General features: G+C 45.9%; 1 protein-coding gene and 1 pseudogene across 1 annotated transcript; one reads left to right on the plus strand and one right to left on the minus strand.

Moving 5' to 3' along the window:
• Window positions 1–13,600: 13,600 nt before the first annotated feature.
• On the plus strand, window positions 13,601–14,045 carry LOC101694176 (annotated as a pseudogene).
• A 6,351-nt stretch (window positions 14,046–20,396) lies between these two features.
• On the minus strand, window positions 20,397–37,524 carry LYRM9 (LYR motif containing 9). Its single transcript, XM_004747028.3, has 4 exons — window positions 37,422–37,524; window positions 24,998–25,141; window positions 23,072–23,164; window positions 20,397–21,912 (listed from the first exon to the last, which is right to left on the minus strand). The coding sequence occupies exons 2-4, from the start codon at window positions 25,121–25,123 to the stop codon at window positions 21,895–21,897; spliced, it is 237 nt and encodes a 78-aa protein (XP_004747085.1). The 5' UTR covers window positions 25,124–25,141; window positions 37,422–37,524; the 3' UTR covers window positions 20,397–21,894.
• Between the last annotated feature and the right edge of the window lie 34,565 nt (window positions 37,525–72,089).

A 72,089-nucleotide genomic window follows, 5' to 3' on the forward strand; every position in this document is an offset into this window, starting at 1 on the left:
ATTTACAATTGCACCCAAAACTATAAGATACCTGGGAATAAACCTAACCAGAGGCTAAGAATCTATACTCAGAAAACCATAAAGTACTCTTGAAAGAAATTGAGGAAGACACAAAGAAATGGAAAAATGTTCCATGCTCCTGGATGGAAGAATAAATATTGTGAAAATGTCTATGCTACCTAAAGCAATCTACACATTTAATGCAATTCCTATCAAAATACCGTCCATTTTTTTCAAAGCAATGGAACAAATAATCCTAAAATTTATATGGAACCAGAAAAGACCTCAAATAGCCAAAGGAATATTGAAAAAGAAAACCAAAGTTGATGGCATCACAATTCCTGACTTTAAGCTCTATTACAAAGCTGTCATCATCAAGACAGCATGGTACTGGCACACAAACAGACACATAAATCAATGGAACAGAATAGAGAGCCCAGAAATAGACCCTCAACTCTATGGTCAACTAATCTTCGACAAAGCAGGAAAGAATGTCCAATGGGAAAAAGAGAGCCTCTTCAATAAATGGTGTTGGGAAAATTGGACAGCAATTCAATTGCTCTCTCTGCGAGGATGCGGAGAGAGGGGAACCCTCCTACACTGTTGGTGGGAATGCAAGCTGGTGCAACCACTCTGGAAAACAGCATGGAGGTTCCTCAAAATGTTGAAAATAGAGCTACCCTATGACCCAGCAATTGCACTACTGGGTATTTACCCTAAAGATACAAATGTAGTGATCCTAAGGGGCACATATACCCGAATGTTTATAGCAGCAATGTCTACAATAGCCCAACTATGGAAAGAACCTTGATGTCCATCAACAGATGAATGGATCAAGAAGATGTGGTATATATACACAATGGAATACTATGCAGCCATCAAAAGAAATGAAATCTTGCCTTTTGCGACAACATGGATGGAACTAGAGGGTATCATGCTTAGCGAAATAAGTCAAGTGGAGAAAGACAACTATCATATCATCTCCCTGATATGAGGAAGTGGAGATGCAACATGGGGGGTTAAGGGGGTAGGAGAAGAATAAATGAAACAAGATGGGATTGGGAGGGAGACAAACCATAAGTGACTAGTAATCTCAGAAAACAAACTGAGGGTTGCTGGGGGGAGGGGGGTTGGGGTGGGGTGGGGTTATGGACATTGGGGGAGGGTATGTGCTAAGGTGAGTGCTGTGAAGTGTGTAAACCTGGTGATTCACAGACCTGTACCCCTGGGGATAAAAATATATTATATGTTTATTTAAAAAAAAAAGATAAAGTGCTGTCCTGGCAGAGCCCACAGTCTAAAGGGACAAGCAGACATACAAACAGACTTTTGTCTTAGCAGGAAAGTGCTTTGACCAAGGTGGGTCCTGGTGTAGTGTGAGCACCGAGTGGGGCTGTCTTCCTAGCCAGCCTGCAACTGGGGGTCAGGAAGGCCTCTTGGAGGCAGAGACTGCGGATTGAGGCTTACATGAACTCAAGCAAAGTGCTGAGGGGCATGAGCTCTGGAGGTAGGGGAGGTGGGTTCAAACCCTTTGTCTGCCACTTTTTAACCATGTGACCTTGGGCGTGTTACTTAACCTAACTTCTCCTTTCCTCATCCATAAAATAATAGCAGCACTCACCTCACAGTGTTGCTAAAGGATGAAATCATAGAATCCACCAAGGCAGCCAGCACAGTGCCCAGCACGTAGTAGGAACTCGTAAACATCAGCTAGTAGTCGTAAGTTTGGCAAGGAGTTAGTAAGTGCTATGCCAAATACCGTAATCCGTGCCTGGGACAGAATGGCAGGCAAGAAACAGAAAAATCCCTGCCTTCTTGCTTGTAGTGGTGTGGAGGACTCGGACGAAAAGGAAACAAATCAGGGAGCACACAGTCTGTTAGGAGGGGGTAAGTCCACAAAGGAACACAAAGCAGGGCAGAGGGTGGGGAGTGCGAAGGGTTGTAGTTTTAAATCAGGGGATCAGGCAGGTTTTCATGGAGCAGATGAAACATGAGCAAGAAACAGGGAGGCGAGGAGCATATCATGCTAGGAGGAGGGACCCTGCCAGCAGAAGGGACCGCAAGGGCAAAGGGCCTGTGTGGGATGGGCCTGGCTACATCAGAAAGAGCAAGGAGACTGGTATGGTTGGAGCAGGGGACAGGGAGAGTGCTCTCTAGGAGCTGGTGTGAGAGGTCACGGGGGTCAGATCACACAAGGCTCACGGGCCATTTTAAGAACACTGGCTTTTCTCTGAAAAACACAAGGAGTCACTGGAAGGCCTTGAGCTGATGATCTGACTTATATTTTAAAAGAATCAACCTGGCCTTGAAGTCAAGAATAAATTATTAGGGAGGGGCATAAAGACCAAAGTGAGGAGAGGAGTTAGGAAGCTACTAAAATCATGCAGGTGAAAAATGCTGGTGGCTCAGACCAAGGGGCAGCCGCAGAGGTGATAAGAAGTGGTCAGATTCTAGATATATTTTGCATGTAGAGCTAAGAAGAAATGCTCATGAACTGATTAGATGTGCGGAACAAGAGAAAGACAAATAAGGAGCCTCCCCAAGGGTTTGGGCCTGAGCAACCAGAGGGTGAAGGTACTTGTAGCTGAGAAGAAGAACACAGTAGGCAGGTCAGGAGTGGGGAGATGAGGAAGCTGGATTCGAGAACCTCCATCGTGGTGAGGAGGAAATGCCATCCAGGCAAGTACAGTGTGCTGGAAGGCAAGTGAGGGGTAGACGGAGGGAGGGGTTTGACCAACTGCTGCCATGGGTCAGCTGAGATAGGGACTGAGGACTAAGCATTGGATTTAGCAATACGAGATCATTGATGACCTTCACGAGTCCAACACTAATTATTAAAGGTCACAGGCACTGTACCAGGCTGGGAAGTTCTGGTCCTGGGATGCAAAGATGGTGGAAGGAAAAGGAAGCTCTTCACTCTGGCTTCTGCTGCTGTCTGAAGAGTCACAGCAGCGAACCTTATCCAGACCCACTAACCATAGATACTGAATGTCCCATTGCTGCTACCAACAAGTCCCTCTGGGTGAACACAGACAGGTAGCTGCTGGGAGTTCAGAAGCAGGTTCCCAGATTCCAAGTTCCCAGCCAATGCACTGGCTCCTAGAACACATCCTGAACACCAACAAACCAACCAAAATATCTCAGAAGCAAAGCAAGATAGTAGCAGAGAGGCAGCAGCAGTGATGTCACGAAAGTGTTAGAGACCTAATCCTTATGACGTCCAGAAAGGAGCAATAAGAATCATTATATAAGTTTCTTTAGGGCAGGGCCACTCTGCTTCATGGCTGTACCCTGTCACCTGTTACTGTCACCTGTCACCTGTACCCTGTCACCAAGCAGATGCACAGTAAATATTTGCTTGTTGTCTCACTGCCATGTGTCCTGCATGTGATCTCATCTAATACCACACCTTGCAACAGAACAGGGGCCAACAGGAGGCATACAAAAACGACAACTCAAACACATGGGCAGAATACATTCTGGTGAATATGGCCAACACAGAGGAAGAGAGGAACACACCGCCTAACTCATTTTGAAGTTGAGATGGTATGGAAGAGGGGTAAGAGTCTATCGAGTAATGACAACACTTGTCAAGTGTCGTGCACCTGCCAGGCGTGACGCCACGTATCTGTAATTCCATCGCCATGCTCCAAGGTTGGTCATACGATTCCCCATTCTACAGACAAGAAAAATGAGGCTGAATGAGACAAAGTTACTGATTCTAGACCAATGCACTGAACTCTGGCTGTACCTCAGAGTACCTGGAAAAATTATGAGACCATTAAAGTAGAAGACAATCATGCAGGAAGAAGTCAAATAAAATTAAACCCTTAAAGGGTGCCTGGTGTGGCTCAGTTGGTTAAGTGTCTGCCTTGGGCTCAGGTCATGATCCCAGGGTTCTGTTATCGAGCCCCATGTCAGGCTCCCTGCTCGGTGGGGAGTCTACTTCTCCCTCCCCCTCTGCAGCTCTCCAACTGCCACTCATGCTCTCTCTCTCTTGCTCACTCTTTCTCTCAAACAAATAAATCTTTTAAAAAAAAGTAAAGAAGAAATAGATAATTTTATATATGTTTATAGTATATTTAAAAGTTATATGAATATTAAATAAATTTTTAAAATTTACAGCATTTAAAATATTCAGATTTTATTTATTCTAATGTTGCTATTCATTGCTGAAAACAATTTTCACTGTATTTTCTTGTTGGCCTAGAGAAGCTTAGATAAAATGAATTAAATATTTTGAAATGAGGTGGTTGGTCATAATTACATGAAGAACAGGACTTTTCTAGGAAGAAGATAATGGTTTTATTTTTTTGCCTGTGGTGCCAGGACAAAATAATTATTTTCACCACCAATTTTTTTTTTCAATCTGAAGTTATCCTAGGATTCTTCCAACCTTAGAAAGGAGGATATTGAGCACACTAGTTGTTTTTTTTTTTTTCTTTTTTAAAGATTGATTATTTATTTATTTATTAGAGACAGAGGGAGAGAGAGCACAAGCAGGGGGTTGGAACAGAGGGAGAGGGAGGAACAGACTCCCTGCTGGGCAAGGAGCCCAACATGGGCTTGATTCCATGACCCTGAGTTCATGACCTGAGCCAAAGGCAGAAAGACCTCAACCAACTGAGCCACCCATGTGCCCCAAGCACACTGTTCTAACATAATATAAATTCTAATCTTAAAAATATTTACCTGTGTGAGAGGTACCTGGGTGGCACTGTGGGCTGAGCCTCCAACCCTTGGTTTCAGCTCAGGTCATATTCTCAGGGTCCTGAGCATGATCCCTGCATTGGGCTCTGTACATGGCCTGGAGTTGGCTTGAGATTTTCTCTCTCTTTCTCCCTCTGCCCCTCCCACTTGTGTTCTCTCTCACTCTAAAAAAAAAAAAAGAAGAAGAAGAAGAAAGAAATATCTACTTGTGTATTTATAAAATTTATTTTCTTTTTAAAAAAGATGTTATTTATTTGAGAGAGAGAGATATCACAAGCAGGGCGGGGGGGCAGGCTCCCTGCTAAGCAGGGAGCCCGACGTGGGGATCGATCCCAGGACCCTGGGATCCTGATCCGAGCTGAAGGCAGACACCTAACTGACTGAGCTACCCAGGCACCCCTATAAAATTTATTTTCAATTCATTTCTTGTATAGTACTTTATACTTAAAGCAGTTTGTTATTGGAAAAAATAATAGTACTTAAAAGGGCAAGAATCCCATTTTTTTTAAGATTTTATTTATTTTAGAGAGAGAAAGCACGCAAAGGCAGGGGGAGGAGCAGGGGTGGGGTGGTGGGGGGTGACGAATCTCAAGCAGAGTCTGCACTGAGCAGGGAGCCTGATGCAGGGCCCGATCTCATGACCCTGCTGCGATCAAGACCTAACTCATTCAGATGCCCTTCATTTCTGAATTTTTATAAAAGCTTAGGAATGTGGAATGTTCTTCGATCTGCCTATTTGTGTCCCGTTTAATACATATTGTCTTAATGAATTGGAAAATATTTCTAAAAATATGAAGAAAATAAAATCGCCCTTTTAAAAAATATCAGTAGCAGGCCTCTACCTACAAATTTCCATTGAAGTGGTCTTGGGTGGGACCCAAGCCTCAGAGTTCTAAAGCCCCTCCCTCTAGGTGATTCTAGTGTAAAGCTATTAAAACATTTATAAAATAAAAACATTTGCAAGTAATACGGGGTAGCAAGGAACTCCTAAGCCTAGAGCCTATTGCCCTAGTCCCTGCATGAGAACGTATGTTATTACACCATAATTCTAAAGTTGTTTTTGTGGAGGCCAAGAAAAACAAGGCTGTACCCACCTCAAGTCTAGCCCTGACATAAGTGCAGCCATCTTGATGTTCCAGATTATCACAGAATATTTCTTGGGTTCTGACCTACTCAGGTTAGCACTTTAAACAGTCCCTCTCTCCTTTAATGATTGATTTAAACCCCTGGACTGGAAAAGGGTTTTTTGTCAAATAGCAAAAAAAAAAAAAAACTAATTTGAGCTTCATTTTCTTTTTGTAACACTAATCATGTTTTGCTATTTTCTCCCATGTCTCCTCACTGGACTTCAACTCTTTGCTGTCATAACTTCCACAGATGATCCTTTCCACTTGGGAAGATCACCTGAGCAGTCTTCCCTGGACCCAGCTGGCTCCATCTTTCATAAATCCCCTACACATTCCCCAACTGATTAGTGTTGACCCCAGTAGGTAGGGACAACTCTATGCCCCTATTCAGCAGGAAGAAGTTACAGAAGATGAGACCTTCCACCTTCAACAACCCTAAAGATTTAAGGGTCAAAATTGTTCACGGGGAAATGATGTGGGAAACAGAGGCAGAGGAAAATCATTAAAATTCCTTACCTACTGACAAGCCCTTGAAACAGAATGGCTCTCTCCTGGGGACTCAACTGTCCTCACCTTGAGGTTTTGCTAAGGACAATCCTAGCCTGATCGACCCCCTACTCCAACAAGTTCAATCAGGATCCTGTAAGTCTATTTTAATAATTCCTTTAGGAAACTTTATCTCTAAACCTCCAAGATAGTGTCAGCAATCATTCCCAAGCATATGACCCACTGATATACATCTAAAGGGTCTCACAAGAAGATTTTTATTACTGGTAATAAATAACCTTTCTCCCAACAATAGCGAGCCCCTCAAGCTCCTGGAGACCTTGCGTCCAAAATTTCTTAGAGACTTACATCATCTCTAATCCCTTTTGTCCTCACCCACCACCGAGTCCACCCCTACTCTGCCTTTAAAAACTCTGACTATAATCCCGTTTGGGGTCCAAGTCCCTACTCCACTGTGTCAGGTATACTTGGGCCCAAGCTTAAGCTTGTAAAATAAACCCTCGTGTGATTGCATCAGTGTTGGCTCCTTGGTGGTCTCTTGGACGTGAAAACTCGGGTACAACAGTTTTGTGTGTGATTACCCCCAATAAGAGTCACTCCCCAGAGATAGGAATGGTGCCTGTTAGAATGTAGCAGGGTTCTGTCTATGCTAAACAGGTGTCCAATAACCAAATTTCTGTTCATGAAGACTTCCTCTGGGCTTGTCTTCAAAGGTACCTGACCACATTAGAAGGATCACAACCATGTAAGCATTACATGACAATGATCACAAGGAATGGTGGGGAAAAGTAGGGAGAACATCCTACCAGGCTATGGACACAGAGGGCTCCAGTAAGAGTAACAACGCAAAATTCCCTGCCCCTTGTTCTGTATGCACATATATTTCCGGAAGCTCCCCGGAGGTTTTTCCTGTGTGCCCATGGTTAAATCCTTTCCAGCTGAGCCCTGGCTTCTTCACAGAGCTGTCACAGGGCACCACCAAGGCCACCAGACACCACAACCAACTCCTGTCATAGCCAAGACCCAGGAACCCTGGAAGTACTAAAGTGGCAGGGTTTTCTGGTGCAAAGAGTAAAAGAATGCCTCTTTGCATTAACCCCTCTTTGCCTCACACTCCTTTGAGAGGGGGTCCCTAAGCAGTTCAAGGGAAACTGGGCAGGTGTGCAAATTTGAGAGATCATCAGAGTCCCTGCCCTATTTCCCTCCTCAGTCATTCTTAAGGGCTCCTTCCTACCCATTCGTCACCTGTGGCTGTATCATCTTCACTTAGAACAAGTTCTCGGAGAGGTTCCATCCTTTGTGTAAATAGGGTTCTGGAAAGTCATCCCATTTGGTCTTCAAACATATCTGAACCCCAGGCTGGATTTCAGCTGGTATCAACACTGAAGTCACAGTCAGTATACACCAGTAACAGCTGTTGATACCTATAGGGTAAGCAAGGTGCCTCCAGAATCTTAAAAGGCCCCTCCATGAGGCAAACTAATCAAATTGACACTTAGTGGAAAGGATTGGCCATCTGTACAAGCCATTTATTGACTGTATACTCCTTTTCCCAACCACCATCAGAATGTTAAGCATTGAGAAAGCAGGAATTTTGTCTGTTTTATTCACTAATAGATTCTCGGGACCCAGGACAGTTCCTGTACATAGCTGATACTTAATAGTCATTGATCTTAGTGAGTAAATCCAATAAAGCAATATTCCAAAAGCAGGAGAAGAGAAGGCGGAGAAAATGAACATTTCTTGAAGATGGCAGTTTTCCAAATATTTCATATAATTTGGCATTGAGCATTCACAACACCTTCAGAGGTGGGTATAATCACCCCCATTTTACACATGAAGAAACGGAAGCTCAGAGAGATCATGTGGCTCAGATTTTGAGCTCAGATGTTTGACAAGCACTGATCAATTTTCTGTCCTCATAGTTTCACCGTTTCCAAAATGTCAAATGGAATCATTCAGCAAGCAGACTTGAGTCCGGCTTCTTTGACTTAGCATAAGGCATCTGACTTTCACCCATGTTGTTACACGTATCAGGAATCCACTTGTTTTCATTGTGAAGTGGTATTTCATCATATGGATGTGCCACAGTTCATCTATCTACTGGTCACTTGGACTATTCAGGTTGTTTCTATTTTGGGGCAGTTACAAATAACACAGCTGCAATCATTCACATAAAGGTTTTGTGTGATCCTCATGACCATTTCTGTAGGAGTGAGACTTCTGGGTCACATGCTGGAGGCGTGTTAACTTTATAAGGAACTGCCGAAGTGACATCTAAAGTGGCTGTAGCATTCTTGCATTGCCACCAGAAAGGTATAAGGGTTCCAGTTCCTCTGCATCCTCATCGGCAGTTGCATGGTCAATACTATTTACTTTCATTTAATTTTTGTATTTTCTAAGTAGGCTCCACACCCAGTGCAGAGACCAACACAGGCCCAAACTCATGACCCTGAGATCAAGACCTGAGCTGAGATCAGGAGTCAGCTGCTTAGCTGACTGGGCCACCCAGACACCGCTGTATTATCAATACTTTTTATTTTAGGCATTCTAAAAGACGGGTAGTCCTGTAACACTGTGGTTTTGATGTGCATTTCATTAATTACTAATGAAGTTGAGCATCTTTTCATGTATTTACCCACCTATCTTGCCATCCATATTTTTTGCCACTCGCACACAGATCTTTGCTGTAGTAGCTGTTCAAGTCTTTTGTCCTTTTTAAATTGTGTTTGCTTTGTTACTGTTGAGTTTTTAAGAGTTCTTATATACAAGCCATTTATCAGTTATGCAATCTGCAATGATTTTTCCCAAGTTTATGACTTGTCTTCCCATTTTGCTAACAGTGTCTTTTGAAGAAGTCCAATTGACATTTTTTTTTTCTTTTACAGATCATACTTTTGGTGTTGTAGCTAAGAAATCTTTGCCTAACTCAAAATCACAAAGATGTTCTCTTACGATGTTTTCTAGAAGCTTTATAGTTCTACATTTTGCATTTTGGTTCCTGATCCATTTTAATCGGTGCAGATAATGAGAGGTGTAGATAGAGGTCTGACTATTTATATGTAGATGTTCATTTGCCCTGGTATCATTAGTTGAAGACTATTGTCCATTTTGATCTAATACTACAATTTTCCCCTTGTAAATCTTATCTTTCCTACTACATGCCGATGGGTCACCCATTCATCCAACCATCATCATTCACTCGCTATTGCTTACCTGATTCCAGCTATGCTGGTCCTCTTCTTGTTCCTCTAACACACTTAATGGACCTGCCTCAACGTCTTTGCCATTCCCTTAGCCCGTTCTTCCAAATGCTGTCTTCCAAATAGCCACATAGCTCACTTCCTCATTTCATTTAGGTCTCTGCTCAAATATTACCTTACTTAAAAGAACTTCCAGAAGACTCCCAATCCTACTATTTCTTTACCCTGCTTTATTTCTTTTCATAGCATGTATCACAATCTGACATATTATATATTTATAGTTTATGTATTTGTTGACTGTATACTCCTTTCCCCAGCCACCATCAGAATGTTAAGGATTGCAAAAGCAGGAATTTTGTCTGTTTTATTTGCTAATAGAGTCCCAGGACCTAGGACAGTTCCTTCACATAGTTGATACTTAACAGTCATTGATCTTATTGAATAAATCCAATTAAGAAATATTTACTGAGTGTCTCTTAGGTACCAGGCACAATGCTAAGCTCTGGAGACAATAAAGAGCAAAACAGACATGGTCTCCACCTTCCTGGAGCTCACAGATTAGCAGGAAAGACTGACATTAACTGAATAATCCCAGAAATAAAATGGATACTAGTTTCTGGGCCTGGAAGGAGAACTACATGGTGCTGGGGAGCTTATAACCCAGTTGTAGAGAATTGGTCCTAGACATCGGGGAAGAGTGCCCAAAAGGGAGTGGGTGACTGAACTGAGTCCTGAGGATTAAAAGTGGTTAACTAGGTGAGGAGAGGGGAGAACAGGCCTTCTAAGCATCTGGCAACCATGTACAAAGATCATGGGAGAGGAAGAAGCTTGGTATGGATTAAACTACAGAAAGGTGGATGTGCCTGAAGGTAGTGAGTCAGGCGAGGAGAGAGGAAGGCAATGAGCCTCAGGGTCATGCAAGGTGGCTGGTAGGAGGTTGCTCCTTCCTAAGAGCAAAGGGAAGCCATTAGAGGTTGGCTCTACCTTTTTTTTTTTTTTTAAGATTTTATTTATTTATTTGACAGAGAGAGATCACAAGTAGGCAGAGAGGCAGGCAGAGAGAGAGAGGGGGAAGCAGGAGCTTCCTCCGGAGCAGAGAGCCCGATGTGGGGCTCAGTCCCAGAACCCTGGGATCATGACCTGAGCCGAAGGCAGAGGCTTAACCCACTGAGCCACCCAGGCGCCCCTGGCTCTACCTTTTTAACCACCCGATGCACAGCAAACAGAATAAACACTCAAACATACTTGCATATTGAAAATGCCCTTACACTTTGCTGATGGGAATGTAAACTGATCCAACTTTTACACAGGGCCATTTCCCCATATTGGTTCAAAATTACGAAGGTATTTTCACCCAGTAATTCCCTTCTAGGAACTTATCTTACAGATCCACTTGCCCATGCATGCGATGGCATTTATCCAGGGTTAGTCACTGCAGTGTTACCTGTAATAGCAGGAAACTGGAAGCAAACCAGGAGTCTCTCAATAGGAGATCACAAAAAGTCATGATGTCTCCACACAGTGGACTAAAACCAACCATAAAAAAGAATAATGGGGATTTTTATGCAATTTTTGAAAAAATTCCAAGATTATTAAGTTTTTTAAAAATGATGGTTCAGGATTGAGTTTATAAATGACTAACATTTATGTGAATTAAAAAAAAAAAAAAAAGGCCCAGGAAAAGAAATGGGTATAGCTTTTCTGTGTCCAGTATTTCTCTGGAAGGAGGTGTAAGAAACCAGTACCGTTGCTTGCCTCCAGGCCTTGGGTAGGGGAGTGGATTGGAGGGGGTTTTTACAGTGTACCTCTTTAATTTTGAACCATGCAAATATCTTACTTATTCTACAACTTTAAAAATGTACATGATAATTATTAATTGATTAAATGAATTAGAAATTAATTCATTGGGGCACTTGGGTGGCTTAGTGGGTTAAAGCTCAGGTTGTTATCCTGGGGTCCTGGGATTGAGCCTCACATCAGGCTCTCTGCTCAGCAGGGATAAATCTTTATTATATATATATATATATATATATATATATATATATAATAAAGATATATGTAATATATATATTATATATATAATCTTTAATATAATAAATATAATAAATATTATTATTTTATTATAATAAAATCTTTAAAACTTTTTAAAAAATAAAATCTTTTAAAAAAAAGAAATTAATTTGTTAAATAAATGCCTTCCAATCAGTACTCCCCTGTACTATTAGAGGAAAAGGAGTTAGGGAATCCTGGCTCCTGCCCCACTCCGATTCCCAGCATGATCCTCAAGAGTAACCCACCAACAGAGGAATCAATCCTTGGGGCCTTTGGAGCAGGCAGTGGGGTGAAAATGTTTATTTCATTCAACTGGCATCAGGATCCCCCTCTTTGCCCCTGAAACCAGTGTCTTGCAGCCCCACAGAGACACATTCGTTTGGGGCTTTCTCGAGCTTGTTTAATTAGGTTCTTTGCTGAAAAGCTGCGCCACTCGTCTCTGAAGTAGCAACTGGCCTCCAGAGATGCGATCTCCTCTCCACAAGAACTTTTATTAAAAAGGCTGATATTCATGCTGTGCTTTTCTGCAAAAACAATAAGCATCCAAAAGTATTTGTGGTATCAGGGAAAGCAGCACAAAGGGAGTAAGGCCAGAATGTCTTGAGCTCCCCATTTGCCACAACCCAAAGAGCTGAGTCCTGATTAAATTCCAGTGGTTGACAGCACAGGTTCATGTCTCGGGCCATTCGATTTCATCACCCTGGCTTGATAAGGAAGATGAAAGGGAGACAAGGGGTTCGCCTCCAGAAGGAGTTCCCTGTTTCTCTGGTGCTAATGAAAGAAAGCAGCTGTGAGCTCTGCCCTGGAGTCCCCTCTGGCAAGTTAAGACACGGACCAGACAGGTGGATTGGGGAGGGGAGGAATCAGGGGAGGAGAGAAAAGAATGAGGACAAGGTGGAGTAGGGATCTCAGACTCCCCGTCTCTGTGTTGTAATGCAGTTATTTGTCTAACAACCCTATGGAGAAAGATTACTGTCCTCTGCCCTACCCCATTCTACAAAGGAGGAAGCTGGGGCTCAGAAAAGTGCAGTACCTTGCTTAAGGTCTCACAACTAGCCAAGGTCTCACAACTAGCCAAGTGCCCAAGTGCCCAGACCTCTCTGATGCCATGCTCTTGCTTTTGGGGTGATGTTAATATATCAGAAGTACCCTCTTTTAAAATCAGAAATGAACCACCTTTATTTTTTTATTTTTATTTTTTTAAAGATTTTATTTATTTGTTTGAGAGAGAGAGACAGACAGTGAGAGAGAGCATGAGCGGGGAGAAGGTCAGAGGGAGAAGCAGACTCCCCATGGAGCTTGGAACCCGATGCAGACTCGATCCCGGGACTCCGGGACCATGACCCGAGCCGAAGGCAGTCGTTTAACCAACTGAGCCACCCAGGCGTCCAATGAACCACCTTTTAAAACCTCTGCCATTTTGGGCTGCCTGGGTGGCTCAGTGGGTTGAGCCTCTGCTTCGGCTCAGGTCATGATCTCAGGATCCTGGGGAGCCTGCTTCCCCCCATCTCTGCCTGCCTCTCTGCCTACTTGTAATCTCTCTGTCAAATAAATAAATAAAATCTTAAAAAAAAAAACCTATACCATTTTGGGGCTGCCTGGGTGGCTCAGTTGTTTGAGCATCTGACTCTTGATTTCGGCTCAGGCCATGATCTCAGGGTGGGGAGATGGAGCCGTGTGTTGGGCTCTGCGATCAGCAGGCAGTCTGCTTGAGATTCTCTCTCCCTCTCCCCATGCACTGCACCCCACCCTGGCTCATACTCTCCGTCTGTCTCCAAAATAAATACATAAATCTTTAAAAAAATAACTGTGCCATTTTTCCTTTCAATATTGCATCTGAAAATAATATTTGGCATCCGTAAATTACTTCTATTCCAAAAACAAAGATGACAAATTCTTCCTTTTTTTCCCCCTTTCCTTCTCAATATGAGCTGAATGGGGAGATCAAGTCCTTTTAGCAGTCAAAAAGACAAAGAGGAGGCCAATGGTGTGCCGAGCAACATGGCTACCTTTTATTGTGACTACTGTGACCCATACCTCACCCTGGACTTTCCGTCTGTGAGGAAGACACGCTGCCGCAGTAGAAACACAAAGAGGAGAAAGCCTACTATCAGAAATGGATGGAAGAGCAGGCTCAGAGCCTGATCAACAAAACAACTGCTGCATTACCGCAAGGAAGGGCTCCCCCTCCACCATTCTCTGCTCCTCCTCCTGCAGGGGCAATGATCCCACCTCCCCCTAGTCTCCCCGGTCCTCCTTGCCCTGGTAGGATGCCAGCACCTGCTATGGGAGGCCCTCCTCCTGCTGGGATGATGCCAGTGGGACTAGCTCCTGGAATGAGACTGCCTATGGGAGGCCCACATGCCATTGATTCCTGGGCCTCCAGTGATGAGACTGTCCCATGATGGTGCCAAGTTGACCAGGAATGACTTGACCAGACAGATAAGGAGAGAGGGGGGCATCTTTAAATCCATTTTATATTATTTGTTCTACTTCCCCAGGAGACAATGGTGCAATGACTCTTCGTGTTTCCCAACAGCATGACAAGGAAGACTTGCTCCCCCTTCCTATCAGTGAGAGGATGGTTTTGGCAGGGCAGTAGTGGGACAATAAAAAAAAAAAATTTATTTGCATTATGAAATGTGAAAATAAAATTGTCAACTGTTTTACTTAAAAAAAAAAAAAAAAGACAAAGAGGAAATAACCAGGAGCCCCAGTGCAGCCAGAGCCCGTCCTAAGGCAGAATCCTGCTGCTTGGGATACTTGGGCCATTCCAAATGGCAAAAGCTTTCCATGGGGACATTTGGGGTCAAGATAAGAATACCTTCCATGGTGGGACTTTCCATAAAGTGTTTCTTTTACCTCTTCTGAAGACCAAACCCAGAAAAACAACCTCATATTACCAGTTCATGGACTTAAGTTAGATATAAGTAAGAACTTTCTGACAAGTGATGGATGTTGGTTCATAAAATGGGTGATGAAGACAAGACAGGCTAGGAATAAGCTGGCAAGATACCAGACATATAATCCAAACTCAGGATTGTGGTCGCTTTGATTTCTTGACTATCTCTCACTACCTCCTGCAAACACTCTGCCACCTGGTCTGAGGCCCATCACAGCCCTGCATCTCTTTATGCCTCTGAGCCTTTGCTCTTGCTGGTCCCTCCACCTGAAATGCCTTTCCCTTTCTCTGACTGTCCTAATTCTGTTTACCTTTCAAGGTCTAGCTCAAGTTCCTGGATCTTAAAGCTTTTTCTGTCCACTCCAATCCATATGCCTCTACCCTGCTTGGAATTCTAGATAGTCTGGAGCTTAGTCATGATCATCTGGCTAGAGGATAGCTGGTCCCTGAATCAGGTGGGAGAGAGGGAAAGGCTTATGGGCAGCAGAAGCAGCAACTGCCACAGGTGTCCACTCTGCTGAGAGCCTGCTGCACCACCCACCTGGCGACTGGTCACTCTGCTGAGAGCCACCACATACAGACCATCATTTGCATTCTCTGGTCCCCTTTCCTGGGGCAAGAGTGCCCTGAAAGCACACGCAGATATCTGCCAACTACATTTCCCAAATCACACTCAATTATGAAGCTGATGTTCTTGGACAAGCCAGTTGTATGTTGATTTGGAGCACAGCCCTCATATAGAGCTGTGTCACCATAGGAAGGATGCTCTGGCACTTAAGTTTGCATTTCATCCTCATAACAAGTCCATAAAGCCCATTTCGTAGGTAAGAAAACTGAGGATTGGGCACGGCGAATGGTTGGCAGCAGCTTACATGGCTAGAAGAGAGCAAGAATGGCACTAGCGGCAAACCTCTCAGACTATGGCCGGGGTCCTTTTCAACTACTGAGATGGGTACATGGTGGACATGACCCAGGTTGTCAGCTGCCAAATGACTAGCTGCCAATCGACGTCAGTACCAGTTAAACTTCAGACTCTGATCATGACATAGAAACCCTCCTTATTCATGTCTTGGTCTTGCATTTGCATTCTACCGTCCACAGACCTGAGTATCTGGGTCACCTCCAGCATCTGCTGCAGTTCACACCAAAGGCAAGAGACAGATGGGCTCGGCAATGGAGTTCTCTGTGTGATGTGCCTCCTGCCATTTCAGATGAGCTGAGAAATCCCAAAGCTGTCTGTCCCCTGGCCCCCTTGGACTATCTCCAACCTGCCCTCCTTCAGCTCCTTCTCTGCCAGACCCTGAGAACTTGGCTCCAGAATGCTCCACAAAGTACTACCTTCATTCTCTGGTCTTCCCAGAAACTGACTCTTGGATTTCTCTCGTTGACTTTGGCTTTGTCTTGCCTCCTGGTACTGGAAAATAGGGGTAGATTAGAATGGGTCTTTTTGTAAATTAATATTTGTAAGGTGCTTAGAACAATGACTGGCATTGTAAGTGCAATGTAAGTGTTTGTTATCATCTTCAGCCCCATTATCCTAATGATCACCTACTACCTGCTTAGTATAACACATTCTGACCACTTAAGCCAGCCTTCCCAATGCCTTGGGATCAAGTCCCAAATCCATAGCATAGTTCTTAGGCTCTCCTAGGTCATCTCCTATGACTCTACCCCTTGTGATCCAAGACACCTGGACTTCCTTTAAGCTTACAAATATGCCAAGCTCTCTAGACCTTGGCCCAGCTGTATTCTCCACTGAAGAGCTCTTTGTTTCCTATCCCCCTCACCTTCCAACCCCCCCCCCCACAAATCTATCTTTCCATTCTCAGTTGGACTCTAAGCTTCATGAGAATAGGGGCCATATTTAAAGACACATTGCTGTATCCTCAGTGCCCAAGACAATGTTTTCAATGAACAAGAGCTCAAAAACCTACTAAATTCCATTGAATTGAATCAAAATGGACTGAAAAATGATGATGACATTGATGTCAGTGAAAGCAATGAACTTAAAGCTTAATATGTTATTATTTATTTACTATACATGCCATGACTGATTCAAACCCAAATTCAGTAATAAAAAGATGACGAACAGAGGAAACAGATAACAGAATCAATGGTTTCTTGTCCAACAGCATCTACAATTATTGCTATCCTAAAAGAAGACAGTAATTAAAGCTGAAAGGAGGAGATGAGGCTCAAGGCATTACGGATCAATGCCAACAGGCAAGTTACTCATCCCTGACTGGTCAACCCAGAGGGTGAACTTTGCCCTGTGCACAAGCATATTGCCTGGCACTATGGGTGATGTCATTTGAGGACTTTTGAGAATGTCCTTGCCAACCCAAACAAATCTGAAATGACTACCAAGGGAAGTAAAGGTAGTAACAGCTCACCTGCCTTCTCCCAATGACAGTTGTCTACCAGGACCCGAAGTTCAACTAACTTCCAGTCAACAAGGACCTAGCCAATCCCTCTCTCTGCCTGAAACAGCTCACTGAGTAACTGCAGTTTCCATGATGAGCACTGGAGGGCTTGCCCACTTGATCCATCAGAGCTTGGTCATTCTTCCCAGTTTTCAACACCGAGAGCTTTTTACCCACTGTGGGGCGTGAAGAAGTCATCAAGAGAAGCCTGGTAGAAAAATTCAACTTCAGATACCACTGAAGGGAAAAGACAATTACTCCTTTCAACTGAGATAATCAAGAAGGTGAGAATTTTCTAGAAATTGGTGGTATTTAAGTGGTACCCTCCAGACACACTGATTTGTTTGGTTTTCTCCTGGCGTTTGATGTCTTCTTGGCAGTTTTATTGAGATATATTTCATATACCACACAATTCACACATTTAAACTGTGTAATTCTGGGGTACCTGGGTGGCTCAGTCATTAAGCGTCTGCCTTTGGCTCAGGTCGTGATCCCGAGGTCCTGGGATTGAACCCCACATTGGGGGTCCCTGCTCAGCAGGAAACCTGCCCCCCCCCCAGTTTGTGTTCCCTCTCTCTCTGTGTCTCTGTCAAAAAAAATAAAATATTTTTAAAAGTAAAAAATAAACTGTAAAATTCAGTGGTTTGTTGTTTTTTTTTTTGTTTTTTAAGAAGGCTCCACACCCAGTGTGGAGCCCAACAAGAGCCTTGAATTCATGACCCTAAGATCAAGACCCGAGCTGACATCAAGAGTCAGACACTTAACCAACTGAGCCACCCAGGTGCCCCCAATTTGGTCGGTTTTAATGTATTCACAGAGATGCATAGCCATCAACCCAACCTAATTCTAAATGGTTTTCATCTCCAAGAAACCCTGTACTAGTGAGCAGTCACTCCCCTTCCAAAGAACACCTGTCCCTCTCAGCCCTAGGCCAATCTACTTCCTGTCTCCATAGATTCTCCTGTTATGGATATTTCATATAAATGGAATCATACAATATATTCTTGTCTTTTGTGACTGACTTCTTATACTTAGCAGTGTTTTCAAGGTATATCCATTTTGTAGGGTGTATGAGTACTTTGTTTTTATTACCACATAATATTCTACTGCAAGACTATACTACATTTTATCCATCTGTTTATCGGTTGATGAACATTAGGCTGCTTTTTTTTTTTTTCCTTTTTGGCTATTATAAATTAAGCCACAAACATTTGTGTACAAGTTTTTTCTCTGAACATATGTCATTCCCCTTGGGTATATATACACAGATTTATGTACCGAACTGCTGGGTCATATGCTAACTCTATATTTAGCATTTTGAGAAACTTCTGAACTGTCTTCCAAAGCAGCTGCGCCATTTTACATTCCCACCAGCAGTGTCTAAGGGTTGCACGTTCCTCCCGCAGTGGTTTCTGATGTAGCCAAGTATGCAAGGGAAAGACACAGCATCCTGAGCCAGAGCTAGCTTGAAATCAACACCGCAGCCAAGATGAAGAAAGGGATGAGAATGTTCCTTTACCTCCACACCTGGAGTCTGGAAGCTGAGGCTGATGTAGCAAGTTGTCCAAGAGGACTTAGACAAGTCCTCTTGTGTCTCCAATTTGAGAATTTTAAGGATTTATGGTAAGGGGAAGGTGGCAATGTCAGAAAAAAAAAATCTTTTCAAAGTGATTCACCATTTTCCAGTCAAACTCGTTAGCAACAAATGTATGTGTAAAAGTGGACTAATGTCTATAAATAGGAAAATTTTAGGGGCAAAAAACTTTTTCCTTGAAAAGATTATGAAAAAGACTTCTAGATTCCTAGGGGTCATCATGGGTGCCTAAAACGAAATCTCTCCACACATTCCCAGAAACCACACAGATCAGAAGGGGGAGCAAATTAAACCATCCACAATCTCACCTAGATGGAGACATAGATGTAATTTTTGATACATACAAGGTGCTCAGTGTCTGTCCAATTAGTGAATTACTGAATACATAAATGAATGGCAACACTACAGAGGAAATGAACCTATGAAGGATGGTTAACATGACAGAGGACAGATCCAACCAGTTTTCCACAAGAGAATGCAGTTCTATGAATAAAGAAGTTTATTTGGCTCACATCTCAAATAATTGTGTGCTTTTCCTCCAGACAACTGTCCTACTTATGTGTGCAGCCCAGGTGCTGTATGTATGTGTGCTTTTGAGCTCATTGCACAGAATATTTTTACACTCAAGTGTTGAGTCTTAACAAAATTAAGCATTTTGCTGTTTCATCAGGGACATTCATGAGTAAGCCGGTGGTGATAATCCCTATCCTGATTCATGCTTAGGCACCAGCAGTTTTATTCATCATTGCTTCTGTGCCATCACTGCAAATGTTCACGGACTGGCAAAGACAGTGTCTTAGTATTATTATGAACGTAGTTTTGACTTTGAGGATCCCATCAGAGGGTTTGGGGAATTCCCAGGAGGCCATGGACCACACCTGAAAATCAATACTCCAGATATAATCTGAATAAAGCAGAATACAAGAAGGATTTTTACGTCCCTTCTTCTTGATCCCATGTCTTTCTTAATTTGGCCTAAGACTGCATTCATTTTTCAAGGAACCAGCGTCATCTGATTGGTCTGCATTCAGCAGTTAACATGAAAAAAATCTTGAAGGTGTAATGCTACGGGGAGCAAATAACATCTTCATAGAAATCATGCCTAAGCTTAGTCTTGACAGAGAAAAGATGTTTTTCAGGTGAATAAGGCAAGCAGACAGGAGGAGACGCTTGGGCAAATACACCTAGAATGAGCAGGCTGGAGTGCTGGAAGAGTGAGGAATCCATGTGCAAAGTGCAAGGGTGCCAGAGGATGTCATGGACAGGGCGGGAGTGAGGTCAGCACTGGGGACAGGAAATGCACATCATTTCCCAAGTTTTCCCCTGTCATTCAACAAAGGTAGTCTGGGTTTTTTTGTTTTGGTTGTTGGGTTTTTTTTGCTCTGAATGCTCATGTTAATCCCCATCCCCAAGGGAAGCAAGATGGACAGAGGGACAGGTTCATTAAAGGAAGTTGGGAGAAGTTTGGGTCTTCATTCCTGACAATCTGTGCTTGGGAATAGGTCCTTTCTCTGCCTCGAGACAAACTTCTCAGAGGATGTCTGTGGGAGGCACCCAGGCCTGCCCATCATGTAGTAAGGGTAAGTGTTCCCCCCTCCAAATCATCCCCTGAGCATCAGGGATAAGGAGAGGACCCCACACCCCCAAACACACAGCCAGTACTTAGCCAAGAAATAATCCCCACCTACCAGTTCCCCCATTATTAGAAAACAATAAAAATCTCAACAAAAGAGAGCCATCTCCTTTGAAGATCCATCTCCACCTGGACAGCTTTCTATAGGCCTGTCTCTAAGTCCTCAATACCTAGTATGACAGCACACAGTAGGCAACAACATGTGTCTGGGGAATGAATGAGCACACCATTCACGATACCAGAGCTTTCAGAAATCGATATATTTACTTCATTATTTGCAGATCAGTCAAGTGCATACAGATGTCCCTGAGTCACTTTAAGTCTTATAATTCATTGCGGGGTCATGAAGTGTTGGCTCATCCCTCTGGCTGAGAGTCCTTGGGGATACTCAAGTCCAGTGTGGCTTCTCCACTTTCAGCTGCTCCTCCTGCTCTGCCCAGTCCCCCCAGTCCTTCCTGGAAGCTTTTCCTCCCTTTGCTGCCCCTTCTTCCCTCCCAAATCTGTAGTGTTTGGTAGATTCAGACAGAACTTGCTTAGTAGCCTGGTGACCTTGAAATGGAGTTCAACCCGTCCATGCTTCCACCTGCCCATAGGCAAAGGGGGTCTCCCTAACCGTGGTACCCGGCCACGGCAGCGCAGCAGGCTCCCTGAGCTGGCTTCTGCAAGAAGGGCCTGGCCTGCATTAGAGCTCAGTGCTCCTCGCTGCAGCCCGGGCAGGTGGGCGGGGGCATCACTGCACTGGAGATGGGGAAACCAAGGCTGAAGCAAGCCAGGTAAGTTCCCCCAAGAGCAAACTGTATGGAATTGGGGGATGTGACCCAGCCTGCCTCTCCACGGGTATCAGGGTCACCATACTCCACAAGAATGCTTGCTCCCCACCTCCCTCCTTTCCTCTCTGCCTCTACCCTTCCTTCCAAGACCGTGGCAAAGCAGGGAAGGGCCAGCACGCCAGATCGCAGATTCACAGAAGCCTGCACACTTGGGCGTCCGTTGGAGCTGCTCTGCCCTTCTTCCTTGTTCCATGTGGCCCGTGTTTCACCACTTCAGGGACACTAAAGACTCCCTGAAGGCACGGGCCAGGACTTCACGGGAGGACAGTGCCTAGAGGAACAGCTGTTTGGTGGAGTGCTGGGCATGGTGGGGCCATGAGGGTTCAGGGACAACAAGCAAGACAGGACAGGCCCGCACACCACCCGGGCCAGACAAGGAGTGCACCAGAGAGACATGCGGAGCACTGTGGGCGGGGAGGAAGGAGCACTAGAGGATAGCCTCCTTGGGGAAGGGACATTTACTTGCACCCCCATGTACTCTGTCCTGCATGAAGCTCTTCAACTTCCTCATACTTAATCTTCACACGGGAGGATGCTGAGCTCAAACACAAGACCCTTGACAAGGAGCAGAACTGAGATTCAAATCCAGACCTGACTGGTTCAAAAACCCATGCCCTGTCTCCTCTGGATCTCCAAGGACAACATCCAGAATTCATGTGGCACCTTCAGAACAAAGTGACAAAATGTATTCTTCCCCAAATCTCCCGTGGCAACGGCCAGGAAAGCGAACATAAAAGATGCTGGGAACACACATGTGGCAAGAAGAGCTGGCTGAGCTGACGTCAGTTTCTCCTACCCCTGATTTCTTGCTCTCAGCCAATGAGGCCGATGGATATTCCAAAGCGGCTGCTGCTGCTGAGTTTCAGGAGAAGCGAGGTCTCTGCACTTCAATGTCTTCAGGACAGACAGTGTCTCAGTTTTGTTTTTTATACTGTACGGCAGAGAGATCATTAGAAGTGGGTGAGGGAAGCCAAAGGGGGAGGGAGAACCTAGGAAATCCTGAGAACCATGTTCTTTGGGGCCCTAGCTGCCTCCTGCAGGGGCTTCTTGGAGGCAGCGAGGCAGGCACCAGACAGTCAAATCTCTAGCTGGCACACAGGGACCCTTTCTTCCTTAATGGAAAAGGAACCTGACGGGGTAGGAGGGCACACATAAGAAAGACAAAGAAGGGCGCCTAGGTGGCTCAGTTGGTTAAGCAACTGCCTTCAGCTCAGGTCATGATCCCCAAGTCCAGGACTGAGTCCCGCATTGGGCTCCCAGCTCCGTGGGGAGTCTGCTTCTCCCTCTGACCTTCTCCCCTCTCATGCTCTCTCTCACTGTCTCTCTCTCAAATAAATAAACAAAATCTTAAAAAAAAAAAAAAAGACAGCAGACATGGGAATGTCAGACAGGAATATGGGGTGTGCCCATCCTGTTCTTTAAGCTACATCTTGGTTCAAAGAAAAAAAAAACTCAGGTAGAGGAAGACCCTCAGAAGTCATGAAGTCCAATCACTGAGTTTTAAAAATGAACCCCGGCCCCGACATCTGGAGATCCTGATTTAGAAGGATGGGGGCATGGGGCACGCTCCACCCAGCTCTCTGGGTTGTTCTAACACTAGTGGGTAAGGACCAGCAAGTTAATTTGTAATCCTGACTCCCTCCCTTCCTCTACCAAAATAGATGCTTGAATGTTTCCTCAATAACCCTACCTCAGTATGAATACCCCTGGCTATGAGGAGCTCACTACACCCCAAAACAGCCTTCCTGTCTGAGCCATCACAAGGCTGCTGCTAGTTCAGGCACTATTGCTTCCAAGAAGACCTTTCTCTTCCTTCTTCCTGCTACCCTGCCTTAGCTTATTCAGCACTGTTGGTGTTTAGGGACTCAGAACTCCCCACCCCTGACAGAAAACAGATACAACCAGAAAGGCATCTGCCACCAACTCTGGGCTTCTGGAAGAGGGGAGTTGTTGGCTGGGGCCGTAGGGTGCCTCTGCCTGGCTGATCTGGCCCACGTGTGGGGCAGGGGCGACCCCTGGTGGCCACAGAAATTACTGCTGTCAACCCCCCCCAACCAGAGGGTAGGAAGAGCCGGGAGCCAAGAACTTACTTTGTTCATGATCCAGTCTGCATCTTCAATGGCTCTTTTAATAATCTGCTGGATTCTCTCAGGATTGTCTTCATCTGAATGAACCCGGAAACTCTGGAAGTTTAAGCATTAAAAAAAAAATGACAAGACAAAATTCGCAGGACCAGCATCTTCAGAGCATCAGGCACAGGCCTGACACACCATGGCCACTTTCCACTGGGCATGGCTCTGAGCCCTCCAGGGACAGTTAGAAGGATCTGTCCATGGGGCGCCTGGGTGGCTCAGTCGGTTAAAGCCTCTGCCTTTGGCTCAGGTCATGATCTCAGAGTCCTGGGATTGAGCCCCGCATCGGGCTCTCTGCTTGGCGGGGAGCTGCTTTCTCCTCTCTCTCTGCCTGCCTCTCTGTCTACTTGTGATCTCTGTCTGTCAAATAAATGAGTTAAAAAAAAAAAAAAAAAAAGGAAGGATCTGTCCTACAGATGAGGAAACAGAGGCTTGGATGACCTACCCAGCCACTGTGCGTGGCGGCGGCATTCAAATCCGAGTCCCTTCTAACTACACAGCCCATCCTCCTGCCCGCAGAGCAGCAGCAGTATGGAAGACTGGCCCCCAAGGTACCCCAAATCAGGCCGGACCCAAAGGTGATCAGGCAGCAGGGGCCCAAAGAAACTTCCATCTCTCGGTTCCATTTGCTCCCTGCAGGGCATGATAGGAAGGAAAAGTGCTGGAAGGCCAAGCAGAGTGGGGGCTGGGGACCAGTGACTAGAAACTCCAGCCAGGCCCAGTGCAGAGCAGCATGGGGCTGCTGTTTGCCTTTGACCAGAGAAGGAATGTGAGATTCAGGTTCACTGGTGTGGCACTCAGAGCGCTTCACAAGGGTACCTGGTACCTCTTCTGCCCAGTCACTCTCAACCTATTTGTCTTCAGGAGCACCTCAAATGCTCACGCTGCGAAGCCCTCCCTGACGCCCTCAGACAACTAGCTGCTTCCTCCTCCGTATTTTCACAGCCTGGCTGTTGCTACCTCAACTTTTTTTTTAACTTTCCACATTACATTTGTATTCATTTAAGTTTTTTATTTTTTATTTTATTTTTATTTTACTTTATTTTTTATTTTTATTTATTTTTTATGATTTTTTATTTGGAAGTAACCTCTAACCTACAGAAGCTTTTCTCTACCAGAATCACCAGTCATGAACATCTCACATTTGCTTTACCATTCTCTCTTTATATAGGTTTGTACTACTCAATTTTCTGGGAACATTTTGAAGTTACAGACATCATGCCCTTGATCCCTAAACGCTTCCATGTGTTTTAATAAGGAGATTACTAAACCACAGTAGTCAAATTTAGAAAATGCCACATTGGTATAATACTATCATCTCATCTACAGCCCATATTCTAATTTCAGGAAGGTCTCCAATATTGTCCTTTTTAAGCACTGTTTTTGTTTTTTTTTTTCCTGGCCTAGAACCAATCCACTCATTATATTTCATGGTCATATCATACCAAGCAGAGCAGGTCTGCCTTTCTCGGTGCTTCCCGACCCTGTCATGTTGGATGAGCCAAGGCCACTGGTGTGGAGATGGTCCCTCCGTCTGGATTTACCTGATGTTTTCTCATGAGTACACTCAGGCTGTGCATTACTCACAGGAACGCCTGTCAAAGTGATGCTATGTCCTATACTCTACTCTAATTATCCATTTAGCTGCCTTATTGAGCCCTGGCACAGAGCTGATGTGCTAGAGGATAAGCGTCTGTTTTCTAAGCAGAAATAAGAGAGAGGAGCTGGGCTATGGTTTTTGGTGTCTCTTACTAGTCTGCCACTCCTCCCTTACACTACCACCCAAAAGACCCTCCCTGTCCCCTGCCCCCAACTCTGAAAGAGTCCTCCTATTATGTGACACCTCCCCACCACCACCCCGAGCTCATTATCCCCTGCTCCCACCTGCCTGACAGCATGTTTGTAATGCTCCTGGATGCCCTTGGTTGGCAGCTGCTGGCAACAGCGCAGCAGATATCGGTAGAGCTGCAGCGGCCTCTGGACCAGCTCTGCCCCTGGTAGTGGGGCCATCTGCGAGTCCCTCTGTCCCTGGAAAACACAGAGCATTATTTCAAAGGCATCAAGCCAATCCCCAGCCCTGAGCTCCCTGTTCCATGGCTCTGATACAACATGGAGGCCCAGTCCCCTTCACGCCACACTGCACAGAACCCAGACCCTGACTGAGCTTGGGCAGGGCATTCTGTCCTGCAGAAGCCTCAGCCCACGGTAGGCCTTCAGGGACCAGAGGCGAAATCACACACGCCTCATTCTTTCTGGAAGCCAACTTGTGGGGGGTGGGTGAGGTGGTGTCATGGACAGGCAGAGTAGGGGAGATGAGCAGGAAGATCCTGCACTGTAGACTAAGAAACCAGCAGACTACAGCCAACAAAGAGGAGAACGCCAGAGGTCTGAGCCTCACCACTCAAAGAATCGTCTTGGACCAGTAGCAGTGATGTCACCTGAGAGATGGTTAGAAACACTCTCACCCCAGATCGGCTGGACCAAACCTGCCTTTTAAGCAGATGCGCCACAGGCTCCTGCCTGGACCTCTACCACAGCATCTTGCCTGGTGTCTGTTCCCGCCTTTAGCCTGTCACTCTCCAGTCTTCTCCATGCTGACGCCAGAATGCCCACTGGAGCCAGTGGCCTCTGCTCAACCCCCCCAAACCAGCAAGTACCTCGCCTCTTGGTCTCTTGGCACTAGCAGTGCCTTTAGCATCAAGCTCCCCTCCTCTTCTCTGCCATGGGGGCAACTCATGTTCATCCTTCCAGCTCCAGCCCCGTGTCACTTCCTCTGAGAAGCCCTTCCTGACTGTCCTGCCCTGAGGAGCTACAGTGCCCTGTTTTGGAGCTGTTACAGTGCTTCCCACACTGCTGAGGATTCATCTGCTGCCAGGTCTGTGGAGCCTGGCCCAGGCCCCGGGGCTTCGTGCCCTGTTTGTTGAACTAGACTGAATGGAATCTGTTATCTGCTCTGTACAGATCGCTCCTCTCTGAGAGAGAAGCTCACAGTGTTCCAAACCAAGGAGCTAAAAGACCAAGATTAAGTGACTGGTCTTAGTTTTAAAGTGACATAAACAGAAGAAAGACAAAAAAAAAAAAAGACAACTCCCTCCCCCTCAAAAAAAAATAAATAAATAAATAAAGAGAGAGAGAGAGAACTAGAATACTCAATCTATCAGAGGTTCTTAAAACTATGAAAGGAAATTCATTAAGTAGCCGGTTTCAGAGGCTCCTTCATTCCATTTCCAGCATATTATCGTCCTGGCAACAATAACTGCCTGTCTCCACAGCTAAGTTTGCCAATGCCTCCTGGTACTCTGGGCTCCCGCCATGACACCGGGGCAGGCAGGTGGTGGTCTGCCCGCCCCCCCATCTCAACCTTCCCCACTTCTGCTAACAGCACCAGACGTGTGACTGCAGATCTGCCTCTCCCCGGGCCTCTGCCCACAGGTCAGGGTGGGGCTCCACTCCAGGTCTGATCAATCAGAGCTCTGCATCCACGTGGTCGCAGGGATTGGGTCACAGGTGGCACATGATGGAAGCTGGCCCAATCAGAACGCATCCTACCGCCTCTGCAGGGGTGGCCGGGAAGGCCTCCATTTTTTTCCCCTCATTACTTGCTGCTGCGGGGATTTGTGCCTCTCTCCAGGGCGCCATCTTGCCTCCTCTGGAAGCCTGAGGCTGAAGCCACAGCAGTAGGCAGAGCTAAGGGTGTGAGGGAACCAAGTCTGAAGAATTCGTCTGAACCGTCCACCCGAAGGCAGTCCCACCCCTAGACTTAGTAATGACTTAACCCAATTAATAATGCCCTTTGCCAAAGAAGCTTGGGTTTGTTACTCTGTCACTTGCAACCCAGAGAGTCCTAACTGACAGACAGATCTTGACCTCTCAAACTCTGCTTCCACGATGAGGTCTGATGGTTCCAGCTCTAAGGAACAGTACAAACAAGGCAAGGCCCCTGAGGTTCTCCTGCCACAAATATCAACCTACCAGTCTGACTAGCTGTACTAAAGCACATTCCTCCCCCAAAAAGGAGGGGAACCCCATACAATGAGGGCAAAGACCTTCAACGACCACTAGAGAGCACGTACCACCGAAGTCCCCACCTGATGGGCAGACTCCACTGGCAGGCTTCCCCAAACTATATAAAGTGCTAATCAAATATTGTAAAATGCTAGTCGTGTAACAGATGGTTACCATCTGCAGGCTTTAAAATTAACATTTGGAAAGAGCACAACTTTGTTTCAGTAGATAAAAACCCAAGCAATACTTAGAAACCAACCCAGCAAGTATGGGCGGGAGATTATTTTCAGCTCAATTATAATACTTAGTCATTCTCAGTAATAAGTAGCAGAGAATGCATGTGTGGGTCCACTCAGAAGAGTTAAACTAAAAATGCTTTAATTTAATTTAAAGTGTGGGTTTGCTATTAAGGGGCAATGAACTTCACAGCATCATTGCTAGAACTGTAGTCAAACTCTGCAGCCCCTAACCATCACCTGGCATATCTTGCTCTTTGCACTTGACTTTAGCCTCTCCTGAGCTCCTCTGTGAAGGTACCTCTGTCTTCTCAAGCAACCAAACCAAAACCATCACTAAGCCAACCTAGACTTCTCTTCCTGCCTCAATCCCACGCCACTGTTTCTAAGTCCTATCAAATTCTACCTCTGAATGCCCCCTCACATCTGTCCCCGCCTCTCTATTCCCACTGCACATCCTTGCTTCAGGCTCTTAACAGAGCTCCCAGGGACAACAGCCAGAATTCTGAGCAGGTCTCCCTATCTTCCAATCTATTCACCACTCAACAGCCATTGAGTCTTTCCAAAACCTAAATCTCAGCATGGCATGTTCCTGCCTAAAACCCCAGATCTGATATCCACCCCTAACCCTGTCCCTCATGACAACTCTCCCCAAATGTAGGAAAACTGTGAAATTATTTTAAGCAGTATATGGGTCAACATATTTTATTGTAATGATTTTTTGTTTATTTTCATGTGTAATAAAAAAAATTCCGTAATTTCATAGGTAGTGTGGCTTAAATGTTTTAAAAAGGAATAGGCGTAAAACTCGTATTTTTAAATATATCCAGCAAAAAAGAATGCAGCTGAGATGTGGATATGAGAAAAATCAGGAAAGTGGTACTAAGCTTTGGAAAGCACTGTAGATAAAAACCCAAGCAATACTTAGAAACCAACCCAGCAAGTATGGGCAGGAGATTATTTTGTTCCATAGGAACAAAGTCCATACTCCTTCCTCCAAGGCCCCTGCCCACCCCTCATCCCTTCTCGACCACTCCGCCCAGAGTCCAGGCAAACTGAGCTCTGAGTGGCACACTCCATGAGTCTGCGTCCTATTTGCCTGTTATAGTCTCTGCACTGTGACAAAATGCCTGGCTTATAGTAGACGCAATAGAGTTCTCCAGAGACACAGAACCAATAGAATATACAGAGAGAATATATCTATGTTATATTTATGTGTGTATACTATTTATAAGGAACTGGCTCACGTGATTACTGAGGCTGGCAAGTTTGAAATCTCACAGAGCAGGTGCCCCAGTTTGAGTCCATGTCAAACCAGGAAGAGCCAATGTCCCAGGCTGAAGGTCACCAGCCAAGAAAATCCTTTCTCACTCAGGGGAGGGTCAGTCTGTTGTTGTATTCAGGACTTCAAGTGCTTGGAGGAGGCCTGCCCACATCAGGGAGGGCAATCTGCTTTACTCAGTCTCCTGATTTAAATGTTAATCTCATCCAGGGGCACCTGGGTGGCACAGTCAGTTCAGCATCCAACTCTTGGTTTCCGCACAAATCATGAACTCAGGTCATGAGATCAAGCCCTGGGTTCGACTTAACACTCAGTGTAGGGTCTGCTTAAAAGAATTCCTCTCCCTCAGCATCCCCCCTCCCCTGTTAAAAAATAAATGTTGTTAATCCCATCCAAAACTCCCTCACAGACGCACCCAGAATGTTTGGCCAAATCTCTGGGCATCTCATGGCCCGGTCAAGTTGACGTACAAATGGAACCCTGACAGTAGATGCTTAATATTTACGTGTCAAATGAATCCTCCCACTCTTGCCCACAGTCTGCTTCCTGCAGGTCTCCTGACCCTACAACACTCAGGTGTTAGGTCCAGCACCTCCTCCTGGAAGCTTTCACTGACCCACCATCCCTGCTACCACGTTCAATGGGAGACCTCTGGAGTACCTCAAACAGGCCTTGCAACCCCACATCACTCTAGTTCGGGCTTCATCATGTGTCACCTGCATTACGGGAGGGTACCTGCCTGCCCTTGGCCCCCTTACAGTCATCCTCCACATGGCAGCCACAACGCCTTGTCGAACATCTTACTTCAAATCCTCCCACAGCTGGATGTGACGGGATATTGTGAATTATTATTAACTATGAATTTTCTCAGGTAGAACAACAGTGCGTCGTGTGGGAGAATGTCCTCATTCTCGGGAGACGTGAGTGGAAGGAAGTGTTTAGGGGTGATGTGTCATCACGTCTGCAACTTACTTTCACATGGCTCCACAAGAGGCAACACAAAAAGAGAAAAGATAGGGTGAGAAAGATGTGGTGAAATGTTAAGATCGTGTTTAGAGGGCAGGAATAGGGTGGACCTTGTGCTATTATTTCAACTTCTCTGTATTTTGAAATTTCTTTTGTAACTTAAAGTTATTTTAGAAAAACCCTTCCATGGCTTTCTACTTACCTAGGGGATAAAGTCTTAAACTCATGAGGCTGGCACTGACTCCTAAAGCCTTCTTGCCCATCCAGATTCACCCCTCAGCACTCCTCCACCTGCCAGGCACACTGACACACCACCTGTGGTTCCTTTAGTAATAATAACAAACCCTGAGCACTTAGGATGATTACGATCACAGCCTTACTGAGTATGTAGCATGGGAGAGACACTATTCTAAATGACGCACATGAATTAATTTCGTCTTCACAATAATTCAACAAGGAGGTTCCATTATGCTGTCCTTTTACAGAAACAGAGGCAAGAAATTTGTCCAAGGTCACAGAGCTCTGAGCACAAAAGCCAGGATCTCCACCTGGGAAGTCTGGCTCCAGAGTCCAGGTGGGTGCTACTCTTCCTAACGGCACCCCACTCCCCAATTTCTTTTTAAGGAATGACTTCTTTCCATTGAGCCTCGCCTGCTGAGACTATGGTCTGTGGCTCCATCTCTCCTGGCCAACAAGGAGAACATGAGACCCAGGCGAGGCCAACTGAGTACTCCCCATCTCTGGAAATGGGCTCTTGAGCAAGGTTACAAAGAACATGAAAATGAGTTCATGTGTTCTAGCAATGGCTGCATGACGAGCCTCTTCCTGCTCTGAACTGTCCTTGTAGCTCCTGCCTCCTGGACTTCCAGAAATGTCTAGATTCCTGCCGGGTTCTCCAGCCTTCTCCCTTGATTCTGTGAGCTCTTAACACTCTTCCAGGAAATTTCTTTTTGGTTAAGTCTTCCTGTCTCCTCTTCCTCCCCACACAGAACTAGACTCTCTCCCTGATTTGTTTGCCCATAGCCTGTGTGCCTGCTTAGGTCAGCAGGAATCACCTGGGCTCTGAGTGTTTGCCTCTCAATCTTCTCTGACCGGACAGAACTCCCCTGAGGACAGGAACTGTGTCCGATTCCCCCATCTCTATTCTTTCAGTGCCAGCACAGTACAACCTGGCACCAAGCACACTCCTCCATCAATGCTTACTAGCTGATGAACCTCAGAATCTTCCAAGCCCTGAGTTCTCCTGCCCATCACCTCTGGCAGCAACATCCTCCCTTTCCTGCCCATCCATGACAACCCTTTCCGGTCCTCTCAGCTTCCCTCCAGGTCACCTGCAGGAATTCCCTACAGGCAACTGACGCCTCCTACCTCAGTCAGTCTGGGGAGGCCATCGGGCAAGAGTATTTTCAAATCCCCTCTTTCATGAGATTCATCCTTGCCCAAGAGCTGACTGATGGGCTAAGAGAGGTGCTAGACATTTTTACAACCACCCTTGGACAAAAAAGCATTGTCATTCCATTTTGCAGATGTGAAAACTGAAGCCGACCATGAATACACAACCAGGGAGTGGCAGCGCTGGGATGTGGACTCTGACTCGACTTCAGTGCTCTAAACTCCTTGAGTTCTTGAAGGAAAGGCGTCCCTCCTTTTCCTTGTCTCTGTTAGGCTCTCAGAGCCTCTCTCCTGGATTAATCCAACACCCCTTCTGACATGTCTCTTCTTCAGTCCCTCTCTATGTGCAGCCAGAATGAGCAACGGAAGACAAAAAAATCTCATCTTTGAGCCCCTTGCTTGATATCCTTTACTGGCACACACAGAACAAGCTCTAAGCTCATCAGTATATGAGTGTGTGTGGTGGTGGTAGGGGTGTGTGTGGGGGGGTGGGTGTCAAGGCTTTCCCAGGCAACTGCCAATCTCTATCCCATTTGAAACCAAATTCTCCATTCCCTCCACCCTCTACCCAGCTCAGCCTCCTCTGTTAGGCGCACCTGGCATGCAGTGGTCCCTCAACAGAAGGGTGTCAGATTGAACCCTTCCTTGCTCCAGGAACCCTTCCTTGCACCTTCCAGTCAACTCTCCCGCATCTGGAAGACTGAGTGGAACACTGCAAGTACATGGGCCCCCGATCATGGCAAGACAGATGGGAGGACTGAGTAAGGCAGCATGCATGCCTGCCGGGATCATGGCAGCAGCCCACTCAATAGGGGGCCCTTTTCGGGGCCTGGAAAAGTAGCAAAAGGGAAAACAATACGTTATGATATCTTTAGGTGCTTCTAGCTGAGACAAGACTGGGCTGCGGAAGGGAGATGCTCACGCAAACTGACACTGGGAGAGGTGGGGGATTTCACTGATTTAGTGACCTCCACCAACATCAAAGCGAAAAAAAATAATCTTTTTTTCTTTGAAATCAAACTAAAGAGCATATGATATTTATTTAGCTTTCTCCCCAAATCAGAACTGAACTCTGGTTATTCATGCTGTCGCCTCCGATGAATTAGAAAGTTCTAAAAATACGGAAGGTGGCATGGCCTGACTCATGGTAGACGCTCTCGGTCAGAGGTGTTAACTGAATGAGCAGAAAAGTCATCCCAAAGTAGGGAGTCTCAAAACCAGAGCACCGAAGGCAGCTTTTTCCTATCCAGGGTAAAAGAAATCTCTTCTCCCCATCCCTGCCAGGGAGCTTTCCAGCTTTTCTCCCTTAATATGCTCCCAAGTCTGAGCTCTCCACTTCATTCGTGGATCTGAGCTCTGCCCTCTGGGCTCAAGTCTCTACCCGCTCCCCCCAGCCCAACAACCTCCGAGGCCATTCTGTCATTGTTCAGTTAGTGACCCCAGCCCCGAAGTCATTCTCTTCCAAGATCCCCACCCTGAAGGTGCGATCCTCTCCTAATGCCTCCCTGTCCCACTCACACTCTTCAGGACACACGCACCCTCAATATCGGTCTCCCTCTTAGACGTACTGTCCAGGGGGGAAAGCCACAGTTCTGGATCCTGACCAACTTCATGGGTTCTTGGAGCTCAAGGGGCAATGTCCCCTTCTTTTACCTAGCTCTTCAAGAAAGGCCACTCAGATGGCATTCTCGGCTCAGGCCCTCACCGTGACTCTGGCATTCAGCTCAGGGGAACTTTTTTTCCATGAACACTTCTTAAATCTGTTTCCCACCTTGTATTTTATTAGTTCTGTCCAGAGTCACCATCTGCTACAATCTCTGGGGTACCTGACCCTGTCTATTAGCCGGCTCCACTCAATTCAGCACAATAAAAGCACAAAACAATCCCATCCCAGGCAAGAAGGGGGTCCAGAGAGAGAGACAGGAGCCCCAGCGAGCTGTGTCAGTCACCCACACAACGTCATTCAGAGAACCTAGCACGTGTATGGCTCTGGGCTTGGCCCTAGGACCAGAAACGGATGGCCTGGCATGTTACCTAGCTGTCCCACCTCAAGCTTTCTACACGGCTGATGCCATGTCGTATGACCTACCGTTCAGGGAATGATCAGGAAGTGCCAGGAAGTGCCAGGAAGGTGTTGAGCGCTTCATGTGTTACCCTGTGCACCCTCACAACAATCTTCTGGGGTATGAATCATTAGTCCCATTTTATAGATAATGAAACTGGGGCTCTGAGAGGGGAAGAAACTTGCCAGAGACCACACAACTATTAGATGGTAAGGCCAGGAATCACACTGAGGACTGTTGCCCCTTGCCCCTGCCTGCTTCTAACACCACCTGCTACGTCTGTATCTGAGCCATCCACTGAATGCCGCCTGGATCCAGGCTAAGGACCCCACAGAGAACTCTCCTGGAGCTCATTCAGGACCAGGTCCGCATGCATGAAAGCACTTGACTGTGCTATTATCCCACACTTATTTTTCAACCTTCTCCATAAAACTTTGCTCCATGCTTTTCTGAAACCCAAGGCCATCATCTATAGCTTCCTGCTGCATAAAGATGAAAAAAAAAAGTCACAAGGCTGATGTCAATTATACAGACAAAGAAAAGGGGGCAGCTAAGGAAATACTAAAAAAGTTCTTAGGAAACCCAAAGGAGACGATAACAGGATAAAGGAAAAGAGTGAGAATAAAGCCACAAAGGGAATTTCCTGGGAGCCAAGTAATATCACTGGTATAAACGCTGAGAAATTGGCCTACGGCCCCATTTAACCCCCCTGGCTATTTCCCTACCCTGTGCCCTGACATAAGGCACCTAAAAATAAGTGGGGAAAAGTCATATATTTAAAAAAAGAAAGGAAAAGAATGAAACTACAGAACAAGACCAGAAATTATGCCCTATTAAATACTGATACAAGGCTAAATTAAGCCTGTGCAGGCCATTGTTTAAATATGCAATTATTTCTCTGGATGGGGAAAGTCGCAATATAGAAGCAGAGTGATTCTGCTCCCCCACCTCTGGGGCTCTAACTTGCACATGCACGTTCCAAGCTAAAACACAGGGCAGCAATTTGTGCTCCTCCAGTCCCTTTCCTTCATGGTCAAGGCTCTCAAGTCCCACCCTCCCCGTCCTCAGTGTCCATCCCTGCTTCATTCACCTGGACAGTGCCTGGGCTCCCAGCTTTGTAACAATACCTTGCTCAGACTATCCGACTATCACTCTCTCCAGTCCGACCGGAGGATACCTCCTCAAAAGCACACCGTGTCACTCACCTTCTCCAGAACCTCTGTGGAGCGTTTACCCTTCTCAAATCTGCTTCCAACTTGTCTCGTCAAACTCATCTCCTGCTGTCTACAGTCCCTACATTCTAGCCACATACTGAACTTAGAGGCTAAGTTTCTGGACCTTGGGATGAGGCAGTCTATGTTCAAATCCTTGCTCCATCACTGGCCAGCGGTGGGACCTGGGCAAGCTTCTCAATTTCTACCTCAGAGTCAGCTGCACATCTGTCCATGAAGCAACTAATGGTATCTCCTGCACAGACTCGTTGCGAGGACTCATGAATGCTCCTAAGCCACTAAGAACGCTCGGCACATACGAGGCACTTGGTAACTATCATTAATTGTGTCTCTGAAACACGCTGTGCTCTTCAACGCTTCTCTTTTCCTTACGCTGGATTCTTCATCTGCCTCAAGAATTCCTCTTGATCCTCCAAGATGTAGCTCCTGCGTCCCTTCCTCAAGACTCACACCCCACGCTGCCCATACTCCTCTATAAGATCTCACACTGTAATCCTTTCTATAAATGTGTGTTGACTTCCATTTACCAAAGAGGACACTAAAGCCAGGAGGACAATGGCTGTCCTGGAATCACAAAGCCAAAAGGTGGCAGAGCCAGGTCTCAGACTCAGGCCCTGGATCCTGAGCTCTTCCTCCCACACCTTCTGTCTCTCTCAGAGCCTAAGGAGCCACTCTGAACAGCCCATGTGTCCAGTCAACCGCCCTGAGCTAGTTTGCCAGCTTCAAATGAACGTGGTAAGCTAGCCCCGTCAATGCAAACTGGAAAAATCAGACAAAAGGCAAACATGCTGATCTCAGAGCAGTGCAACCAGCAACATGAAGCAAGTCATCGTGACGTTAAGCAATGGCCTCCCACACATAGGCCACAACACACCAATGCGGTTTGATGGCAAAAGAAGGAAACCATTACACATCCACCAGGTGTCTGCCACGTGGCTGAGTACTTCATGGGGGCTACTTACTCTACAATCCTAATACTTCCATTTTGCGGAGGATGAAAAACTGAGGCGCTGGGTCACACAGAACTGGGTGACAGCGCAGCTAGGCTTTGTACCTAGGTCTCTACCCTCCTAACAAGCTCTTTCTACACATACGTAGGGCTCATCTCAAAGGACCCTTGAGCTGAAAGCTCCCGATTTACCCTTCTCTCACTCTCTCCCTTCCTCCCTTACCCAACAGCTCTTCCAGGCACCCACATTGCTCTGCCCTAAAGGAATCCAGGTCTCACTTAAGAGGACTTTCCTACCATTCTGCAGTCCCTTCTATCTTTCTTCCTGGCACTTTTCACCACCTGACACCTCTGTATTCCCCCCGCTGGAATGTAAACTCCATACAGCAGGAAGTTAATTTATTTATTCATGGCTGTCTCCCTAATATAGTACGGTGCCTGATATATGGTAGGCATATGAGCACATGTATTGAAATAGTCACTGACATCAAGAAGGTCTAGGTGCTGGGGTTACAGAAACAAACAGAAGGCCCTGACCCTATATACCTTACACATTAACACAAAATTAAAACTAACTACTCAGTTATAACTGCTACAAAGGTGAATTCAGTCCCTGAGAGAATGGCTCATGGGGTCCCTCACCCAGTCAAGGGTCAGAGGTTTCTTGAGAAAAGGGCATTCAATCTGAGGTCTGAAGGAAGAGTAGGATTTGGTGAAGGGATGGTGAAGGCGGAAGGCAGCTTGCATGAAGGCTTAAGGGAGGAAGGGAATGCCAGGCCCCCCAGAGTCGGGGGAGGTGTGCCAAGGGAGAGCAAGAGCTAACAAGATGATGGCCAGGAAGTCTGGGTCTGATCCAGAAGGGGCTTGGTAGGAGGTGAAGAGTTAAGATTAGTCCTAAGGTCCATCAACTGATGAATGGATAAATAAAACATGGCATATTCATAGTGGAGTATTATTTTGCAATAAAAAGAAATGAAGTACTGATACAGGATACAAAATGGGTAAACCTTGAAAACATTACTGTAAGTGAAAGAAGCCAGTCATAAAAGACCAAATATTGTATGATTCCATTTACAGGAAATGTGCAGAATGGGCAAATTCATAGAGACAGCAAGTAGAATAGGGATTGCCCAGGGCGGGGGTGGGGGGAATGGGAGTTTGAGAGTGACAGCTAAAGGAGAGATTTCTTTGGGGGACAATGAAAGTGTTCTAAAATTGATTCTGAGTATGGATGCACAACACTAACTATACTAAAAGACATTCGAGGGTGCCTGGGTGGCTCAGTGGGTTAAGCCGCGGCCTTCGGCTCAGGTCATGATCTCAGGGTCCTGGGATCGAGTCCCCCATCGGGCTCTCTGCTCAGTGGGGAGCCTGCTTCCTCCTCTCTCTCTCTGCCTGCCTCTCTGCCTACTTGTGATCTCTCTGTCAAATAAATAAATAAAATCTTTAAAAAAAAAAAAAGACATTCGATGGTGCACTTTGAGTGAATTGTAAGCTATGTAAAACAAACAAACAAACAAAAAAACCCACTATGGTGACTGCTGTGAACTGTGTAAGCCTGATGATTCACAGACCTGTAACCCTGGGGTAAACAATACATTACATGTTAACAAAAATAATTTTTAAAAATAAAAATAAATAAAATAAAACAAAACAGTCCTGAGGACCACTCCGCGGGACTTGACGCATCTTGCAGACGCATCTATCAGAACGTGAAGGTCACTCCAGGCAAGCGTGCTCCCCGGGAGCTAGCCTGGGGCAGATGGGCCGCGGAGGGGCCCCGTCTGCTTTTATAAATGGCCCAGCCGAGACTGAGCGCGGAGGTGTGTGCCAGACAGTGGGCATTTCGCAGAGGCGTCTGGAGTCCCCGGGGCTCCCTGCGGCCCTCCCAGCAAACTGGGGCCTGCCCCGCTCTCCCGAGCCGCCCGGCGAGGCCTGCGACGGGCCCGAACGCGGCCGGGAGCCACACACCGGGCCACCTGGCCCTCCGAGGCCACGAGGGCCGACGCGGAGGGGACGGGGGCAACAGAAGCCCCGATGGGTCTTCCACTGGCCGCGCAAGACCGAGGACGGCCGAGGCCTCACACCCCTAGCTCACCCCGCCGCCCCGGGAGGCTCCGTCCCCCTTGCGCCCTTTCGCGCGCGGCTCCTCTCCCGCCCTCCGAAAGCCCAGCTCGGCTCACCCGCCTCCACCGAGCAACGTCAACCCCGGACGCGACGGACGCCGCAGCCACGAGTGCGCCTGCGCTCCAGGTTCGGCGCGGCACCGCCCCCGCCCGTCGGCTGTTCGTCGAGCGCCCTCTGCCGGCCGCATGCGGGGCTGGGGTCTGTTTATAAGGAAACCCTACTGGCGAAAACAGTCTGGATGCCCTTTGCCTGATCCAACCCCACCCAGATGAAAAAGAAGGCTGTCCCACTAACAGTTGCCTTCTCTACCTTAAACACCCACTCTTCCTTCTGGCTGTTGCTACCTCGGATATAAGCCCTGAAGGCAGGCTCTCCCCCATGTTCCTGAATACAGATCGCTGCTAAAACATTAGGGGTGTTCAAGATTGGTGAAAAGGCTTGCTGGAGGACTTCCCCTAAACCACTCGTGCTGATGACAGGAATTGTATTTGTAAGGGAATCTGCGTTTTGAGTCATTTCATCAAATTACAGTCCCATAACACCTGTCAAAAGAATAAATATGACAGTAATAGGCATGCTTCCTTTCAGTCCCATCTATAATTATAATTGAGGAAAAGAATACAGAATTTAAACTCAGAGCTACTGCCAGTATCATTCTTTGAAAATGAAATAATGCTGTTTTATTAAATAGGCTCTCCCCGCTCTCTAATGTTTAAAGCTAAAGTGCTTCTCTGAATTGATTTAAATACAAGTTTTATATCCTGAAAGAAATAAAGATGAGTCTTTATCTTAAGACAAACCCCCTGTTCAATGCTGCTGCTCATCTTCTCTCAGCTGTCTGAAAGAGAGTTGGGCTGTTAGTGGATAATATTGTTTCTGTTCACGTCTCACTTCTCTAGGGCTTTTTAAACCCATTTGTAATGAAAAGGCTGATTTCCTTACACAGACTGACTCCATGTGTAGCTGATTTAACAGAACAACTTTTTCTTTTTTTCGTTTTCTTTCTTCTTCTTTTTTGAAAGGAAACTATTGCTCCCTGGTAGCATCTGAGAAGCTATTTTTCTCCTTCTAGACTAAGAGAAGCAGGGGCTATTTCTTAACAGAAGTGGGGTTTTTTGTTTTGGTTTTTTTTTGGTGTAGGCTTTTCTCTCTTGTTTTTTGCTAACTCCCTTTACAGTTTTTCCTCTCTGGTTTTTGTTTTTTTTCTCTTCACCTAATACACTAGCCTTCACCTACCATACAAATCATGTAGGCGTTGCTTTCCTGAAATATTCTGATAACCCTTCAATTTCTTTTCAATATGTAGACTTGGACCAAATATATCTGAAAGATACGATTGTACCCTCATAAATCAGCCCTCTTAGTCACACACACAGAGTTAGGGAGACATCATTAGTGAAGATCCAACCAATAAATCATTAAGCTTTTAAATCCCTTATTAGGAACAATCTGCAGTATCCCCATCCATTGCTATTTTCAGCCTTGGGATCACTTGATTATTTTGAAGAAATTTCACAGTCTGTTCCTTGGCCCCCATCTCCCTTTTGTTCCTAGATCGCTGTGTTCCTGCATCAGAAACATTGTTCTAATACCTAGATCTCATAAAATATTTAAGATGCAAGCTGTTCACTCCACCTCAGAAAGACACCACCTCCAGAATTACTTGTGCCTCTTCTGTCCTTATAAATACATATAATTTTATGGTTCACAAAAATCCTTTATAAACATCCAAACAACAGGCAAAAAATAATCCAAAGTTGAAAAACCTTGTTTTTCAAAAATAATTGGATTATAATACTTTGAACTTGACAGCAGCCTTAGATTCTTGACAGCTTCAGTAGTAAAACTAAAGCATTCTTGCCGGGCCAAACACTACAATGACGCCAGGGCCCCTAATCTAATGAAAATCCAACCATTCTTACTATGTCATTTTCCTTTCCATTGAAATTGTAGCAGATGAACACCCTCGTGTCAGACGGTGCGGGATTTTTTACAGATAAATAGAATTGAAAGACTTCCTTGAGAAATTTGTCACCCAAGAGTTGACTGTCCAGGGGACATGTTCTCACAGGGGAGTTTATCGACTTTCCCAAGAAATACATCGCCACATTTCTGACATTTTGTCATTGAACCTGATAACTGCTGGTGTGTAACCAATATTTGTAGGAAAAGATACAAGTGGTGATGCTTCTTCCAGTTCAAACCTGTTTTTAGATTTCAAAGAGAAATGATACATTTGCATCCTCCGGTTAAATCAGGTTATTGTCTCAAAGGTTGACCATGTAAATAATTCAAATGAATTCATCACTGTACAATAGATTTAATAAGCATAATAAACACTTGGAAGAAAACACTTAGGACCCTCGGTCTGCCCTTGCCCTCACTCCCATTATCTCAGATTTCCCTGTGAACAGAGTGAGTGTACAGTGTTGTTCCCTTCTATTTAAAATATGCAAAGTTGCTATTTACCAGTTTGTAATTTGCATGTTTCAAATCCTGCCAGAGCACAGGGTGGGGGGCATGGGGTGACTGGTGAATGTGCCAACAGGGGACACCAGGGCAAAATTGGAAAACCCTGTGAACAGATCATCTCCATCTCAGGCTGTTGCAGAACATAACCCTTTGTTTTTAAGACAACAAAAATATTGGGTATAAAAGGTTATGTGAATTCTCAGACACCTACTGTCTTTTCTTCTTTAATTGCTGGGCTGAAGAAGAGGATGAGCAGGGATTTCAAGATTTTTATAAAAAGGAGTACAAGAGGGATGCCTGGGTGGCTCAGTCCATTGAGCGTCTGACTCTAGATTTTGGCTCAGATCGTGATCTCAGGGCGGTGGGATCGAGCCCCACATGGAGCCAACATCAGGCTCTGTGCTCAGCGGGGAATCTGCTTGGGATTCTCCCTCTCTCTCCCTCTGCCCCTGCCCTTGCCTCGCTCACTTCCTTTCAAATAAATCAATCAATCTTGAAAAAAAAAAAAGAGAGAGAGAAAGAAAGAAAGAAGGAGTCCAAGAGAGAAAAGAGAACAGTGATGACTGTTTACAACATATACCAGGAGACTAATTTACAGCCTGGGTTTTAGCATTCCTGGACCTCTGTCCTGTATTACTTTCTGAATTAGTTCCCTAATTCTAAACACGCTGACTGGTATATATCATTCAGTGTCTCCTGGTATGTTCTGTAAACATGTAGTCATCGCATCCACACATGAGAGCACATCGATGATCATATGTTCGTCATCTCTGAATATGAGTCTGAAGATGAGTAAGAGAACCACAGATAAGAAGTTCAACACCCCAGTTAATAGAAATGGAGAATGCAAGATTTTTTTTTTAAGATTTTATTTATTTATTTGATAGAGAAAGATCACAAGTAGGCAGAGAGGCAGGCAGAGAGAGGGAGGGAAGCAGGCTCCCTGCCGAGCAGAAAGCCCGATGCGGGGCTTGATCCCACGACCCCGAGATCACGACCTGAGCCGAAGGCAGAGGCTTAACCTACTGAGCCACCCAGGCGCCCCGAGAATGCAAGATTTGATGAACTTGATTAAATAGGATTATTTGGGAAGAGAGGTGTAGAGGAAAAGGTAGGAAAGAGAAGAAGAGAGAAAAATAGGGCAGTGGATAATGAGAAAAGGCAGGAGGGAGTCATCACTTTGGTGCTGTCCCAAAGAGAAAGGCCTAATAAAGTTAAGTGGGGCATCGTTAATTAAGGAAAATCATTATTCATCTCAGCCAGGAAATAGGGTGTTCTGGTCAATCAAATATGTAGTTAATAGTTACCCTCCACTTCAGCAAATATTTGTTGAGACTCCATCCATGCAAAGTCCTGGGTCCCTGCGGAGGCCTCCTGACCCTCTCTCTCCTGCTCCTTTTCTCTCCTCCTTCTCTATTTCTTGTTGAGGGCAGATCCCATCTTGTCACTGGCCAGCCTCAGACCTCTCGATGGCCTCTCAGTGTTCTCTGCGTAGATGCGTCAGACTCCTTACCTGCAATGTCTGGTCTCTTGGGCTTCATTCCACGGCCCCAGTCCCCTTCTGTGGACTTTCTGATCCTCAAATGCACCATGTTCCATTCTGCTCCTCCCTTAGACCCCAAGTCACAGGTTGTCTTTCTCAACTTCCCTAATGTGCTTACTACTCCCGTTTGACACTGAGGCAGATAACCCTTCCCCTCTCCTGGCCCCGGAAGAACAGCCTGTGCCTTGCCCTGTGGCATGTATCATAGTTTATAACTGTAGATACCTTACTTTGGAATCCCCCAAAAGAAGACTTGGAAGCTGTTAGTGAGGGCGGTGAAAACAGCCCCGAGCTGACAGGTTTTGCTTTCAATTTATGATCTAAACTCAAAGGCGTACTGGATCCTGCCTGGGAAGAGAATGACAGTCTGAGCGCCCACCCTCTCTCTCTGCAGATGACCTCAGGAAAAAGTTAGACCCCGTCAGTGCGGGGCTTCCTCCTCTTCACACTCCCTCTTCTTTCCTGGAGAGTTGTCTTCTGCCTTTGAAAAACCAGTCCCTCTGCTGGATCTCTGGACCCTCTCCCCTCTGCCTTCCTAAAAATCTTTGCTTCTGCAGTTATTCAGTTATTGCCTCTTTCCTGCTCCATTAATTTCCTTTTCTTCACCTGTTCATTCTAAGCAACATACCGATATGGTCTAAGGGCTTTACTACTCAACATGGGGTTCATGGACCAGGAGCTCTAGCCTCATTTTGGAGTTTGTTAGAAAGGCAGAATCTGAAGCGCCTGGGTGGTTCAGTTGGTTGAGTGTCTGCCTTTGGCTCAGATCGTGATCCCAGGGTCCTGGGATGGAGCCCTGTGTCAGGCTCCCTGCTCAGTGGGGAGTCTGCCTCTCCCTCTCCCTCTTCCCATCCCCCTGCTCATTCTCTGTCTTTCTCACTCTCTCTCTCCCTCTCTTGTGTGCACACTCTCACTATCTCCAAAAATAAATAAATAATCTTTTTTTTTTTTTTTTAAAGGCAGAATCTTCCACCCTAGAGTATCAGAATCTGGATTTTAATGAGAGTCCCAGCTATGGTTCCTAGGCATACTAAAATTTGAAAAGCATCGGGCTATTCCTCCACTCTCTATTTTAGACAAAATTTTATCCATCCATTGAACAAATGTGTATAGAACATCTTCAAGGTACCAAGCAAACTGTCAGGTTCTGGAGATAAAGGAAAAAACAAACCAAAACCAAAACCCACCACTAGAATCATATATGTGTGATGTCCCAAGGGCAGAGAACAACAAAGAAAGCAAGAAGATATGATCAGGTCATAAGTAAGTGCTTTGCAGAGAAATTAACTATGGCCACATGATGTGACCAAATGGCTACTTTAGATGATTCCAAAGAGGCGAAACTTACTCTGAGATCAAAATGACAAGAAGCCATCATTAGAGTTGTCTAGACAGGCTGTCTCACCTCCTCACTCATTCACCCATTCATCCTTCTGGCAGTACCATTGGCTCCCACCTTCATGCCACCGAAACTGCTCTTCGTATAGTTTTGGATGGCTTCCATATTGTCAGAAGCAACGGTTCCTTCTCTGTCCTTAGCCTCTACGTCTCAGCAGCCTTTGGGTCCGCTGACCACACCCTTCTTCTTGAAGCATTGTAAAATTAAGTTAGTCACCTGAGTAACATTTTCCTTACCATATAATGTTCAATGTAGCTATTGTTAGGGGGAAAGAATGAAAAACTTTAATGAGGAAGAGAAGAGAGGGCAGAGAAGAGAAGGGGAAGGGGAATAAAAGATCCCTTTTGTTCCAGCGTTTGTGTGGAATTCCAAATCAGAAAAAAAAACAAAATAAAACAAAAAAAAAAAAAAAAAACACACATTTTAGTTCTAAAACCCCTTTGTGGGGCACCTGGGTGGCTCAGTTGGTTGGGCCTCTGCCTTCGGCTTGGGGTCCTGGGATCCCAAGGACCTGGGTCCCAGGGTCCTGGGATTGAGCCCCACATCGGGCTCTCAGCTCGGCAAAGGCCTGCTTCCCCCTCTCCCCTGTGCTCATGCTCTCTGTCTCTCAAATAAATAAATGAAATCTTTAGAATAAATAAATAAATAATAAATGAAATAAAACCGCTTTGTTATGTGAGGTACATCTGGAAAGTGAGATAGATAGCTGCTTTGATCCAGCTCACAAAGGATAAAGCTGGTTCAACATGCCTCTAGGGCTGCCTCCCTGAGCTCAGAGTTAGGTCTCAGGGAGTCTGGGTGGGAAGGAGACCTGGCAGGGGCTCTGGGGTTTCCCACAGGATCACCGGTCTAAACTCCAGACTAGTTCTGGAGGGCACGTTGGTCTTGTGAGGGGCATTGGGGGTGGGCAAAAGTCACTCGCTGGAAAATGTATCGCCTCACACAGGAGAAGGATGGAAGTTATTCTTAGCTGCTGATGTGCAGAGAGACCTTATGAAGCACAGGGAAGGTAACTGAGGGATGTCAGTGTTTAGCATCCCGAAGTGTGGGGTCATTAAAGCAGAGGATGGTCTGGGTACCACATACATAGGGTCATAACACTTGACCCAAGTATTTGATTTTTATTACCAAATACTATCAAGCCATTGGGAACACACAGCCCTCATGGGACCCTAGTGCTGGATGCTGAAGCTTGGTCCTGGCCCACAGCAATGAGCATAACACCTGCTGAGGGGTGCGTGCACCCTTAGGGTCATGTGACACCCTGACACCTGGCAGGTCCAGAGTCATCAGCCCTTGGCTCTCTGTTTATGGGGCTAGGGCCAATAGTAAAGAAAAAGTCTACAGGTTAGAAGATAGTTCTAGGGGCACCTGAGTGGCTCAGTGGTTAAATATCTGCCTTTGGGATGGAGCCCCACATCACTCTCCCTGCTCCGCGGGAAGTCTGCTTCTCCCTCTCCCGCTCCCCCTGCTGTGTTCCCTCTCTTGCTGTGTCTCTCTGTCAAATAAATAAATAAAATCTTCAAAAAAAAAAAAAAAGAGGAAGAAGAAGAAGAAGATAGTTCTAGCTTCACATCCCTGCCCCACCCCCAATAGCCGGGGATGGTTAGTACAATCAAAAGAAGAATATTTTGTGACACGCAGATATTTTACAATAGTCATATTTCAATGTGGACAAGTCGAGTATTACTGGAACGGCCATTCATTTACTTGTCTGCTGCTGCCTTTGTGCTATGGTGGCAGAGTCAACTGGGAGAGAGACCTCATGTCCCCCAGAGCCTAAAATATTTACTCGCTGGCCCTTTAAAACGTGCACACACACACACACATACACACACAAACAAGTTTGTCAGTCTCTGGTCTACAGAAAGCGGTGTGTGCCTCTTCTAGGTTCTGCTTGGTGGAGCCCTGTCCTTCCTGCGTAGCATTATCTGTGGGGCTTTCCTTCACATTGCTTCCTGGAATGGCTCTCGTAAACATCTTATTCTTTTTTTTCTTTTTAAGATTTTATTTATTTGTTTGACAGACAGACAGAAATCACAAGTAGGCAGAGAGACAGGCAGAGAGGGAGGGGGAGGCAGGCTCCCTGCTGAATAGAGAGCCCGATGCAGGGCTCGATCCCAGAATCCTGGGATCATGACCTGAGCTGAAGGCAGAGGCTTTAAACCCACTGAGCCACCCAGGCGCCCACATCTTGTTCTTCATTTAAATGTCATGCTATCCCATCTCTGTGTTTTCTTTCTGCCGTTCCTCTTGCCTGGAAACCACACCCGATACTCTCGATTTGCTTTTATACGAATTTTCCCCAACCTTCAAGCAGGCCTTCCTGAATCTCTCAACTGTAATTTATTTCTCCACCCTCTTTTGGCCATAATTCTTTCTGTACTGTCTCATGACAGACCAGTTTCCTACTTTGCATTATAATTATTTATGCACATGTTATTCCCCCTCTAGACTGTAAACTCCTTGAAGAATGCATTGGCTCATTACAAAATTAGCATTCTGAGAACCCTTATTTGCATCACACACAAGATCTCTTGTCTTCAGCAAAAGGAAGTATACTTATGACACATTTAATTGGCACTTATCACACAAATCAATGATAATGGGGAACAAGGGCAAGACGGTTAATTAAAACCCACAGAAAATTCCTCCAAAACTCATTTTTGCCCTTACCATTTTACCAACGTGATACACACTGGTTTGGACAAAATGCCCTTTCCACCTACATTGTGGGTGTGTTGGCCACGAGGCAGTTAGTGGGAGCAAAAAGATCAGAAGTGAATAATAATCCACCAACCGAAATCATCAGGCCTCCAGTAATGGAAAGCTTTTGGGGCATCCTTCCAGGGGAGGTTATGAGCCTCTGAACTTTCCACCCTGAGGGCTCCATAAAGATTCAAATTTGTGTGTGTGACATTTGGAACTTAGACATGGAACAATAATCTTTCAGTATGGCCTGGGTGCTCAAAAGAATAGATAGATTTCAAGTGAAAGAGAAAGAAAGAAAGACAGAAAGAAAGAAAGAAAACAATCAAGTTCCCCGCACATATGCTTGATTAAGCAGGCCAAATATTCTCTTGCAAACATTAATTCAACAAGAAATAAGGCAATAAAATACATACGCAGTGTAACCCTGCTTTGCCAAAGCAGCATATGCGTTTGGGCTGATTCTCTGCACCCATGACTAGTGTACACAAATATTGTGTTAAACCTCTCCTCCTAATAGCCTCATTTCTCACATGCTCTTCAGAGGGAAAAATGTGATGCTAATTTAAGATGACTTATCCTGCTAAGCACATAAATAAAAAATAGTTCAGAATCCAGAACATGACAGAACTCCCCTTTCACGTCTAATTAAGTACTTTTAATTGGCAATTCAATTGGCAGACTGTATATTTTGTGCCAGAGAGTGGAAAGCAGAAGAGACCCCTAGTAAGATACAAAAGAGATATGGGTCGTGGACAATTGCTCTACCGTATGTGATGCAGAGAAGTTATGTTAGGCATGGGGGGAAAAAGAAAGGCAGCTATCTGTACATCTGGGAAGGAATTAGCAGCGAACAGGGCAAATGCTAGAGGATCTGATCATGATTATAAAATGTCATTTAGGAAGATATTTACATTGTTAATTAAGCAATGAAGCTGATAACTGCTGCTCTGTAAATTGTGCTAATTACCCCTGTGCCTTGGAAGTTTCTCTAATCAGCCAGATCAATAGGTTCCTGGTTTATGCTAATAATACCGCGTCATCGTCCTTCTGAAGTGCTTTGCTTACAGCATTCTGAACTCGGTAAAGCTCCCGCCCACTGTCCTGCGCTAGAGGCAGCCAGCATTCATCTGTCTGCCCACATCACAGCGGTGAGGCTGATGCCCACTCACCCCCAAGGCTCACAGCGAGAAAACAAGAATCCTACCGTGCACTGCGTCCCCATCCATTGTTCAGAGGAGTGCACTGAGCCTTTGTGTTTCATGAGATTTGTATGTGGTCACAGCCCCATTTTCTTCCAACAGTTAGAAAGAGCCCATAGTCTGGGGGGATAAGGGCATGAAGGAAGACCTAGATTCAAGGGTCCGCTCTGCCATTGATTGACTTGATGGCATGACCTTGAAGCGGGACATGCCAGTCGTTTTGATGAGCATGTGTGTGGACCAGGAGGATCAATTCGGTTCAGCTACTGGGTGGACTTCCAGGGGTTTTTGTCTGTTTTTGTTTTTCGCTGAATTAAGGGGTTGTTAGTATGAACAGACTGGGCTTTTGAACCCGAAGAACCAACCTCTGTTGTCAGTTTCTCGAAGGCACCAGCATGACACTAGGCGATACTGAAATATTTAACACAGGCCAAGACAATGTCATGTCAAGGGTTCTCATGGGTTCGCCGGGCTCTTGGTTATCCAAAGGAAGGGGGAGCATGTGCATGAAGGAGACCTAGAGACAACTGATATACCTCATTGCAATTTACAGTTTCTCTTTCCTCCACCAAACCTCAAACAAAAAATCACCAGCTGGTAGCCAAGCGTCCTGGGTTGAAGATTAACTTATTTGCTTTCTCTCTCATTTCTTGGTAGGTGGCCAAATGAACAGTCAAAATCCCACTGGAGGGGAGCCGGGTAGAAAACAGAATTAGACAAGGGCTCGGGGAACTCATGGATTGGTAGCCAGCCCCCAGGTAACTGTGAGCGGATGACCCAGGAACCAAGGCCAAGAGCAGGCTTGGCGGGGAAAAGCCAATGTGAGAGGAGTGCAGGAGCACAATTAGGGTTGGAAACAGCTGGGATCCATTTCTTCACTTGAGAAATAAAACTCATTCCGTGCACCTCTGCGTGGGGCTCCAGAGCTTTCATCACCGGCCACCCAGCCCCCGCGGGCAGAGCCTTGGAGTTCAAGGCCAGCTCCCAGGCTGGGCTTTGGGATGGAGCCAATTTGTTGAGTTGTTTCAGTGCTTTGATGTGTAAACTAATCATCCGTCATTGTGCTCTAATTAAACCTAAGTGGTGCAATGGATTTGTTGTCACAGAGGCCAGGGCCCTTCCTGGACTGGGGGAGGGAAGGGCAGCATCCGCTGAAAAGCAACCCAGCCCCAGGAGAGCCACAGCAAGGAAATGCCAGATATGAATATGAAAGAGCTGGAAACCCTGTCCTGGTCCAGGAGGGCCGGAGAAAATGTAACAAACCAGAAATCTACGTGTTTCTGATTTCCTGGGTGATGTTGCCCTCGGTGTGAGCGTCTAGACATAACAAGCTCAGGTCAAGTGGGTAATCACAAGGTGACCTTACTGTTTGCCATGGTAACAGACCTTGCAGGGGCCAGCCGGCCCTGGCATTGTCAAAATGCAACCCAGTTTCATAAGGCGAATGAGCAATTTCCACCGCTACTCCTAAACCAGACGACCGCAATGTAGAGGGAGGGCAGCTTCAGGACTCCTTAGAAAATGCTGATCTTTGGAACTATTTTCCTTTTCCCTCCAAATTTTGGCATCCTAACTCAAAAGATGTGCTTTTAAAAATTATGAAAGGGAGAGTTGATCCTCCTTAGGAAGGAGAGCCAGGGGACAGGGGAAGAAGATGATGGTGGTACAGTTGACACTATGACATGCGTCCTGGGAGTTTAGCCACCTAGACTCAGATCTGACTCCTCCTTGGCTCAAGTGCATTGCCAGAGAGGGCAGGCAAGAGGAGGTTTAGGTTCCTATCTGCTCCCCATTTTGTGAGTTCTCAACATAGATAATGCTGATTTATTCATGCCCGTGGCCCAACACAATTGACAAATCCCACTCCACAGGGTAATGGCGTAATGAAGAAGCTCGACTCTTCATCAACCACGTATCCATTGATTGAACATCTCGGTACAAGTCATGCTATAAGCTTGAGGCTGTGCAAGTTGCAGATGAAAGAACTCAAGCTCTCAGAGGACAGATAAGATGACCACACATGACTGGACAATTGCAAGTAATTCAATAGTCAACGTACCTTGGAAAGAAAGAAATAGGTCAAGCATAGCATATGGAACTATCTGGACGCCTAGGACAGGGCAGCGTAGGATAAGAAAGTGTGGCAGCCGCCGTCCTCTGCCCTCCCCATACCTCATAGTCTGCTCTTCCCTTCTCTGGTCATAGGAATGTAGTCTTCAATGGTTGCTCAGGTACAAAACTACCTTTCCCAGACCACCTTATATAGCTAGCTCTGGCTCCACTACGAGGTCCCAAGAATGGGACCTGAATGGATGTGATATGTTCTCTTTTCAGTTTGCACGTTTAAAAAGATGGCAGCCTGTCTTCCCTTCCCTCTTCACCCCTTCCTGCGGGTGAGAACGCAGATGTGATTCTACCATGCAAATGAAAGGCACATACTGGGGGGAGGGGGAGGTAGAGAGCGACTAGCTGGCAGGATCCGGGACAGCCTGCCTCGCAAAGGCTCTACAGCACTTTGGACCACTTCTGCTCTTATTCATCCATGGAAACAATACAATACACTATGTTATTGAAATCACTGATGTAGGGACGCCTGGGCGGCTTACTCAGTTGAACATCTGGCTTGGGCTCAGGTCAGGATCCCAGGGTCCTCGGATAGAGTCCTGCATTTGGCTCCTTGCTCAGCAGGGAGCCTGCTTCTCCCTCTGCCTGTCGCTCCCCCTGCCTGTGCTTGCTCTCTCTCTCTGACAAATAAAATCTTTAAAAAAAAAAATCACTGATATAGGGGCGCCTGGGCTGCTCCGTGGGTTAAAGCCTCTGCCTTCGGCTCAGGTCATGATCCCAGGGTCCAGGGATGGAGCCACGCATCGGGCTCTCTGCTCGGTGGGGAGCCTGCTTCTCCCCTTCTCTCTCTGCCTGCCTCTCTGCCTACTTGTGATCTCTCTGTGTCAAATAAATAAATAAAATCCTTAAAACAGAAATCACTGATATATTAACCTTTGCTGTCTCAGGTGTATCCTAACCAAAACAGAATGACACAAACCAAATAACAAAGAGGTGCCTAGGAGAGGAAAACCATTATGAAAAACATTCAGTTAAGTCCAAAAATATATATATATTTTAATCAAGTACCCGTTATGTGCCAGGCACTGTCTTGTCCCTGGGGATTCATGCGTGGATGAAGCCAAGTCCCTGATCTCAGGAAGGAAACACCCAAAACAATCATTTAATGTGGCAATAACAGTGATAGAAATAATCACAGGTTGTCACGAGGGAGTGGGAAGTGGACACCTGTTTTGGCCTAAAGGAGTGACACATTTCTTTAATCTGGGCCTGGAAAAACCAGGTTGGATTTTAGTGGTGCAAAAAGCACGGGAAAACCTGCTGGCAAGAGGTTGCCTCCTTGACTGGCCTGTGTTGGTCCCCTGCCAGGAATGGATGCCTGGGGAGTTCTCCCCTCTGTCTCTCCAGGTCCTAACCATTCAATGGTCCTAACTATTGAAACCATGCATGGTTTCAAGTCCAACCTTCTCTGGAATACTGCTGAGCCTCCCTCACCCCAAAGCTGGAGGAGTATATCCAACAAGACTGCACCACTAGCCTGATGGACTTCTCTCCCCATTGAGATGAAACTCCTCCAGCGCTGGAACGATGTTTTCTGAAATTCTGCGCATTGCAGTCAGCACATGGCCCAGAGCCTGGAACTGGGAGCCCAGAGCAATGAAAAGAGAACTTGGACTTTGCACTGAGGCTGACCTGGGTTTAGGCTTGGGCTGACCTGGCTGTGTGTGACCTTGAGCAAATTACGTATCCCTCCAGGCCTCACCTTCCTCCTACATGAATATAGGAATAGCAGAACCTATCTGGAAAAACTGTTGTAGCTACTAAATAAGATAGTGATTGTAAAAGCACCTAGCAGAGCGCCCAGCACAAAGATAATTTCTTCTCTTTTGTAAAATAATTATTTGTTGGGACGCCTGGCTGGCTCAGTCTGTAGAGCCGTGCAACTCTTGATGTTGGGATGGTGAGCTCAAGCCCCACGTTGGGCATGGAGATTATTTAAAAATAAACAAACAAGGGGCTCCTGGGTGGCTCAGTTAAAGTTGAGTTAAAGCCTCTCAGGGATCAACCCCCCCCCCTGCGTTGGGCTCTCTGCTCAGCAGGGAGCCTGCTTCCCCCTCTCTCTCTGCCTACTTGTAATCTTAAATAAACAAGATCTTTTAAAATAATAATGATAAATAAACCAGTAAATGTCCAAAAATCCCTTAACTCTGCACGTTATATTATTTATTAGAAACTGCACTATAGGGATACCTGAGTGGCTCAGTCGGTTAAGTGTCTGCCTTCAGCTCAGATCATAAGCCCAGGGTCCTGGGATGGAGCCAGGCGTAGGGCTCCCTGATCAGTGGAGAGTCTGTTTCCCCCTGTCCCTCTGCCTCTGCCTGCAGCTTCTCCTGCTTGTGCTCCCTCTCTTTCCCAGCCCCCTCCACCTCTGACAAATAAATAAAACCTTTAAAAAAAAAAACCCAAAAAACCCACTGCAACGTACAAGCACTCTGTTCATTCACATTGACAACAGTCTGAGGAGTTTGGGAGATTCCCGTCTATACGGCCTAGATTCGACTGGTGTAAGTGTTATCGTTGTTGCTGGTGCTAATCTGGAGAGATGTGTGTTGAACATGTGAGAGGCAGAGAAGGGGAGTTTGCTGGTCAGTCCTGGACCTCGTTTATAAAGTCGGTTATTTATTAAGCCTTTAACACTTGCCAGATTGGACCTCCAAAGCAAAGATTGTTGTCAGCAATCCCGAGCTGGGAAAACAGATCATTCATGCTCTGTGTGCCTCCTGGAGGCATTTCTCTTGCAGAGAAAGGAGATAAGGCACAGTATTTGCGATTGCCTGGCCTTGAGTTTTTTGGATCCCTCCCCAACACAGTCTCCTACCACCCCCCACCCCAAAAAGCCTATCCGTGCCCTGGACTTCCCTGTGTCAATAAATGGTACCACCATCTGCCAGTTCCCAAAGCCAAGTACCCAGAAGTTGTCCTTGCTTCTCCTTTCCCTTGTTCCAGATAGGTCCTTCAGGAAGTCCTGTCAGTTCTATCCCCACCTATCTCTTAAATCCATCCTCTTCTCTCCGTATCCCTCCACCAACCTGGTCCAAGCCCCCGTTGTCCATAGCTTGTTAGAAATGCAGAGTCTCAGGCCCTGACCTAAACCTAGAGAATCTGAATCTGTGTTTTAATAAGATCCCCAGGTGATTCGTTTGCACATTAAAGTTCAAGAAGCACCCCAAATCCTGCAGGAAACTAACTGGTCTCCCCCTCTTTCTGGCTGCCTCTAATCCATTGGTTTGGGATCAGATCTGCCAATCCCCACACTGCTCTGCGTAATTATTTGACTCCACCCCTCCACGTGGCACCAGATTGAGATGTCTTATGATTCTTTTTTAATGCAAGACAAAGACAAGATTTCCAGCTTTCTCCCTGGGTTGCTGAGGGAAGGCATTTTAGCTGTTTCATTAGGGGATGGGGGACCCCTTTGAGGGTCCTAACTTTATGAAGGGTTTTAGTTCTAAGCCCTCTTTACAAGTAGGTCCAACCCAGTCCCTTGTCCCAGCACAAGCACAAAAACTCCAGCTCATACCCATTAGGGTTTGTATTCTGGAACTTTCCTCCAAGCCCATTCCCACCTCCAACCAGCCAGAATCCACTTGGAATGATCCTGCCATGTTTTTAACTCCTCTCTAACCCTCTGGCCCAAGATAATTTGGATTTCTCTCCATCAAACTCAAATACACAGTTCAGTTTAGTTTTGTTTAGCTTTTTTTTTTTTTTAAAGATTTTATTTACTTATTTGACACAGAGAGAGATCACAAGTAGGCAGAGAGACAGGCAGAGAGAGAGAGGAGGAAGTAGGCTCCCTGTTGAGCAAAAAGCCCAATGCGGGGGTTGAGGGGGGATCCCAGGACCCTGAGGTCATGACCTGAGCAGAAGACAGAGGCTTTAACCCATTGAGCCACCCAGGCGCCCCTAGCTTTGTTTTTTAAATGAAGGCATTTCTGTGTGTTTGTGGCGGGGAGGGGTCTCTAGTGATCCAATTTACCCCGTTACCCACCAGAGCCACCTTTAAAACTGAGATCAGATCCCATTTAAAACAGATCAGTAGTTTCTCTTCATGTTTAGGAAAAATCCAAAATCCTGAGTAGGCAGTCTGGTCCCTGCCTACTCAGCTCTTCAGCCATTTACACCCACACAGCCGTCCGTATTCCCCATGCCGAGGGCTTTCTGGCCTCTGGGCCTTTGCACTGCCTCTGGCCTCTGCCTGGAAAGGTGTGCCCCCACCTCACACTGCCGGTTCCTTCTGCCCTTCATGCCCTTCAGGTTCTAGCTCAGATGTCCCCTCCTAAGAGAAGTCTGTTCACCCCCTTCTGCCCAACATGTTCAAGCTCAAGCGTCCTCCCAAGTCACTCTGAGGTACCTGCTCATCAAAACCTATAATCACCTTGTATGTTTGGATGTTTACTTTATGTTGTCCTCTCTGGAATGTAATTCCACGCGGTCTCAACTGATGTAACGCCTCACAGGTGCTCATATTCGAGAAATGAAGCTGTGGAAAGAGCTGTGGTCTATGGCTGTGTCATCCACTACAACGGCCACTAACCACACGAGGTTTCTGAACATTCAAAATGTGGTTAGTCCAGACTGAGTTGTGTGCTTAATGCAAAATACACAATGGATTTCGAGGACTTAAGGTGAAAAAAAGAATGTAAAGGGCACCTGGTGACTCAGTCGGGTTAAGCATCTGCATTCGGCTCGGGTCATGGTCCTGGGTCCCACATCGGGCTCCCTGTTCAGTAGAGAGCCTGCTTTCTCCCTCTCTCTCTGCCTGCTGCTCACTCCCCCTGCTTGTGCTCTCTCTCTCTGTCAAACATATAAATAAAATCTTAGAAAAAAAAAAGAATGTAAAATACCTCAAAAATAAATTCTCATATTTTTACATGTTGAAATGATAATATTGGGGATCATTGTGTCAAATAAAATGTATTTTTAAAATTAACTTCACCTCCTTAAAAATAGAGGATTTTAAATGATGCTTTTGATATATTTCTATCGGACACTGCTGTCCTAAGAGTGAATGAAGTCCATGGAACCCAAGACGATGGCAGGTATCATTTGAGCTCACACCATTTCTGTTTGTTCGAGTAGTCTCCTTCATGCCTCTGGGAGGCCCAGTGATTTGGGAAGCCATTCATTCCACGACATCTAAACTCATTCCTGACTGTGTTGAGGGATGGACCACCTCCGTGGGGGGAAAAACAAACAGCCCCATCAGGCTTTGTTCTTAATGCTACTCCTAAGTGCTGACGACACCCCTGCTGGGTCCAGCCTCCAGGGGAAACAGTGGGGAACTGATTGACAGCCATTAAGAAAATGGAATCGAACATCTCAGATCAGACATCGCGCTGAATCTTTATTAAGCAAGCCCTTGTCGGTCCTTCAGCTAAGAGGAAGGCTTGTTTGCCTTAAGGAACTTCCTACTTGGGATTATGTGATAGTCTCCTCTCCTATTTAATATTCCAGAATTAGAACTGTAAAAGGACGCTATTGTGGAACTGCTTGCCATTCATTAGGCGTGTAGGCAAGTTAGTTAACCTCTGTGTCCCTCGGTTTTCTCACATGTAGAGTAGTGATAATAATTGCACCTACTTCACCGAGCCGGTAAAGACAAGGGGGAATACCAAGCAGTGCCCTTAGAACACTGTTCAGTACACACTAAGTGTTTGATAGAGATCAGCTGCTGTCATCACGATTGCTATTTATGTTTCATATGAAAACTTACATAGGGGGCCTGGGTGGTTCAGTTAAGTGTCTCACTCTTTGTTTTGGCTCAGGTCATGACCTCAGGGTCCTGAGATGGAACCCCCCCCCCCCGGTGGGCTGGGCACTCTGGGCAGCATCTGCTTGTCCCTCTCCCACTGCTCCTCCCCCTGCTCTCTCCCTCTCTCTTTCTCTGTCTTGAATAAATAAATAAACAAAACCTTTTTTTAAAAAATCTTAAACTAAAGCTGAGAGATGTGCTTCTTATCACCCCACACGCCCAAGAGCCTTTTCTGGAGGCCGGTGATGAATCCATCCAGAAACATTTTGCGAAGAGAGATTCAAATGAGGACATTTCTGCTACTGTAATGGTCATAAACCATTTTGGCTGTCACGCATGCATACCCTTTTTCATAGCCCCCCAGTTTTCTTTTGGGAAATAGAGCTCCCCTCCTGATGTAAGCGCACGCCTCTCTCTGTGTCCAGGGACCCAATGTGGCAAGCACATGATCTAAGCTGCTCCCTGGACCAATGTCCGCCTGGGCACCTTGCCTAAAGGAGAAGGGGCCAGTTCCAGCTTAGTCTCTGCAGTGGCAGTGGCCTAACCAGGCGGTCCCTGGCATGAGACCATTGCTAGGGCTCTCGTGATCCAGCTCTAGGGTCTTTTCCCTCTGAGCTGCCTGCCTCCATGCTATTCTTCTCTTCCTTTCCTTTCTGGGTAACTTGATGAAAGTCAGTTTCTGTTGCAACCTAAAACCCCACTGATAAAACCCTTCTTCCTCCCTTTTCTCTCTCCCTGTTCCCCAACCCACCCTTTTCTTTGGATGCCACCAGAATAGAGAGCAGAGCAGATGGTCAAAGGAATTGTACTTCTGTCAGTTCTTCCATCAGATTTGAGGGTGAGGGAGTGGTCCGTGCTCCATCAACAGCCCGAAATCATAGGTCTTCTCGCCTGCAGCTGAAATGTTATGACCAGAGCGACAGCATCCGATGTGGGAAGTCAGCTTTGTAGTGAGGGAGACAAGGTTCAGGTCTCAGCTGCCCCTTCTTGGTTACATGACCCTATGCAATTATTTTATTTCTCCGATGGTCTGTTTCCTTACACGTCTACCCACACACACTCACATCCACACACCCATGATGGTGAGGGTTGGTAAGACTGGAAACTAGGGCAGGAGTTAATGTTGGATCCCAAGGCAGAATTTCTTCTCCAGAAAACCTCAGGTGTTGCTCTTCAAGACTTCAACTGATTGGATGAGTCCCACCCACGTTATTGAGTGTAATGTCCTTCACTTAACTGATTGTAGCCACTAACCACACCAGCAAAGCTCTCACAACACCTAGATCAGCGTTTGCGGAGCTCGGTACTAGAGCCTAACCAAGTTGATACATAGAATCATCATAGGGATCATAAGACAATTTTGTATCCTTGACGGTAAAATAAGAAATGCATATAAAGGGGCACCTGCATGTCTCAGCTATTAAGCATTGGCCTTCAGCTCAGGTCATGATCCCAGGGTCCTGGGATTGAGTCCCACATGGGGCCCCCTGCTCGGCGGCAAGTCTGCTTCTCCCTCTCCCACTCCCCCTGCTTGTGTTCCCTCTCTCCCTGTGTCTCTCTCTGTCAAATAAATACATAAAATCTAAAAAAAAAAAAAAAAAAAGAAAGAAAGAAAATAAAAGAAATGCATATAAAGTACTTAGCACAGTACCTAACATTTAGTAGATACTTAATTAGATGGTAGACACTATAACAGGCAGGAAAGAATAATGTCGTATATGCAATGTCTTGTACTCTGGACTGTTCTAAACAATACAAATATAATACAATACAACATAATTAACTTTTTTTTAGGTTTTTTTTTAATTATTTTTTAAGTTTTTATTTATTTATTTATTTGACAGAGACATAGTGAGAGAGGGAGCACAAGCAGGGGGAGTAGGAGAGGGAGAAGTAGGCTTCTTCCTGAGCAGGGAGCACGATGTGGGGCTCGATCCCAGGACCCTGGGATCATGACCTGAGCTGAAGGCAGACGCTTAATGACTGCGCTACCCAGGCGCCCCAAATATTAATTCTTAATTTACTCTCCAGCAACCCTAGGGCTCAAGTGATATTCTTTAAATGATGAATTGGAGGTCCGGGGAGGCTAGGTAAGTTGCCTGAGGCCAGATAGCTGGTATGGTAAGCCCCATGCATGGAATTGTCTCTCTGAATCAGCTCCCCCCCCACCCCTGCTGAGCCATTTCCCCAGGATGTACAACCCAACTCAAAATCTTCACCTACAGTGTGCCTTGCCTTGTCGTTTTAAGTAAAGCCTCACCCAATCCCACAAACATGGCCAGATTTAGCTGCCAGTATGTTTTAGAATAATATTTTAGGGTAGAATATCCTACCCAGTGACCCTCCCCGCTTCGCTCTCACCCCCTACCCACGATGATAAAAAGCCAACACCTTTCCATCTATGAAGATTTGGCAGCAGTCCCCACACACTTGACGAAGGGCTCCTTCTGCCCACTCCCACCAGGAGCCATACAGAACAAATGAACTTTCCAAACAAAGAAATGTCAAGGCAGAAATAAAATCACTGGTTAATTGTGATTTTTCTGGAATGGATGACTATATTATATCCTGATCAAAGAGTTGGAACCACTCTTGTATTTAGATAAAGGCTTGTTAGAAAAAAAATGGCCATAAAAGAAGGCTCGACACTATGGGTACTTCTCCCAAGGCCAGTCTCCACTGATATGGGCAGGTGCCCAGCAAGTGTCAAGGTGTCAAATTTTGGTCAAGTTCAGGACTCTAAGACTCCAGGAATGCCCCCTTGTGTCTACAGGTTCTTTCAGGGGACCCCAAATTCTTCTTCCACTGTAGCCATTAAAGCCTTCAAGCAGCACCCCTACCAATTTGCTAGAATCTTCTCTCATAGTGGTGTTTCTTTGTGTTTTGAGAATGTGCGGAAATTTTTTTTTTTAAGATTTTATTTATTTATTTGACAGAGATCACAAGTAGGCAGAGAGGCAGACAGAGAGAGAGAGAGAGAGAGGAGAAAGCAGGCTCCCTGCCGAGCAGAGAACCCGATGCAGGGCTCAACCCCAGGACCCCGGGATCATGACCCGAGCCGAAGACAGAGGCTTTAACCCACTGAGCCACCCAGGCGCCCCTGTGCTGGGAATTTATAAATTAACTTATATTAATATTAATCTAGGGTGCTTGGGAGGCTCAGTCGGTTAAGTGGCTGCCTTTGGCTCTGTTATGATCCTGGGTCCTGGGACTGAGATCCATGTTGGGCTCTCTGCTCAGCAGGGAGCCTGCTTCTCCCTCTCCCTCTGTCTGCTGCTCTACCCACGAGTACTCTCTCTCCATCTCTCTGCCAAATAAATAAAATCTTTAAAAATATATATTAATTTGTGCTACTAGTCAGTAAGATTGAATGCCATGGTGAAGATGTTTAAAATCAAGGGCCAAGGAATTCTCTTATTTTTTTCAAGATTTTTTTTTTTTTGAAATTTGAGAAAGAGCGAGAGAGACACAGAAGGAAAGGGAGAAGCAGACTGGCCGCTGAGCAGGGAGCTTGATTCAGGGCTCCATCCCAGGACCCTGAGATCACGACCTGAGCCGAAGGCGACACCCAACTGACTGACCCACCCAGGCGCCCCAACAACCAAGAAATTCTTAAATTGACTGCTTTTATTTGGGCAGAAGACAATTCCATATGGTGGGTGTGGGATAGTAAATTCATAAGCAGACATTCCTATGTGTTACTTTCCTCTTGGAATAAGAAAGATCTCCCACAGACCATGGGCCATGCCTGGGTGCAACCTTGAAATACAGACAGCTCATCTTTGTCCAACCTCACTTTTTATTTTTAATGCATTTTTTTTAAAGATTTTTAAAATTTACTTGACACAGAGAGAGAGAGATCACAAGCAGGCAGGCAGTGGGGCGGTCCTCTAATCTAGGACTCTGGGATCATGACCTGAGCTGAAGGCAGAGGCTTAACCCTCTGAGTCACTCAGGTGCCCCAGCCTCACATTTTTTAATCTCTCCTTGTTCCTCCATGACGTCAGGCTTTGTCTCTTTTCCCCAGAACCTAGACTTGGGAGCCCCAGATCTCCATACTGGGGTTTCTAGTTGGGCAAAGAGCTCCACTAGGTGACAATTCCAGAAGTTACTCTCTGCTTCCAGATCAAGCAGTAGAAATTGGGATTCCAGGCTGACATGATCCTGAGATCTCGGGAATTAATTTGGTAGAGCTTGAATGATACCAGTTACGCCCTGGGGTTTGGCTTCTCTTGTGTCTTTATCTGTCAATGTCAGTGTCAAATTAGGGAGAGAAATGAAATAGGACAAGCCAAGGGCAGCCTTTCTGGGAGTAATGCCAGGCTGGCAAGATAAGGCAGTGTGCTGGCAGGAGGTCACGACCGGGTCAGATGACAGAGAAAGAGGTGTGTGCAGGGAGAGAGACGGCGCTTTGAGTCCAGAGGACTGAGTTAAGGTCAGAGGTCGGGGGGTGGTGTGATAAACTGGTGTCAGCAATTCAGAAACCCAAACTGGAAAAGAAATGTGTGGTCTAAGGGTGAGCTCCAGGCCAGTCACGGAGAGAAACAATCACAATGCAGCCACGCTTTCCAGGCCTAGGGACAGAGAAGAAATGGAGCAAAGAAGAAATGAATAGTAGGGGAACACATTTATTTATTTATTTATTTATTTATTTATGACTTTATTTATTTATTTATTTGACAGAGAGAGGGAAAGAGTACAAGTAGGCAGGGAGGCAGGCAGAGGGAGAGGGAGAAGCAGACTCCTCCCTAAGCAGGGAGCCTGACGCAGGACTCAATCCCAGGACCCTGAGACCGTGACCTGAGCCAAAGGCAGATGCTTAACCCGACTGAGTCACTGAGGTGCCCCACGAGGACACATTTCTCTCATTCTCATTCCTGTCAGCGCCTTCAGCAGCACAAGGGTCCCTGCAAAGACTTTCTTAACCTATCTCCCAAGGAGATAGGAGGCCAGAGGAGTTCTCAAATGGTAGCCACTGAAATCAGTGGGAGGGCGACCGTGAGGCTCTCATTTTTCCCTCTCCGGCCTCCGGCCTCCATTCTGCAAGGTTCCCTGGAGGAACCCCCACTGTCCTCACAGCAGTAAGCACTTGCTTCCTCACCAGCAGCCCTCACAGGCCAGGCAAGCTGTCCCCTCACCGCATGCCATGTGCCTGGCTCTCTGGGGGACCCTCAGGAGACTTACGTTCTGGTTTTCCACAGCAGTACCTCAATTAATGCATCTTTCCCTGCCTCCTTTCCCTTCCCTGTCCCACTTGCCTGCATCTGTCCTGGACTTTCTGGGACCCCTCCCAAATATACTTCTCACGCTAAATTGCCTAACTCAGGCTGTGCTTCCAGGTGACCCCATGGTACGTCTCCAACCAGCCTATCTCCTTGCCCTGTCACTGGTGACTCTTCACATAGCAACCCGAGTAGCCTCTGATAACATCCAACAGAGCAGGTCCCCGGACTTGCTCAAAACTTCCCAATGGCTTCTCCTTATGTCTAGAGTGACAAGGTAGAGACCAGCTAGAGAGCTGCAAATGTTCTGGGCCTGGGTCATCTGGGTGTGTTTGCACGGGCATAAACATATATAAAAATGGATAGGGTTGCACATTTAAGATATATATACAGATAAGATATGTGTAAACTACAGCTCAATAAAAGAAAGTGAGAAGAAAAAAGAAGAGAAAGAGGACAATAGACTGAGGAGGAAACTAGAATTTTCTAGAACCAGCTCAGTTCTCATGTTAGGCCTAATTAATATCAGAGCTGCTATGGATATGTTGGCAAAGAAGAACAAGCTGAAGCCGAAAAAAGGCTCTTGCAATGATTTATTAATTGCAAAGGGAAAATGATAGCTTCATAGTAAAAAACAAAAGCCACCAAAGCTAATATCCCCAATACAGAACCAACATCCTATGTCCACTGATATGATGCCCGAAAAAGGACACAATATCACTTTACTGATGTTTCTGCCAAAAAATGCAGAAGCTGAATCTGATCATGAGAGAAAACCAGACAAGCACAAACATAAGTACGTTATACTGCATAACTGGTCTTTAATCTTCAAAAATGTCAAAGTAAAAAAATACAAAGACAGACTGAGGAGCTATTCCAGATTAAAGAGATGTGATAATTTAATGCAGTGAGTGATCCTGAAATTCATCATAGACCTGGGAACATATCTATAAAGGATATCATTATAATAATTGGGAAAAAAACTTGAATATGAATTACCAAGTAGATGACACTTTTGTATCAATATAAAATTTCTTGATTTTGATTCTCACTGTGGTTATGTGGTTATTTTTAGGAAACATACACTGAAATATGCAGCTATGAGAGGGACACGATGTCTCCAGCTTACTTCTTTATGGTTTAGGAAAAAAAGCAGGGAAAACAAAGCAGTGGGGCAGAATGTAAACAATTGGTGAATCTGACTGAAGGTCATGTGGGAATTCCTTGTCCTATTCTTACAACATTTCTGTAAGTTTCTTATTTGTTTGTCCACTCACATTTCTTAAGTTTGAAATGACATCAAAACAGACCGCTGCCTTCAGCTCAGGTCATGATCTCAGGGTCCTGGGATGGAGTCCCGCATCAGGCTCTCTGCTCAGCAGGGAGCCTGCTTCCTCCTCTCTCTCTCTGCCTGCCTCTCTGCCTACTTGTGATCTCTCTCTGTCAAATAAATAAATAAAATCTTAAACAAAACAAAACAAAAAAAAACTATCCTTTAAAACAGAGTGATTCTAAAAACCTAAAGCAAAGCATGATGATTTAATGAACAAAACAACATCTGTCTATATAAATGTAAAGACTTTTTTTAAAGAAGGGGATTATGAATTATGTCTCCCTTTCCCTGTACCATTACTGTGGGAAGCGCAGGGCCAAGGCCAGGTTTACCAAGGAAAGGGAACACCATTTCTGCCCAGGGTAATATGAATTTCCTGGCTTGAGACAGGAAATGAAAGAGGCACTCTTGGACCAGCATATCTGGACAAGCAAACAGAATACAACAGACAGCTGAAGGACCAGGCCCTCAGCTTCAGGGATTTCCTGGCTAACCTAATAAGACATTACAACATTTTCTTCAGTAATAATAGCATAAAAAAAAAAAAGTTTCTGCAGCAAAGGACTAGCCTGAGACCAAGGTCTGTTCGTCCTGAAGTGACAGTATCTCAGAGTTACATGCTAAATGTTAAAGTTACATGCCTTGGAGGAGTTTGTTTGCTCTGGGTTTAAATGCAGGCTCCACCACTTATGACATGGATGGCCTTGGGGAAGCCCATTTGATCCCTGTGGGCCTCAGTGTACTCAGCCTTAAACCAAAGCTTTCAATATATCTACCTCTTACCCTACTTTGAGAAATAAATGAGAGAATGAGCAATAGGCACTCAGTACCGTGGATGCCACATAGAAAGTGTTCAACGTGGAAACAAAAATATATTTAAAAACAAAACAAAACAAAACAATCCTGCGTGCCCAGGTTGTGGGGTCAGTTAAGCACCAGAGTCTTCGTTTTGGCTCAGGTCGTGATCTCAGGGTCATTGAGATGAAGCCCTGCATTGGGCTTGCCATTCAGCCCACAGTCTACTTGAGTTTCCCTCTTTCTATCCCTGTTCCTCAAAATAAGTAAATAAATCTTCAAAAAATAATAATAATCATCCTAGAGTCAGACGTGTTTAGATAACTGGTTAGGGGCTGAAGCATTTCCTAAGAATAACTTATAATATTTATTGAATATTTACTCCACACCTGGCACATGGAAGACTTCACATCATTTAATTTTCACAACCACCCAATGAGATAAGCATTGTTCCTATTTTACAGAGGAGAAAGTAAGACCGTGGATGATTAAGCCACTTGCTGGAAGTCATGCATCTAACAGAGTTAAATCCACTCTAGAAAGTCAAGGCAACCTAGTTTGGTTCAAAGACAAAGGGGTGATATGAACACAGCCAACTCTCTATCTCTGAGATTGTCCTTTAGCAGGTTACCTGGCAGGTCCTGACCTTTACTTGGGGATCAAGTGGGCTCCAGGGTCAAGGGGGCAGCAACAACTTTTGAAGAAAAAGCCATTGCTTATGATACCCCAACCTGGGCTCTAGAAGCTTAGACCACAAGCAGCGATGACTCAGAAATGGGTCTGGCTGCAGCAGGAAATGGTCTTCTTGGCACAGATAGAACAGCTCTCAACACTGGGCCCTGGCAGCCTCAGCAGAGATGCTGACAGGCATCAGCCGCCATGTATCTTTGGTTGGTATCAGCAGGAAACACCTGGTGACAAGCTGGATCCCAGAGCAGGAACACAGGGCTAGGGTGGAAGGGTAGGACAAGAGGACCAGACCTAGCGACACATATTAAGACCACTGCCGGGGATTCCGATCACAGTGGGAGAGGAATCAACCACAGCTGGACCTCCCCAGGGCAAGTGGCAGGAGACCAAGCAGTATTACTGCTGGGTAAGAGGATTGTATTTTTCAACCCAGATCAATGGAGGCCGGACGATTAATTATAGCTTACATATCAGAGTAGGATTCTGACACTCACATTATACTAGCCAGACAGTAGACAATCACCAGACCATTCATTATTCTTATTTCTTACATTAGTGAAAGGTTCAGGGTTTGTCTAAGAACAGTCTTCATTTAGGTGTTTGCAAACAGCGTTGAATGAGAAATGTCCTTACAGGTCTGGGAATATACTAGACCTAGAAGGGACTTTCTTGGGGTGAGACTTGCCCATTGAACCTCAAATACATGACTTCTTCCTCTTGGCTGGGTAGGAAAAAAATAAATCTCATGGGCTCTAACTTTTAAAACAGGACATTGCTGTTTTTAAGACCTGCATTATGGGTAAGAATAAAGACAAGGACCCACTGGGGCCCAAGGACCACCATACCAGCTTCTTAACACACTAATTTACATGCAGGCTTTCTTATGTACCTGGGTATGCCTAAGACCTCCCCCTATGCACAGTGATCCAGGCATTGTTTTGTGGTCCACAGGGGAGAGAGACCTTACAATGGCAAAAAAACACAAATTCCAAAAAAGACAACTGGCAACTTGCATTTGCCAACAAATCAGATATACCTTTGAAACCAGGGGGAGTTGAGATACTCTGAAGAAGAAAGGGGAGCATGAGGTTGAAGATCTATGAAGTGGTCATGATGGTGGTTCAGAAGAATAAAATATTCTAAATCATTTCTGTTGGTTTGGTTTTTTGGTTTTTGTTTTTATTTTTAACGTTATTATTTATTTATTTATTTGACAGATAGAGATCACAAATAGGCAGAGAGGCAGGCAGGAGGTTGGGGAGCAGGCTCGCTGCTGAGCAGAGATCCCGATATGGGGCTCGATCCCAGGACCCCAAGACCATGACCTGAGCCAAAGACAGAGGCTTAACCCACTGAGCCACCCAGGCGCCCCTGTTCATTTGGTTTTAATGGAATAGGTGACATGACTGATTTTGGAGTAGTTCGTTTCCTCATCCCCTTCTGTGATCCTGCACAACCAAGGATTCATTTGCAGCCTGGATCCTAGCCAAGGGTAACTCTTGGGGAGGGGATGCGGGATACAGGTGTGAGATGTGTCCTCTACCATGCCTGATCCCCATGGCCACAGCGTGGATGGAGGCAAACAGATGGTCCTTTGGTCCTTCAGTCCTTCAGCTAGGTGCCCCAGCTGGAGGGGATACAAAGAAGGTAACAGCCTTCCACATAGCAGCCCAGTTCTTAAAGTCTGAGCATTGAGCAATTAAAGAACCAAATACTTGGTGCTTGGCTTTAATAATGAAGGTCTGGGAGGGAGAGGCAGGCTCAGACAGCTCAGGGAAAACCAGTGGGAACTGAGAAAGAGGATTCTGGCTGACTGGGAACTGTTCCCACAGCCATTCCAGGCCATCAGGACCCCCATTCCTTAGAAGGGGGATGGGGAGGTACCTGCTGCGGGAGCCACTGTGAGGCTGGATCATTCAGAGCCTAAAAATATGTATCACACTCCACATCTAGGTCTCATTTCAGAGTGTGGTCTCTCTCACCCTTAACAAATCCTTTTGTCATTTTCAAAAAGTCTCAGCCTAGAGAAAACTTCTACTGTTACAAATGGACATGTAGACCCAAAGAGCCATGCCTGCTAGGGTCAAGATGCTAGTGGTGACAGAAAGCAAAACCCCCTAGCTCTTATCTCACAGAATATTGTTTTAACAAAACTAATCTCCATCAGGGTGTGCTAGGTACATGTATACGACATTTTTCTTATTTTTATTTTGTCACTCGTGTGTGTGTGTGTGTGTGTGTGTGTATACCAGTCAGGAATCTTTCAGTTGCCAATGACAGAAAACCCAATTTAAACTGGCTTAACTGTGCCTGGGTGGCTCAGTGGGTTAAAGCCTCTGCCTTCAGCACAGGTCATGATCTTGGGGTCCTGGATCGAGCCCCACATCGGGCTCTCTGCTCGGCAGGGAGCCTGCTTTCCCCTCACTCTCTCTGACTTTCTCTCTGCCTACTTGTGATCTCCATCTGTCAAATAAATAAATAAAATCTTAAAAAAAGAAAAAAAAAGATATGCTGATTGGCCTACACCAATGAAGATCCACCCCTGGAGCTGGGAATGGGGGCCGCACACCCCCAACCACGTGGAATGTGGAGAGGGAGTGATAGATTCCCCAAGAGAGAATAGGGATGCTGTTGGCTAAGGAAAGGTAAATGAATGCTGGAGAAGCAAGCAACGAAAGGTCATCTCTGCATTCTATCCCTGTCCCAGCTACATGGCTGAAAGCACCAACCGGAGCCAACTGCCTGGGTTGGAATCCTGACCCCAGGCTCATGTATCGCGTGACCTAGGGCAAGTTACTTAAGTTCTCTGTTTCTGCCTCTTTAAAGTGAGGGTAATGCTGGTATCTGTCTCATAGGAGCATGGTGAGAATGATAGAAGTTAGTATTTATAAAGCAGTTGGAATAGTGACTGGCACTTAGCAAGCACTTCTAACCATTTGACAAATAAATGTGGTCAGAACTAGTGCACGATGGTGCATACAGCAGGTGGCCCAATAAATGCTTGTAGAATGAATGGAGTAAGCGACAAAGCTGGCAGAAGTCCCACTACTTTCTAGATTTTTCTCTCCCAGCCCCTTCATCTTTTAGGGTTGGCCCTCCTGCTCCGGTGTCCGTCGTTCAGAAACTGTTTTCCCAGGAAAGTGGCAGCTGGGCAGAGATGGGTACCCCCCTTTCCCCGCATTCTATGATTAAGAAGGCACTGCCCCAGAAGGCATCATCAGAGCAGCAGCCTTTCCTATAAATTGACAAGAAATCTGTAGGGAGGATCCTGGGGGCCCATCAAGGCACTTCTGGAATAAATGATCTACATGTGTCACGATCATCTGTATGACGATTCAGGGCTGGTTTCTCCCCAGCCTGTGACTTTTCACGCTTCTCAAGCTGTATAAAAATGAACTGTAATCAGGCTGATCTATAGATAGACAGTTCCTGTTTCTGAGCCTGCTGAATGAGGGTGGGTGTGTTTATACATTTGCATAAAGCTGATGGATGTAGAGGGCTCTGGTGTTTTGTGTTGCTTTTTTAAAGAGGGGATGGGGTATCCTCCCAGAAGTGGAGCCAGAGAAGGAGAGGTGGAAATAGGGGTGGAGAAAATTGGGAGAGAAGACAGCTTTTCCAAATGATGAGGAAAGGGAGAATAAACAGAACATAAAGTTTATCAGTGGTTTGTCTGCAAGGAAAGAAGGAGCTGGTCGAACAAAGAAACTGACCAACAGGTGAATGTGAGGGACAGAGGAAGGCGGGTAGGATCTCGTTTTTTCCTGTCCGCCTCTTTCCTGCTGTTTTCCTGTATATGCATTAGGGGAAGATGGAATCGGCTCTGTTTTCTATGTACAGGGATATTTAGATATGCAAATGAGCACAGCTTGTTAATGAGCCAAGGGTGATTACACTGCGGGGAGCTGCCAGCCCCGCTGAACAATAGGTAAAGGGATACCAGGTGTCTTCGAGGGGGAAATGGATTATTCTGAACACCCTCCCCGCCCCTGCCTCAATGTCACAGACACGTCTGCCAGATCAAAGCGGTGGGTCAGTGTCTTCCTTTTGTTCATTCTAGCTCCCAGATTCTAAATCTAATAAGGTAAGACAAGAAGTGGAAGACCAGGTAAGACTTGGGGTCTAATCGGGAACTGCCCCAGAGGCTGCTGAACTTGACTTGCAAGCAAGAAGGGTGGACGGGCGGCCAATGAAACACGAGGCTTCCTCAGCCAGGAAGAACCGCCTGCCAGGTGTGCGGCAGAACAGCGGCAGAAGTCTGTCCCCATGGAGTGGGCAGGTCCCTCGGTGCTGCTTCGGGCAGCATTTGGCTCGAAGATAGTGATTGGGAATCCACATGCTTTTCAGAAGTCAGGGCAAAGTTTTGCAGTGGGAAACAGAAAATAAAAAAAAGAGTCTGCTTTGGATTTCTGGGGCGAGAAGCTCAGCATTATTGAAAAGGGCATGGACTTTGTAATGACACAGACGTGGGTTTGTTGAGCCCGATCCATTGGCTCTGTTTTATCCATGGACCATGGCTGACTGGGTGCACAGCTAACACTCCCCTGTTGATAATATGTGCCCTGTTCCATAGTATTGTCCTGAAACTGCTGGCAGATTGCCTAGCACAGGAGGCAATTCCAGAAGAATCTTGTGCGCACTCACGCAGATGCCCAGCCTGGACAGCCTGGTCAGGAGGAGTGTTCTAAGCCCTGCCCGCTCAAGCAGGATCTGCAATGCACTCTCTGAGTTCTGAGTTCTGAAAGCAGCAGAATAGGACACCACCATTTCCTGTCAGTTTCTCCATCTCCATGATACCCAGATAAAAAGCAAGGGCTTTTATTTTTTTTTCCCCCAAAGATGAGATGTCTCTGCTTGGACCCTTCCTTCCTTCCTTCCTTCCTTCCTTCCTTCCTTTCTTTCTTTCTTTCTTTTCTTTTCTTTCTTTCTTTCCTTCTTTCTCTCTTTCTTTCTTTTTTAAAGTAGGCTCCACCCATGTGTAGCCCAACACAGGGCTTGAACTCACAACCCTGATATCAAGACCTTAGCTGAGATCAAGAGTCAGACACTAAACTGACCAAGCCACCCAGGCACCCCTCTGCTGGAACTTTCATAGACCCCCATGAGAGGCTTGAAACTATTTTGCAACAGCAGAAGTCTTTGTTAGGTCCCCTCAAATCTCCTCCATCTGCCACGTGCCTGGATTGCTGCAGGACAAGGACATATCCCTAACCTTCTGTTAAGGACATCGACTTTGCACCTTCTCACGACAGCATTACTCAACCCTGTCTATAAATATGGATGCTATGCTAACAAGACTTATTGCTAATTTAATGGCAGTGGAGGCTTGCATGCTGCACACATACACAGAGAATGGTATTGAAAATGGGAAAGATAATGAGAGCTTAATAAATGGTAATTTGCTCCTTGCTGCTGTGTATATCAGGGGTTGGGGAGGGATGAAATAGAGCGGGGCCTTCCAGTCAGTGAAATGTAGATGGTGGGTCTACCAATGAGGCTTCATTTTGATTCTAATATTGCCCAGGACTGAAGTTCATTCTCATTTACCTACAAGAGATACTCTTCCCTGAAAATGACGCCCCCTCCAGTGGAACATGAGTCAGAGAAAACAACTAGATCAGAGGGGACCAAATTTTAACTAGAAGTCGTAGAATGCAGAGGTCAGGGCTCCAGAGACAAAGTGAAACTGGGAATTAAAACAATTATCTGGATTGTTCAGGAGTGGGGGAAATTATCATTTTTGCTTGAATAAGTGTCTGAACTATCCAAATAATTGTTCCCACCCTCTTTTTGGTCTAGTGGCGAAGACCTGGCCAATAGACCCAGTAGCAAAGAATGAAAGTTGTGGGTAGCAAAGAGAGAGAGGACAGGAAGGCTGGTTACGCCTGAAGTCCCCTGGCTCCCCAGAGGGTGGTGGGCAGAGGTGGGGCCAGTCAGGAGCTGGGGTGGGAGGTCCCTTGGAGTAGGTGGCAAGAAAGTAAACAAAGCTAAAACCAAGGCCCAACAAACCAGAAATGCAGCCTGCAGGGGACTGGATTTGGTGTGGGAAGTCAAGAAGCTGCAAGATCAAATAAAACAGAGCCAGAAGCTGGATGTGTGAATGTGTGTGTGTGTGTGTGTGTGTGTGTGCATGCACGTGTGCACATGTGCACACACACGTTTAGGAAGGGTGAAATTGTCTACACCAGAGGTTCCCAAACCGGACTGCACATCACATGCCCCTACAAGCTTCTCAATACAGAGTCTTGGGGTCCTCTGGTAGACCAGAAGTAGAATTTGGGGGGCAGGGGTACACTGCTGGTGTGCAAGTGGAAAGTGTGATGTCATTCAATGGACCTTGGAAGTCTCCCCTTTTCAAAGACAGCTACTCTACTTAAATGCCCAGTAATCCATCCCTTGAGATTCATTCATTGCCTCCTTGTGTGTTCATTTGTCAAACACAAATTTCCCTTGGAAGGCAACCCAAGTTTCCAAGCCTGCCATGGTAATTAAGAAGAGTTAATTGTTGGGGCTCCTGGGTGGCTCAGTGGGTTAAAGCCTCTGCCTTCGGCTCAGGTCATGATCCCAGGGTCCTGGGATTGAGCCCCGCATCAGGCTTCCTGCTCAGCGGGGAGCCTGTTTCCTTCTCTCTCTGCCTGCCTCTCTACCTACTTATGATCTCTATCAAATTAAAAAAAAAAAAAATCTTAAAAAAAAAAAAAGAATAGCTAATTGCAGTGGATTTCAAATTCCACAAATCATTTTCTCCTTTCAAGAGATGGAACTTAATCTCCCTCTCCTCAAGTATGGGCTGGACTTAGTGACTCACTTCTAACAGAATAGAACAGAAGTGTTGGTGTGTAACTTCCAAGATCAGGTCATAAAGGGGATGGTAGCTTCTCTCTTCTTCTCCCTTCTGGATTGTTCACGGGGGAAAGCCAGCTGCCATGTAATGAAGACTCTCAAGCAGCCTATGAAGGTGTCCATGTGGTGAGGAACTATGTCTTTCTACCAACAGCCATGTGAAGAAGCCATCTTGGAAGTAGATCTCCAGCTTCCAGATCGTCAAGCTTCCAGATGATGCAGCCCCAACTGACATCCAATGGCAACCACATGAGGGACCTTGAACCAAAACAAATTCCAGGGGAGCCACTCCTGATACCTAACCCTCAGGAACTGAGTTACCTAATAAATATTTGTTGTCTTAAGTGGCTAAATTTGGGGGTAGTTTGTTGCTCAGCAATAAAGAATACACCAATCATAGCTGAGATTTACTGAACATCTATAGACATTCACATATGTTAACCTACTTAAACCTCATAGCACTCCTATGACATAGTTACTATTATCAGCATTTTTAAGATGAAGAAACTAGGGGCGCCTGGGTGGCTCAGTGGTTTAAACCTCTGCCTTCAGCTTAGGTCATGACCCCAGGGTCCTGGGATGGAGCCCTGCATCAGGCTCTCTGCTCAACAGGGAGCCTGCTTTCTCCTCTCTCTCTCTCTGCCTGCCTCTCTGCCTACTTGTGATCTGTCTCTCTGTCAAATAAATAAATAAAATCTTTTTTAAAAAAAGATGAGAAAACTAAAATTTTCAAAGTTTAATGCGGTGGATACTGGTTAGACCCTTTCCTGGGTAGGTGCCACCACTCCCCAAGTGCTGAAAGTGTTGGCTTCTAGAGGCTCCCAGCTGGCACAGTTGGTTAAGTGTCCAACTCTTGGTTTTTTACTTAGGTTGTGATCTCAGGGTTGTGGGATCGAGCCCTGCATCAGGGTCCACACTCAGCATGGAGTCTGCTTGAGATTCTCTCTCCTTTTCTTTCTGCCCCTCCTCCCCTAAAATAAATAAATCTTTTTTTTTTTTTTTAAGTGTTGGCTTCTAATGACTCACAGCCTCCCCCCTCCCCAGAGAAATGTTCTTGGCCGAATGGGTATGATGTCACCTGGCCTTTTTCCCTATCGTGACGACCATCAGCCAATGACTAACAGTGATGGGCTGGGACTCTACAAGGTGGGACTAAACTCCATGTCACAATTTCTTGTCCAGAGCTACCTGTGGGGTCAGTTGCAAGACTCTTGGGATTGGACCCTTGCTCAGATCCATCAGCCACCCCTCACCTGCCTCCCGCATCCCATTTTTTCCCAAGAGCACTCTCTCAATAAATCAAATGTGCTGAAATCCTGTCCCAGGCTCTGCCTCGAGGGAACCCAACCTAAGTAATTTGCCCAGAGTTAGCCAGCCTGGATTTGTACCCAGCCTGGCTGACTCCAGGGTCCATACTCTGATTAGAGAAACTAATATCAGTAGATACTGAACTTCTAGTCTACCATCAGACAGGTGGAATCTGGCTTAGTTTGGATTTTCAGAAGTGCTAGTCCTGCCTACACATGTCACAGATAACACCACATATAAAAGCCAGCCCCCCACCCCAGCTCCATGGTCTTCATCTCTTAGCACCCCCTGTCCTCCGCCCTTAACAATCTGATCCTCATCCTTGCCACAAGTTTTAGCCTCCTCCCTTGGAAAGAATTTAAACTTTCATCCCTGTAAGTGGTTGAATTGTGTCCCCCACAAAAAGATATGTCCCAGTCCTCACCCCAGGCCCCTGTGAATGTGACCTTACTTAGAAATAGAGTCTTTGCAAATGTGATTAAGGTAAGAATCTCAAGATAAGATCATCCTGGATTTAGGGTGGGCCCTAAGTCCCAAAACTGGTGTCCTTATAAGAGAAAGGGTAGAATGGAAACAAAGAGACCCAGGTGGGGAGAGCCTGTGAGGACAGGCAGAGACTAGAGTGGAACCAGACCCTCAGGAGCTCAGAGAGAAGCAAGGAACGGATGGATTCTCCTTTAGAACATCTAGAAGGAATCACCTCGGTGGATAGGTTGGTTCCAGTCTTCCGGCCTCCAGAACTATGAGAGTAAGTTCCTGTTGTTTTAAGCACCCCCATGCCCTGGGTTGTGTCCAGTTGTCATGGCAGCCACGGGAAGCCTCTTGGTGTTACTAAGCACACGTTTATCTCACTTGGGTCTAACCACAACCTTGTGATGTTTCTTAGGTAGGACAATGTTATTATTACTCCCTTTTTCCTTTCTTCTTCTTCTTTTTTTTAACAGCTCAGGAAAAGGGCCCAGGAAATTTATGTGATTTGTCCAAGGTCCCCCCAAGAGCCTGGAATTTGGATCTCTGGATTCCGAATTCTGACCTCTTTAGTCCTCAAGAGGAGACTGGCAGGAATATGACAAGGACACTACTAAAGTCGGCCTGTTCACTGTCTACAATCCCTCACTTGACAATGTCGATACTGATTGGGGCAGGCAGGGAGGTGGGATCAAGCTTACCACCCTTCTGCTTTGCACAGAATTGCAAGAGACCTTTGAGAGCATCTAATATTTTCCATAAACTGCAGCAGCAAAGCCTGACTTAAACATTGAAGTGACCCCTTCAGATCCTTAATGATGCTGTAAACACAATCCTGGTGTGATTTATACAACTATTAAGATA

Source organism: Mustela putorius, unplaced genomic scaffold (assembly GCF_011764305.1).
Source record: "Mustela putorius furo isolate JIRA1106 unplaced genomic scaffold, ASM1176430v1.1 tig00003962_pilon_pilon_pilon, whole genome shotgun sequence".
In the NCBI taxonomy this organism is placed as follows: Eukaryota; Metazoa; Chordata; class Mammalia; order Carnivora; family Mustelidae; genus Mustela; species Mustela putorius.

Coding starts and splice junctions, on each gene's coding strand:
- LYRM9 (XM_004747028.3), bottom strand. CDS start 25,123: ATGGCCCCACTACCAGGGGCAGAGCTGGTCCAGAGGCCGCTGCAGCTC. Junction 23,165..24,997: donor ACAAACATGCTGTCAGGCAG/GTGGGAGCAGGG, acceptor TTAAACTTCCAG/AGTTTCCGGGTTCATTCAGA.